The sequence below is a fragment of the Notechis scutatus genome, chromosome 1 (assembly GCF_049901735.1).
Source record: "Notechis scutatus isolate UNSWTSFEM ecotype Mainland chromosome 1, rNotScu1.2, whole genome shotgun sequence".
Taxonomy (NCBI): domain Eukaryota; kingdom Metazoa; phylum Chordata; class Lepidosauria; order Squamata; family Elapidae; genus Notechis; species Notechis scutatus.
In genome coordinates, this window is record NC_142009.1 from 665,023 (window position 1) to 732,575 (window position 67,553).

Consider the following 67,553-nt stretch of genomic DNA (forward strand, 5'->3'; position numbering starts at 1 on the left):
AAGGACCTAATGGTAAAGACTGCAACGACGACACCATTAAAGCCTACAGAACTTTTCCCATTCAATCATCTAGAATGAACTTCTGAAAACATATCAAAACATGTCAAATAGGAATCCTTTATTGAGATGAGACAATTCATGTAAGGGTCTAAGGCAGGGGTGGGCAAACTACGGCCCGCGGGCCACATCCGGCCCGTTGGTCTGTCCAATGCGGCCCGCCCCTGAAAAAAATTGCTGCCATTGGTCTGTCCAATCCGGCCCGCCCCTGAAAAATAATCGCTGGGCGTGGCGTAATTGCCCTGTGCCCCAAAGCTGCAAAACAGTGCGGAGTGATCTAGGGGTAGGAAAGAAAAGAAATTTGCAAAGGCCTCGGCTGGGAGTACGAAATCACCTTCGAGTGCGACCTCTCCGAAGGTGAGTCCCTGCCGATCCCCTTTTTTTTCCGGGGCTTCCAGGCGTAAACTTTGCAAAGGCAAAGCTTGCAGGCTGGAGCGTCTTCCCGCCGAGGAGCGTCTTCCACCCGGCGGGCGGGCGGGCTGCTTGGAGCCACCTAAAGCTAGGCCGCTGCTGGTGGAGCTTTGCCCTGCCTTGGTGCCCCGTTTCCCGGCTCGGCGGTCCTGCTCGGGCAGCACTTTAAAAGCCTGCTCCCAGCACCCGAGCAACTTCCCAACAACTTTCGGCTTCCTTTTAACTTCATGGGCGCTCGCCTGGCCCCGAGCCGCGGCGGAAGGAAGCCCGGCGGGCGGGCGGGCAGGCTGCTTGGAGGAGGCTCCGGGCTTCCCCTCCGCCAGGCGCGGCGCCCGCGAGTTAAAACGAAGCGAAAGTTGCTGGGAAGTGCTCCGTTTTCCAGGGCTTTGCAAAGGCAAAGTTTGCAGGCTGGAGCGTCTTCCCCCCGAGGAGCGGGAAGGGTTCTGCCCGGTGGGCAGGGCGGGCTGCTTAAACTTTGCTCGGGTGGCACTTTAAAAGCCTGCTCCCAGCACCCGAGCAACTTCCCAGCAACTTTCGGCTTCCTTTTAACTCGCGGGCGCTGCGCCTGGCGCAGAGCCGCGCGGCGGAAGGGAAGCCCGGCGGGCGGGCGGGCAGGCTGCTTGGAGGAGGCTCCGGGCTTCCCCTCTGCCAGGCGCGAGCGCACGAGTTAAAACGAAGCCGAAAGTTGCTGGGAAGTTGCTCCATTTTCCAGGGCTTTGCAAAGGCAAAGTTTGCAGGCTGGAGCGTCTTCCGCCGAGGAGCAGGAAGGTTCCGCCCGGCGGGCGGCGGGCTGCTTAAACTTTGCTTGGGCGGCACTTTAAAAGCCTGCTCCCAGCACCCGAGCAACTTCCCAGCAACTTTCGGCTTCCTTTTAACTCGCGGGCGCTCACGCCTGGCCCCGAGCCGCGCAGCAGAGGGAAGCCCGCGGGCGGGCGGGCTGCTTGGAGGAGGCGACCGGCGGTGCTCCGGCAGCAGCAACAGGCAGTTTCGCCCGGGCTCCGCTCAGGTGTCCGGCTGGGGCTGTCAGGCGTTATACCGCTGGCGCAGCTCCGTGCGGCTCCAGTCCCGCGTTGCCTTGGGAAGGAAAAGGCAAAACCAGGAGCCGCTGAGCCTGAGCCTCCGGTGCCGCTGCTCCCGTTGCAAAGCACCGCCGCGGCTCTTCCTTTTTGCCTTTCCCTTCCCGAGGCAACGCGGGACTGGAGCCACGCGGAGCCACGCCGGCGGTAGCAACTCCTGACTCAGGGGGCCTCCCAGGGGAGGGGAAGGAGGAGAAGGGGGGAAGGGGGGCGATTCCCAAAAAATCTTGTGCTGACCCGGCCCGTCTGTCAAATTTTAAAAGTCAATGCGGCCCCCGAGCCAAAAAGTTTGCCCACCCCTGGTCTAAGGTCTAAGGTCTCTCAGGCATGCAGAGATAGATAAGGGAGTTTAAAACCCCTCCCCTTATCTTGATGTGTATTTAGTAAAACAAAGAGCCAACATGTTTATTCCCCCCATCCTCTTTTTCAGAGTTTCCCAGGACACATCTCACTGTGGAATTGTTATGGTCTCTTCATCTCCTGGCTGTCTCTCCCAGAGGTGATAGGTTCTGGCCATCTGGGTTTCATCTCTCCATTGTATCATGTGTAGGTTATACAAATTCGATATAAGATTAAATATATTCAGGTTACATCAAGAAGGATTTCTTTATCAGCCTCCCCCCCCTTTTCTTCTTCCATTGAAGAAATGACAGATACACGGATCTGACAAACCCATTCTTTGGCTCAGTATTTGTAAACAGCAATAGGTCATGCCCAGGATTTCCTAGTCAAACCACAGACAACTACAATGATCTAATACATATCGATTTTACAGAAGACAATGTTGAAAAAGCACTACGCAATCTAAAACCATCTCTATCTATTGGACCGGACAGAATATGTGTTTACTTCTTAAAAAAGCTTCCACTGCCATAGCTGAACCTCTAAGCATAATCTTCGAAAAATCTTTCAGGACCAACTCCTTGCCAAACCTATGGTCTCAAGCCACGGTCATCCCCATCTTCAAAAAGGGAGAGCCCAGCCTATTTGAAAATTACAGACTAATCACTTTATGCTGCATCACCTGTAAAGTCATGGAATCAATTATTAACCAATCCATCAACCTCCACTTAGAAAAAAACAACCTACTCTCTAATAAACAATTTGGTTTCAGGAAAAAACTATCCTATAATCTGCAACTCTTACACTGCAAAAACATATGGACTACACAACTCGATCAGGGCAAAGCAATAGACACAATCTACATAGACTTCTGTAAAGCCTTTGATTCAGTGGTACATGACAAACTACTCCTAAAACTAAAATCTTACGGTATTTCTGGACACCTGTATAAGTGGATAGAAGCATTCCTGTCAAACAGACAACAAATGGTCGTAATTGGGAGCGTCCTATCAAATTCTGTACCTGTCAACAGTGGTGTTCCCCAAGGCAGTGTTCTAGGACCAACTCTCTTCATACTCTACATAAATGACCTCTGTGATCATATCAAGAACAACTGCGGGGGAAGAAGGTGGAGCCTCCTCACTGACGGACTGTAGATCGCGACTCTCTGCAGCTATGGTCCGTGCTCTTTCGTTGGAGAGCCCCGATCATTACGATTAGGGGCTGAAGCTGCCTTGGAGGGGCGGCGGAGTAAGGGGAAGCCGCAAGCCAGGTTGAGTGGAGCCGCATCTCCCCCCCTGGGCTTGGTCTTTTTCCCCCCTAAGACAACTGCAGTGGTGGTTTAAAATGGCCACCCCGAAGAGGAGGACTCAGCTGGATTAAGCTTTGTGCAGGAGGGAAGAAAGAGGTGGATAACATCTGCACCGGGACAATTGGGCAATACAACTAAACAAAAGTACCCGGGATTAAAGGAAGAAGCCGGAACTAAAGATTTAACTAAATTGGACTAAAATATTTTGGCAATAAACAGGCATAAAATAAAGCTGGACTTAAGATTGTCAAAAAAATAATAATAATAAAGTTTACAAATTGGAGACGACTGTGCTGGAATATTGAGTTTTGAAAAACCCTAAATAAAAAAATAGGGGAAAAAGGTGAAGACTTTGTATAATGTAGAGTGCCACCTTTTGACAAAAACTTGAGCTGAAACAAAAGGGAAAGCATCCTGTTTCTGAATGAACTTGTGTGGATATAACATTAAAGAAATATTGAAACAAAGTAAGAATCTTAGAAAGTGAAAGCAGAACCAGAACAAAGGAAGAAGCAAGGAAAGACTGACTGTGGGATTGATTGATGTTTTTGGTATAGACCCTGGGCTGGAACAATTGAGAACTTTAGAAAATTGAAAGAAGAAAGAAGGAAAGTAAAAGTGTTGGGTTTTTTTTTTTGTTTTTTTGTTTTTTTTTGGTGGACTTTAACAATCATAAAATACAAGAGTGTGTAATGATGATATCTCTTCGGGAATTAAAAATGGAACTTAAAAATATGAGATAATTACTACAGGAAAGAGGCGAATCACTTTGCTCTGTGTTAGAAAAAATGGAAATGGCGATTGAAGAACAAGAAGAAAGAGCTTCAGAGGAGGAGGAGTCGACTCAAGGAGAAGACATTTTAAATAGACAATTAACACAAAGAACCCTACAAAGAAGCGGGGAAAGAAGGAAGGTTAAAAAGTTGAGATTTAAGAAGGCAATCAAAAGGGGGAATACCTGTGAAGTCGGGAAAGGCAGAAAGACCCAGCAGAAAAGGGGAAAGGAAGATATTAAGAAAGAGAGGGATATAAACTGGAATGAGAAAAGATATGGGAAAAAGAGGGGGAGGAGAAGCAGTAAGAAACGTGCAGGTGCAGGAAATAAAGAAATATGGAAATAGTAAAACGTTGAAAAGAAATTGGTTTTTCAGAGATAATGGTTGATGAATTAAAAAGGGGATTCTGCAGGGTGACAAGGGGTAATAAGAATATTTCACTGATAACTTTTATTAAAAATTAAGGGGGGAAAATATGCTGCAGAATCCAAATGAAAAGATGTAATGATTATTATTGTAACTTCTTAAAAATAATGGTTTATTGGGAATCAAGATAAGGGAATAAAGGTATATTTTAATCATTAAGGTGTTACACTCAAAGCAGTAAAAGGGGGGAAACCTATACTTGTTTTTTTATTCTTTAGTGTTAAAATTTGTATCAATCTAGAATTTATAAAAATAATGTGTAATGGAAAGGGAACATGACTAAAGAACCAACTACCCTGTTTCTCCAACAATACGGCCTCCCCCAATAGGAAGTCCCAGCATGTTTTATAGGCATGAAATGAAATTAAGCCCCTCCCCCCCAAATTAAGGCCTATATTAAAACATGCAAAATGGGGGAATGGTGGGGGTTTGCCATTAGGAAGTACTTTTGTTGCACACCTGGATATGGTGTTGCCTGCGTTGACCCGATACGAAGTGCCCCACCAACACCGAGGTCAACATCCAAGCCGTCGCCGCCCGCCCACCCAAAGATGCAAGTGGGGGGAATTAAGTCACCCGAAAAGACGGCCTAGCCATTTTTTCAGGGCTCAAAAAAAAATAAGACCCAGCCTTATTATATGAGAAACACGGTAAATTAATAAGTTAATATAGACTATAAAAAGCAAGGAGAGATATTGGTAACCTTTTTTTATTATTATTATTATTAGGCAAACACATATTGTTTATCTTTATTTTTAAAATAAATATTAAAGAATTATATTTGAAATAATTGAAATGAAACAAAGATGTTTCGATTGAGATTAATGAAAGAGACTAGAATTAATGTGTTTATTTCTGTCCTTACTGAAAATTTGGAATGGAAAAGGTAATAATAAAATTAAGTATGCATATATGAATGTATAATTGCTGTCATATTTGTATGTAAAGGTGATGACACGGAAATATGTTGTCCACTAAAAAGAGATTTTTGTTTATAATGTGAAAAACTGAATAAAATTTGTTAAAAAAAAAAAAGAGCAACTGCGTTCTCTTCGCTGATGATGTAAAGCTGTTCAATACCACAGACAATACTGCTACCCTTCAAAAAGACCTCGACTATGTATCAGAATGGTCAAACAAATGGCAACTTCAAATCTCAACAAATAAATGCTCTGTCTTACATATTAGCAAAAAAAACCAGAAAATAAAATACAAACTGAATAGTCAAGATCTTGTTGATGATCCAAACTCTGTCAAGGATCTTGGAATACTCATCTCTAATGACCTAAGTGCTAGAGCCCACTGCAACTACATAGCCAAAAAGGCATTAAGAGTTGTTAACCTAATCCTACGTAGCTTTTTCTCCGATAATATCACACTACTAACTAGAGCATACAAAACATTTGCTAGACCAATACTCGAATACTGCTCATCAGTCTGGAACCCACATTACGTATCTTATATTAACACGGTTGAGAAAGTCCAGAAATATTTCACAAGAAGAGTTCTCCACTCCTCTACTCGTTGTAGAATACCTTATGCCACCAGACTTGACATTTTAGACCTAGAAAAACTAGAACTACGCCCTCTGCGGTCTGATCTAAGTATAGTACACTGCTCAAAAAAATAAAGGGAACACAAAAATAGATCTGAATGAATGAAATATTCTTACTAAATACTTTGTTCATTACATAGTTGAATGCGCTGACAACAAAATCACACAAAAATTATCAATGGAAATCAAATTTAACAACCCATGGAGGTCTGGATTTGGAGTTACACTCAAAATTAAAGTGGAAAAAAACACTACAGGCTGATCCAACTTTGATGTAATGTCCTTAAAACAAGTCAAAATGAGGCTCAGTATTGTGTGTGGACTCTACGTGCCTGAATGACCTCCCTACAATGCCTGGGCATGCTCCTGATGAGGTGGCAGATGGTCTCCTGAGGGATCTCCTCCCACACCTGGACTAAAGCATCCCCCAATTCCTGGACAGGCTGTGGTGCAACGTGGCATTGGTGGATGGAGCGAGACATGATGTCCCAGATGTGCTCAATTGGATTCAGGTCTGGGGAACGGGAGGGCCAGTCCATCGCATCAATGCCTTCGTCTTGCAGGAACTGCTGACACACTCCAGCCACATGAGGTCCAGCATTGTCTTGCATTAGGAGGAACCCAGGGCCAACCACACCAGCATATGGTCTCACAAGGGGTCTGAGGATCTTATCTCGGTACCTAATGGCAGTCAGGCTACCTCTAGCGAGCACATAGAGGGCTGTGTGCCCCCCTAAAGAAATGCCACCCCACACCATTACTGACCCACTGCCAAACCGGAGGATGTTGGAGGATGTTGCAGGTAGCAGAACGTTCTCCACAGTGTCTCCAGACCCTGTCACGTCTGTCACATGTGCTCAGTGTGAACCTGCTTTCATCTGTGAAGAGCACAGGGCGCCAGTGGTGATTTTGCCAATCTTGGTGTTCTCTGGCAAATGCCAAACGTCCTGCACGGTGTTGGGCTGTAAGCACAACCCCCACCTGTGGACGTCGGGCCCTCATACCACCCTCATGGAGTCTGTTTCTGACCGTTTGAGCAGCCACATGCACATTTGTGGCCCACTGAAGGTCATTTTGAAGGGCTCTGGCAGTGCTCCTCCTGTCCCTCCTTGCACAAAGGCAGAGGTAGCAGTCCTGATGCTGGGTTGTTGCCCTCCTACGGCCTCCTCCACATCTTCTGATGTACTGGCCTGTCTCCTGGTAGCGCCTCCATGCTCTGGACACTACACTGACAGACACAGCAAACCTTCTTGCCACAGCTCGCATTGATGTGCCATCCTGGATGAGCTGCACTACCTGAGCCACTTGTGTGGGTTGTAGACTCCGTCTCACGCTACCACTAGAGTGAAAGCACCGCCAGCATTCAAAAGTGACCAAACCATCAGCCAGAAAGCATAGGAACTGAGAAGTGGTCTGTGGTCACCACCTGCAGAACCACTCCTTTATTGGGGATGTCTTGCTAACTGCCTCTGCTTTCCACCTGTTGTTTATTCCATTTGCACAACAGCATGTGAAATTGATTGTCAATCAGTGTTGCTACCTAAGTGGACAGTTTGATTTCACAGAAGTGTGATTGACTTGGAGTTCCATTGTGTTGTTTAAGTGTTCCCTTTCTTTTGAGCAGTGTATATAAAATCATACATTGCAATGTCCTACCTGTCAATGAATACTTCAGCTTCAACCATAACAAGACAAGAGCACACAATAGATACAAACTCAAGGTTAATCACACCAAACTTGATTGCAGGAAATACGACTTCAGCAACAGACTGGTCAATGTCTGGAATACTCTCCCTGACTCTGTGGTTTCTTCCCCAAACCCAAAAAACTTTAACCTTAGACTGTCTACTATGGACCTCACCCCTTTCCTGAGAGGTCTGTAGGGGGCGTGCATAAGCGCACCAACGTGCCTACCGTCCCTGTCCTACTGTTTCTATAATAATTTTTCTTATATGTATCCATGTATTCCTATGTTTTTACTTATACCTATTATCTTGTAAGCAATTGACAAAAATAGATAAAAATAAATAAAATAAAAAGTTTATATTCTTAACCACACAAACAACTGTGGTGAAAGTGATGATAGCCAGATTAGCTTTAGATTGTCGGGGACAGAAACATTCAGAATCAATGAACTGTCTCTGTTATTCAGTTTAAATGCGTCTCCAGGAAACTCCTGGGTTTAATATTCAGGTATCTGGGAATCCTGGCACACTCGCAAGATTTGTTTCTCTCGCCCTGCACATCTGAACCAGACTGTGTTGTTTCTCTGTGTCATAGAATATATGTGGCTATATGCATAACATTGTATTTATTTATTCATTTTGTCATGTCCGTGCAGTGTGTATTGGAGGACCCTTTGAAAGCTGCATGCAACAAAATTTCATTTTAAGGTCAGTTGTCTGTTCAAAGTGAGCATAAAGTGATTGTTCTGAGTTCCTTCTGCATCCTTTGGGGAGGGGTCCCGGGGGCAGCAAGGCCAACCGACACGGTCCTTGCCGGCATTCTTGGCTGTCTTAGCAGGGCGCCTCTTGTCTCTGCCGGCGGTGGCACCAGGCAGACACCCCCCCGCAGCCCCTCTTCCAAACCCTCCAGGGCCTTTCCTGGCCTCTCTCTCTTACCCCGGAGTGGCTGCTCTTTTTCAGGCTCTCTACTCCCTCGCCTGGCTGAATGGCAACCCCTGGTTCTGTCGGAGGAGATTCATGGACTGGAACAGGGCTTACTAACAAGGCCGGCGGATGAGAGCTGAACTGAGGACGGAAACCAGAAGGCGCCTGGGCCTGGCTCTGTGTTACGCCCTGCAGCTGTGTTGAGCTCCGAGTCTGTCCACTGAAAATGAAACTGCTTCTCTCGCCTGCTGAACTGAAGGGAAACTGAGCTCCCGAGTTGCTCTTCCGCTCTGAACCTGTAACGGGTCTGCTCCTCTTGGAGTTTGCTCCACGTTGGAGAAATCTGGAACTGGTATTGTAAAATTTACTTGATGTGTTTATAAAGACGTTAAATGAAGCCTCAGCCATCTGTGTTCCCTTTTCGGGCGCTGAATTTACACTGCAAAACTCTGGACAGATTCAGCCCTTCCCTTGTCCCAGGTAACTTCTTTCTCCCACGGTCTCTTGCTCAGGGGAGCACAGGGAGCCCTTGACTTACAACAGTTCATTTAGTGACTGTTCAAAGTCACAACGCATTGAAAAAAGTGGCTTGTGACCCTTTTTCAGACTTACGACCGTTACAGCTCCCTCACGGTCACGTGATCCAAGTTTGGACCCTTGGCAACTTTTATGACGGTCGCAGCCTCCCTGGGTGTCACGGGGTCATCTGAGGCGACCTTCTGACAAGCAGAGTCCACGGGGAAGGCAGCCGTGTTGTTAACTACACAGCTGCAGGGATTCGCTTAAAACTGTGGCAGGAAAGGTCGTAAAATGGGACCAAACTCACTTTACAAATTTCTCACTTAACAACATACATTTTGGGCTCCCTTGTGGCCATACGTGGAGGGCTGCCTGTATCACCGTCATTACAAACAGCTGGACCTGCCACCCTCGGTGTCCTTGGGGAGTTCTGGTCGCTCTGGGGATAGAGCTCCGACTGGGACGGTATCAGGCCTCCTGCCTTGAGCAGTGGGCTGGACTAGATGACCCCTAAGGCCCCCTCCAGCACGAGGTTGTTCTGTGGCTCTAAGAGCCTCATGCCCATTAGGCAGGCAGGGACAGTCCCAAGGCCTCGGGTTTTAGGGCCTGCCGCTCGCACCCTGCCTGGTCCCACCTGCCGCCTTCTCTCCCCCGCGGGGCCTTGGTGGGGGGAGCAGGGCCGAGAGCAGGTGGGCAGCTCAGGGAAACAGGCCGGCTGACTCGGCCACCCAAATCCAGCCTGCAGGATCCAAGCCAGGAACTCGACCAGAGCAGCCGGTCCGTCTAAAGTAGCCCAAAGTCTCTTCCCAGAGCAGACAGTCTCCAGACGTAGAAGAGTCGCAGGGAAAGAAGTTCTGGCCCAGAACTCATCCAGGTGCTCCGAACTGAAATTCCCGTCCCTTAAGAGGGATGAACTCCTGCTGCTGCTTGCAAACTGCCTTTAAGACGCACAGCATGTTCTCTGGCGGCCTTCCTCTTCCAGGAGGGTCGTTGTGTGAGACGCCCCCTCTCCCGCTTGGCCACAGCCCCTGAAGTGCTGGGAGGCGGTTATCGAGCCCCCCCGTTCTCACCCACATCCCTCAGCCGCCTTCAACCGCTCTGTTTTCAGGCATTTCTTTTTTTTGAATTGCCGCGCCCCTCAGCCCTTTCCCATGTTTCCTGGGCTGTGACTTGGCTCCGTTCAGCCCAGAAAGGAATTGAAAACCACCTGCCTGCAGGTAGGAGCTCCCCTCACCCTCCCTTTTCAGCAGGAGCACCCAAACTTGGCCATTTTAAGACGTGCGGACTTCAACTCCCAGAATCCCCCAGCCAGCATGTCCCCAAGTCTTTAAAGCGGCCAAGGTCAGGCAGCCTTGCTTCAGGGTTCAAGATGGATTCTGAATCTTTAAAAACTCCCCCCCCCCATACAGGGAAGATTCCCGGGTCTCCTCTGGGCCTGGGTGGGGGTTACCAACTGGCTTCCTCCTGCTGGGGGGCTTTGGGGGCTCGGAGGGAGGCCGAGAGGGGTGCCAGAGGGTGGAATTGCATCCGTCCTGGGATCTGGGACATATTTTGCTGATTTACGGCAGCCTGCCTTCCACACCTGATCAATAGGCTCCGGGCAGCTTTCCATCCTCTGGAACCACAATAAAACATTGAAGGATTAGATTAAACGTATAGCAGCCTCTCCCTCTGCAGAAGGCCAGCCCGAACACAAGGAGGGCCTGGAGGGCAGCTGGCGTGCCAGCCTGGAGCCCAGGAGGGCAGCTGGTGCTCAAAAGCCGTTGGCAAAGGCGGGCGAAGACCTGCTGCTTCTAAGGGTGGTGAGGCGGGCAGAGCTGGCAAGGAGCCAGGTGGGGTCTGGAGAGGCACGGCCTCCGTCTTGCTGGGTATCAGCCGCTGCCTCCCCCCATGCCATCATCTGTAAGTGGGGAAGGGCAACCAGGCGACTCAGCCCTAGCCAGGCCATTCCCCCCGCAACTGACTGGGGAGAGGGCTGAACCTCGGGGCACCCCTAGAAGAGGAAGAGCCACCCTAAAACCTCCCCCCAACCGCTCATTCTTCCAGATAAATATGGTGGTGCTGGCATCAGATGGCGTGGAGGGGTCAAGGGGACAGCAGGGCTGCGGTTGCCCCATCCGAGGAAGATGAAGGGCAGGTGGAATTCCACCCCATAATCCGGTCCATTCACGGATGGCAGAATAACAGGATATCAGAGTTGGAAGGGGCCTCGGAGGTCCTCTAGTCCACTCCCCCCTGCTCAGGCAGGAGACCCCATGCCAATGCAGACAGGGGGCTGTCCAGGCTCTTCTTAAAGACCTCCAGGCATGGAGCCCCCACCACTTCGGTTCCACCGCTTAATTGTCAGGAAACGCCTCCAGGTCGCTTCTCTCCTTGATGAGTTTCCATCCGTTGCAAACCCCCGCCCCCCCTTCTTTGGGGCAGCCCTCAAATATTGGAAGGATTGCTCTCATGCCAGGGCTCAGGAAGTACCCAAAGGCACCAACAGGGGGCTCTAGCCCCCAGCTCCTCTGGACTGGCCCCTCCCCCCCGGCAAGGAGGTCCGGATGAAGGGCTGCTTCCTGCACTGCCCCCCTCATAAGCCTGGGAGGGGAGGGGCCGACGGCAGGCAAAGGAGGGGCTCCCTCCCCTCCGGATGTCCCGGTGCCCTCAAGGGGAAGAAGCCCAGGTTCTGGGATGTTGGGGCTCTGGCGGAGGGGAGCTTGCCTGACCCTGGGGTTCCCAGCCTGGCTCCCCGCCAGCCCCTGCCGGACATCGGACCTCTGTCCTCCGCTGCCGCCGGGAGAGCCCCCGCCCCCTCCAGGGACCCCCTCCCCCAGGAGTTGCCACCAGATACGAACGGGGCCTCGCAGGCAGGGAAAGGGCGTTGAGCGACTTCAGCTCGTATGTCCAGGTCTTCCTGGAATGGCCCACCTTCATTCAGGTGCACCTTGCGTCCCTTCCATTGAACCCACAGCCGCCGCTCCGGGCACGGCTCCTTTTCGGCCCGCGCGCGCTCCCGTTTCGGCTCTCGGCGCCCAAAGGTTAACGCCCCCGTCCTCCCCCTCCCCAGCGAGGCCTCGAAGGCGCCTTTGGTCCCGGCTCTTTGTGCCTTGGGAGGCGGTCGTGCTAGAGGTGTCCAAAAGGGGGCGCTATTGCCATTGGCAAGGCCCCTGGAGGCGGAGGGAGGCTCCTATTTCTCGGCCTTTTTTAGGGGTGGGAGGGGATTCTTCTGTTTTAGACTGTTTGGTTTACCTGCTGCTGGGCCCCCTCCAGAGTCTCCGTTTCTTTCTCCTCTCTTGGAAACATTTATACGGCCCTCCGTGCGCCCCCCATGTAAAGGGGGTCTTTGGGAGCCTCGGGGAAGGCTGGAAAAGGAGAGGCCGGCCAAACCTGGGGGGGCAGAGGGGCTGCCCCAGAAAGGCCTCGGAGGGCAACCCTGGGGGAGGCACCAGGAGCAGCCCCCCAGCTCTCTTCCCAGGGGGGGGGAGGACTCCATGGGAGCCTGGAGGGAGGGGCACTGCCCAGAGCAATGGTCCTCCTCGGAGGAGGAGAGGCCTCTGCCCACAGCTGCACAGGGGGCACAGAAAGTCTTTCTCGGGCTGTTAGGGGAGGGGGGGGGAGGGAATTGGGCTTTCAGGTCCCCCTCAGGTGGAATTTGCTCACTTGCAGACTGCAGAGTCCGGCTCCTGTTGGCTTTTGGCCTTGGAGAACAGCTGGCGATGGGCCCTGAGGCGTCTCATGTCCTGGTTAGTTTCAGATCTAGGGGTCTTTTTCTCCAAAAGGCAACAGGGCTTTCTTGGGTTTTTCATTGAAAACGTTTCGCTTGTCATCCAAGAAGCTTCCTTGAAGTTTTGTTTTAACTTCTTGGGTGAGGAGCAAAATGTCTTCGAAGAGGAACGCTCTCTCTCTCTCTCTCTCTCTCTCTCTCTCTCTCTCTGGCGTTGCCCATCGCTGCTCTCGAGGGAGCGGCTCTTCCTGCCCGGGACAAGCCCGAACATGGCAGACTTTGGCCTCCACGTCTCTCCCAGGTTCCTTCCAAACCTTCCCCCAGGCGCCCTGCTTGCCCTGCCAAATAAGCCTGTCCAGAGGTCGGAAGGGTTTCTCAGGGGGGAGCGTGGGGGGGCCTGCCAGGTGCTCTCAGAGGTCAGCAGGGGTGGGAGTCCAACCTTTTTACTCCCGGTTCTGTGGGCGTGGCTTGGTGGGCGTGGCAGGGGAAGGTTACTGCAAAATCTCCAGTCCGAGGTGGGATTGGCCGGTTCTCCAAAGTACTCAAAATTTCCCACTACCGGTTCTCCAGAACAGGTCAGCACCTGCTGAAGGCCACCTCCCGAGGTCGGCTTCCACAACGCCCAGCCCCCCCCCCCCGCCCCCCGGATGGGGACTAAAGTGTCCGCAGTCCCGCAGTGTCCACAGTGGCCTCCGAGCCCAGGGGCTGCGCCTCCTCCAGGCTGAGAGAGGCAAACCCGCAGGGGGGTTATTGGCATCTCTGCTGCTCTGCCAGGAACCCAAAAGGCGATGCCTCTCCGGCCATTGGCCCGCTTAATCCATTTCAGTGCCAAAAAGATCATAAAATAAATAACTGCCTTTTAATGGAAGATTACACAAGGACAAAGTCATAAAAGGTGCAAGGAAAGCAGAGGAAACGTTTCAGGGGGCCGACCTGCCGCTTGGCGTCTGCTCCAGAGGGGGTCCAGGCAGTCGGGCGCACGAGGCCCCCCCTGCCCCGGCCCTTCGCTTCAGCCAGCGCCCTCAAGGGCGGCCAGGAAGCAGCCGGTTCAGTGGCACAACGGCTTCAGGGCCCCAGGAACTGGGCAAAGAGAGAGACAATGTGTGTGCGTGTGTGCAAAGCAGGGAAACACCCAGATGTCCCCAGGACTTCCAGAGCAAACCTGTGTCAGTAGCACCGATACTGGACAGGCCTGCTGGACCACTTGACAGGTGTGTCTTGCACAGCGTGGTTGACCCCAAAGCGGCTGGCCGCTTGGCCGGTTCACCTGCGCCCCGACCTCAGTCTCTGCCGCTGCTTTCAACCTCTCTTGGCCCACAGGAAACGCCTGGAAGGACCTGCCGGCCGTCTCGTTCCTTCCTCAGTGCCCCCAAGAGGGGGCTCTCTGCCCCTCCGGAAGCGGTTCCTTGGGGGTCAAGAGGCCCCCTGCACTGGGGCAGAAATCCAGCCAGGTTGGCCGAGCAAGGCAGCACCGGCCCCGCCTTGCCCCAGGATGGGGGCCACGCACAGCCCCACCCGGGGAGACCCTGGCCCAGGAGGGCTGCCCCTCCCCCCACCGGCCCTGAGGGCCACAACGCAAAGGCTGCGGGGGGGGGGATGCACTTCCCTCTGGACCCTGCGGTTGTGGGTCAGCCTGTCTGGCTCCAAAGGCGGTGGGGGTCCAGAAGGACTGCCCCCACCTCACAGAAGGCAAGGGAGCCAGGGAGGTAGCGTAGAGTGGGGAGAAGCCCTCTGGGAAAAGGCCGTGTTGCTGCAGCTGGGGGAGGGAGGGGCGGCTGAGCCTGTGCCAGGATGGGACCCCCCACATCCTCCCACAGCCACCTAAGTGAGGACTGCCGCCCCCCAGCTCCTCCTGGCCTATCCTGAGAGCGCCTTGGCTTGTTCTCCAAGGGGGAGGGGGAGCCTGAGCTGCCCCCCAGACCGAAAGGGAGGCACCTGAGCAATGGGAGAGAGCAGGTGAGAAGCCCCCAAGGGGCTATCCGGTTGTGAAGGGGGGCTTGGCCCCCAGTGGCCTCAGGAGGAAACCAGGCTGGAGCTCAATTCCCTGCAGGAAGAGGGACGGACGAGGTGCTGCCATCCGTGCCCCCCGCCCCGACTGGCAGTTGGTCTTCTAGGAGAGGGGTGGTAGCAGAGCCCCCTCCCCCACGAGAATACCGCCCGTGGCTCCTGGCCCTCCCCCAGAGATCCAGAGGGACCTGTTCACTGCAGGGTGGATTTGGGCAACGGATCCTGTGGCCAGTGAGTAAGGAGGCAGCCCTGCCCAAAAATTCCCTGCCAGCCCCCTGGGTTCCATGCAGGCTTGATGCCAGCGCAGGAAGGGGCAGGCTGTCCAAGGCAACCCCCGGCCAAAACGTCTCGCCAGAGCCCCAGCAGCAGTGGTGGGATTCAGCCGGTTTGCACCACTTTGGGAGAACCGGTTGTTAACTTTCTGAGTAGTTTGGTGAACTGGTTGTTGGAAGAAATTGTGAGGGCAGAGAACCGGTTGTCCAGTTATTTGAATCCCACCACTGCCCTGCAGCAAGAGGGTTTGGGGCCCTTCCAGAGCGAGGCGGCCCCCTCCCCCAGCGGGCAGGGCTCCCCTTCCTTACGATGCCTCACAAACTCTGGTCCACCACCACGTTCTTCCCGCAGACCAAATCCGGCTGGCGGATGGCCTCCCACATCACCAGCATCTCGTAGGGCACAAACCGGTGTACCAGGAGCAGCTCCTTGTAGTAGCAGGGGTCAAAGGACTCCAGCTTGGAGGATGGCACCCTCACGCCCACCATCCGGATGCCCATGTGGGAGGCAGGCGCCAGCCCCGCCTTCTCCAGGCACATGCCCAGGTAGACGTCGTCGATGGGGAAGAGCTGGATGCCGAGCGACTGCTGGTAGATGGCGTGGCAGGTGTAGCCGGACATCAGCAGCCCACCTCCCCCGCAGTAGGGCGGGTAGGCGTTGGAGGCGGTGACCTGCTCCGGCACATAGTACTTGCTCCACTTCTCCCGGATGGGGCCCACGTTGGTAATGAGGTGGCCCACGAAAAGGTGCTGGTCCCCCGCGCCGGGCACCCCCAGCAGGTACTGTGCCAGGTTGTCGGTGTTGGCGAAGACGTCGTCGTCCCCGTTGAAGACGAAGCGGACACCCGGGCAGCGGCTCTCCAGCCAGGCGTGGAAGAGCACCTGCTTGAGGGTGAGGTTGAAGAAGCTGTCCACGAAGCGCCACTGCAGGACGTCGCCGTGCTCGGCATGCTCCAGGCGCAGCAGCTGGTTGAGCTTGCGCGCCTCCCGGGCGTTGGCTGCCACGCCAGAGAGGAAGACGCGGCGGATGTGGATGCCAGCAAAGGTGCGCTCCTGGCCCCAGGTCTTGCGGATGATCTCACGGCGCTCGTAGTTGTCTGGGGAGGACTTGACGGCCAGCAGCAGGAAGACCTGGTGGGAGGCCTCGGGGGGGCCACATTTCCCGGGCAGGTCGAGCAGCAGCGGAAAGGCCCTGCAGTGGCGGTAGCGCAGGAAGTCCTTGATGTGGTCGGGCAGCTCAGCAAAGCCGGTGAGGTTGGCCACGGAGGCGTTCGGCCGGCACTCGGGAAGAGGCTCGGGGACTCGGGGGCGGCGGTCGTGGGGGCCCCGGGCTGTCGGCCCCTTCCAGGAGGGGGCTGCGCTTGGGTGACTGGAGGAGGAAGAGCAGGCAGCTGAACCCGACCAGGCTGAGGACGAGGGTCTCCACTTTATGACACCAGCGCCGTGGCATCCTGACCTTGAAAAGAAGCCGGGGAGGAAGGAGAGTGAACCCACCGCCAGGCACCTTGCATCACCCAGCTGCGAGTCGGAGGCTGCGGGACACGGTCGGTCGGAAGAGCAGGAGCATCTGGGGAGTCTCCCAGGAGCGCCTCTCCTTCGCCCAGGGCCTCCCTCGCCCGCCCCCCGTCATTAAGCAAACTCTGTGGTCCTTAAATGAATCCACTCTACCCAGTTTTGGGTTTGTTTGTTTCCCTGCTGGAAACCAGGAGGGAATTGCCAGAAACCAGTTAAGCCCCCCTGACCAGAACGGCAGCCGAGACTACAGGAGGCGCCACACGGCTGTAAATTCTGGTTGCCGAGCCCCAAAATACGATCACATGACTGGGGTGGGAAGGGGGTGCAGCCACTGGAACTCCAGGACAGCCACTAACCGACCAGCCATTAAGCGAGGACTCTTTCAATGAAACAGCACTGAAAAGAGACGGGCCTCTCGCAGCCCCCAGGAATGCCCCCTCCCCCAAAATGAGAGGGTGGAGCTGCAGGAGGGTCTGGACGGGGGGGCAGCTCCTCTGTGAGGAAGGGGGACTCGGGGGGGCATTTTAGCTTAGAGGGGAATTGGGTGGGGGAGGGGCATGGAAGCTCTCCTACTCACCGGTCAGAAATACTGGGGGGGCGCCTGACGGGAGGGGGCACCCCCAGGGGAGAATCCAGAGAGACCCAGAATTCTGGTGGGCGGAAGGGGCCTCGTTCCTCACTAGCAACTGTCCGGCCATCCTGAAGGCTGAATGGTGCGCCAGCGGCCGGGGGCATTTCCTGGCCCTCCCCTGCTTTCCTGCCTCCTTCACCGCCTCCAAGGACAAAAGTCTCCAGCTGCCACTCAGCCCCCCCTTGTAAAAAGCTCCTGAACCAGGCAGAGATCCAAGGGAGGGCAGGGGGTTCAGGAGCCCCACCCAGAAGCTCTCGGACCCTTTGCGGCTGATTCCCAAGGCCCTGGGGGTCTCCGAGGGTCATTGGCCCAGTGCAGTCAGATCCAGGAAGGGGAGGGGGAAACTTGGAAATCCAAAGATCTGCTTCCTGCTGAGAGGTGGGGGGGATACAACCCAAAGCAGCAGCCCCCTGTTTCTGCACAGGTCACCCTGGGATCTGGGTTTGCCCCGAGGACCAGACTTTCTCTCCCTTCAATAAGTTTGCAGCTGCTTCTCCATCCCTACAAAGGTGCAGAAATCCCCCCCCGGGGGAGGATCTGGGACTGCTCCCCCCCCCAAAGGAAGCAACTTCTAAAGCAGGGTGTCCAACTGTGGCGGCAAAGTTACGACTGGCGGACTTCAGCTGGCTGCGTCCACAGGCCTTAAAGTTGCCGGAGTTGGACCAACCCCCCGGCCTCTACAGCACAGAATCCCTTCTTGGAATCAATGGGGGGGCTGAATCTGGGCCCCTTCAGGTGCGAAGGCCGAGGCCCTGGCAGGGCAGCTTCCCATCTGGCCGCGAAACCAACAGAGCAGCCCAGCGGAGGAGCTTGGCCTGGAGCCGTTTCTGGCCCCTGGGGGCTCGGAGTGCGCAACTCACCCAACCTGCCTTGTCCATTAATTTGCCGACCTGCCTTTATTTCCTATAAAGCTATTTGAATACAAAGGCTCAAAACTAAAGCCAGCAGCCACTTCCTATCGGGGGGGGGGGAATTGCCGCCTGCCCTTTGAAAGTCACTTCTGCATCTGAGGAAAGCCGCAGAAGGGGAAGTTGGCGGCAGCAGAGGGAGGGGGGACCGGCACTGGGGGGAGTTCTCCTTGGGCATTTGGCCAGGCTGGCCCTTCCTTTATGCTGGCAGAAGCGGGCAATGCCTCCTGGGCAAGCGCTGATGGCTGCAGGGACCCTCATCCTTGGGGCTGTGGGGAAGGGATGGCGCCTTCCTAAGCCCCCCCTCTGTGAAGGAGAGGAGGGGGCTCTGCCTCGCACAGTGGAGACTCAGAAAGTGATAGTGGGGCAGCCCCCCCCCACTTCACTCTTTTCTCAGCCGAATAACCGTGCAAAGCAGCTGAAACCAGACAGCCAGAGGAAGTGTTGCAAACCTCCCATTTCTCTTTTCTTAGCAAAACAAACTGTCCGGACCCACAACCCACAATTTACGCACAATGACTTTTTCCTCTGAAACAAAATTGTGCCCCCCCCCGCCCCCCCAGCCTTTCCGCTGTTCTACGACCTTGAAGAACCAAAACAAAAGCAACGGGAGCTTTTCCTGATTCCTCGGGGACTTAAAGCAAACTCACTTTTTCCAAGGTTCAAGGGGGGGTGGGGGCGAGGCCAGGCTGAATTCCACCTTTGGTCAGATTATTCTGCGGTGTGGCAGGCAGGCTGCGGCCCGACCCCGACCCCTGCCTGGCCCCAGCGCTGGGAGTGGGAGTGGGGGGCTCCTGCCTGGTAGGCCACCAGTCTTCCTTCCCATCTGGGGGGAGCCGGACCCTCCCGGACACGGCATTTCAAGCCCCACCAAGCAGCACGGCGGGGCCGGAGCTGGAGTTAAAGGGTCGTGGTGGGGGTTTGCAGCCGCCCGATAAAACCCGCCTCCTTAATTACGGGGTGGGCACTTTTTCTGTCCCTACGCAGCCGCTCCCACCTCACAGGGTTGTTGCTGGGCGTGTTTGCCGCCTGGAGTTATTCGGAGAGACAATGGAGCCTGGAGACAAACAGCCAAACAAGCCCTTGGCGCTCGCCAGCCGCCACCTCCGCCTCCCCCCGCAGGACTGAGCGCCTTTGGGGCATCGCGGCCCGCCCCCTCCGCTCCAGCCCGCCAGGGATTCGGAGCTGCGGCCGGGCCGAGGGGCTTCCGCGGCTGCTCCGACCCCGGGACGAGGGTGCCGCGCTCCTCCCGCCCGCCCGCCCCCAGGCTCCGCTCCCCGGCCAGCCCGGCGCAGGGACCCTTCGGAAGGCGCGCGCCTCTTGCGCCCCGCGGCCGGGCGGGGATGATGGGGGCTGGAGTGGCCGCCTTACCGGGAGGCTCCGCTCTCCGCTGCCGGGCGCCGCGCCCGCCGGCTCGCTCCCTCCGGCGCCGCAGCTGCTCTCACCTGGCAAGCGGGGGCGGGGCGGGGCGGGGCTGCGGCGCTCGGAGGCTCCCAGCCCGGATCCCGCCGGCCGGGCGCGGCTGGGGCCCCGCGGGCAGGCAGCCGCCCCTCGCCGCCCCTCCGCGCGGGACCTGCAGCCCGAGGGGCGCCGAAGCCGCCCGCCCGCCCTGCGCTCTGCGGGGCCTCGGGACGGGCGGGGCGGCCTTAGCTCGGAGGGCGCCGGAGGGCTTTGGCTCCGGCAGGACCCTCGGGGGCCCCGGTCGGGGAGCTCAAGTGGCCCCCGCGGGTGGAGAGGTTCTTCCGCCTCCCTCCCGGCCCTGAGTCGGTAACTGCCGCCCGACCAGCCTTTCCTGCCGGGCCGAAGATCCTCTCCTGCTCCCGGGAGGCTTCCTGGCTGTGCCCCCCCGCAACCCAGAGGGGCCTTTAAGGGGGGCAGCCACGGTGCCCAAGCAGGAGCCCCGAAGACCCCACCTGTGGCCTGCCCCCTCCTCCTTCAGTGCAAGCCAGTGGAGAAAGCAGCCTGCCTCCTACTTCTGCTTCCCCCCAGTCCCTCATGCCCTGGGGGCAGCAGCCTGTTGCCCCCCACCGGTGGCCGTTTTGTCACTTCTGTTGTGTCTCTGGGCTGTGGGTTGCTTGAAGGTGGCTAAAGTCACCTGCGTTTTGTGCCAGGAGCTCTGGGGGCGTCAGAGCCAGGAACGGCCAGGTGCCTCCCAAGAACATTCCGGCACCTTCGGGGTCCCCAAAGTATTTGAGGGAAGGAAGCGCCGGTGGAGGGAAGGAGCTGCTGGAACCTCACCTGGCCCAGAAGGCAGCAGGGGTGGACTTGGGGCTATTCGGGGGCTACGCTGCAGGCCCACATTTGGGGAGGGGTGCCCTGTGACCATGAAAAACAAAGTTAGGAACGGCTGCGGGCTTTCCCCCTTGCCCTGGATAAAAGGGTTGCTGGATCAGGTCCCGCAGACTCCTAGTACCCTAGGCTGGAAGGGACCAGGGAGGCTGTCTAGACCAGGGGTCCCCAACCACCGGTCCGCGGACCGGTACCGGTCCGTGGAACAAGTCCTACCGGGCCGCTGGCTTGCTGGGCGCCGCCATCTTGTTTTGATGAAAAAGTGCTTCCGGTGAGCTTTTCCGGGTAGAAAGCTCACCGGAAGCACTTTTTCATCAAAACAAAATGGCGGCGCCCAGCTGATGTCGGTACCGGGCCGCGCCATAAAAAAGGTTGGGGATACCGGGCCGCAGCGTAAAAAAGGTTGGGGATCACTGGTCTAGACCAACCCCTCCCTGCCGGAGGTTCCTCATGACCTCAGCAATGGGTCAGCTAACAGGCTTCCTTGACAGGCAGGCAGGCAGGCAGGCTCCTCCATTGTATGGCTGATCACCCTGAAAGGTTGGGGGGGGGGTCTGGGCCCCCGGGACACTGGCAAAAGCCCCCCTCTGGATTTAGCCTTTGGCCCTTGCTCTGACACCCAAACTCACCTGCGTGGGAATCCTACCTCAACCAGGAAGGGGGCCAGACTGATGCAGCCACTGAAAATCCAGGAAGGGGGAGATTCTGTGAAAGGGGGAGATGCGGGGGGGCAGCAGGCAGGCAAAGATAGAAGAGAAGCTCCAGAGGGAGGGGCTGTCCCTCCTCAGAAAGGAAAAGGAAACTAGAGAACTGCCTGCTTGGCTCCGATAGCAGCCGTGGCTCCCGTTCTGGGCATGACAGTCCAGCCCGAAACTGGAGTGGAAGGAAGTGGGGCCAGGCCCACTTCAATGTGGAAGGACCTGGGGGTAGAAAGTGGGGGTGGGGAGGAGAGGATCAGACTCTGCCAATAGGTGAAAAGGTTCGACCTTTGTCACTCCAAAAGGCAGGGCCAGCACCAGGGGGCCCCCAAGGCACAAGGAATTTACTACATCATAAAGTGCCAGCTGGCAGCCAGGGGAAAGTGACGTGGCCTCCTTCCCCAGAGGTTGGAGGGCCATCCATTAGAGGGGCCCCAAGTGGAGCTTGCACTGAGCATGGGCTACGCTAGATGACCTCTAAGATTCCCTCCAACTCTTACCTTCAGCTTACCTTCAGCAGTTGTGGGGGCTTCGTCATTGGAGGCTTTTAAAGAGATGCTGGACAGCTACTTATCTTCTCCTCAAGCAGGGGGTTGGACTAGATGATCTCCAAGACCCCTTCCAACTCTGTTCTTCTGTTAGAGAACCCAAGGGAAGAAGGAAAGAGCCAGCCTTGCTTTGGGGGCAGGTGGCCTCCCCCGGAGCGCCCGGATTCTTCCCTGATCTGAGCTGAGCTGATCTGGGTGTCGAGTGAGCCTCCCGGATCGGTCCTGGCCTGCTTGTCCCTTTGCCTTTGGGTGTCTGCCTATCTGCTGCTGGCTGGACGCCAAACTTCCGGGAATTGTCCACTGACGCTGGAGTTCCTTGATCAGAAGATAAGCAGCTTCCCAGCTCGAACGGCCAGATCTCAGGTCCCAGGGACCCACCCAAATTGGGCCCTGCCCTGTTCTCCTGGGACCGGGTCCATTCACCTCCATCCGTCTCCTGGCTCCCGCCTCTCTGCCCCCCCGGTATCCTGTCTCTTGCCATGTCCTTTCTGGCTTGGTTGGGGGGCCCCTTGGCCTGTGCAGGAGGGTCTTTTTGGGTGGGCTCATGCAGAACCACAAATCCTTAAGCCCGTTTTGTGGCCCCTTTCCAAGGCTTTGGGGAAGCGAAACTGCCTGGGATTAACAATCCACACCATTGTTTCTGAACCCTTTTGCTGGCTTGTTGCCTTTATTTAGACTTCTTGGGGCCAATTTGTTTGCATTTGCTGTCCTTCTCAGAAAAGCGGCAATTCTCGGAAAGGGCGAACAGTCCAGATTCAAGAGCAGATTAGAAAGACCACGCTCCTTTCCCTGACCCCTGGGTGGGGTGGGGGCTTCAGAAACGGGGCCCTGTGAGAAATGGCTTCCAGAAACGGTTTGTTTTTTGTGGGAGTGGGCCCTGCTTGCTGCGCTGGGCGAAGGAGCAGCCGAGCCTCCTGCCAGAAAGCCTGAAGAGGAGCTGCGGGAGCCAACAGGAGCCAACGGTTTTACTTCTCAAACTCCACGCGGAGGAGCCGGGCGTAGCAAATCCTCTCGATTTGAATGGCTTCCTCCTCCTCTTTTTATCTTCTGCAGGGCACCGAGAGTTGCCTTTGGGGTGGGATGGGGGACAGGCGCATTGAATCAACAAGAGGCCTTCATTCTCCCCTCCTCCTCGAGTCCAGGTCTTCGTGTCCCCAACTGCACCCCAATAAAAAGCTTAGCCAGTGGGGAGTGAGGAGGCTGTGCTTCCTTCTCTTGGGACCCCCCCCCCACCCACCCAGGAGGCCACTTCCAAGCTTCCTGGAAGGGGCGAGGGGGGGGGGGCGGCTTTTCAAGCACAGTAAGAGCTGGAAGGAACCCTGGAGGTCTTCTAGTCCAGCCCCTGTTCGAGCAGGAAACCCTGTAGCATTTCAGACAAATGGCTGTGCAGCCTCAAAAACCTTGGAGCACCCACAATTCCTGGGGAGAAGCCGTTCCGCTGATGGTCCCCACCGTTGGGAAGTCCCTCCTCTGTTTAATCTGGGCAGCTTCTCTCCTCGGTCAGTTTCCATCCGTTGCTTCTTGTCCTGCCCCGAAACGCTTTGGAGAAGAGCTTGAGCCGAGACAGGCCATCGCGTGGCCCCTGCTCCGTTCCTCTAAACCAGACCTGCCCAATTCCTTCTTCGTCCCTCCGGCCCCTAACGGAGCTCTTCCTGGGGCCTCCCCGTCTTTTCTTCCCTGGGTGGCCTGACCAAGGCCTCAGGCAGCGGGACTAACCCTCCCCGGGGCCTCTGCTGGGTGCTGGGCCAGATCTAAGCCCGGTGCCTGCGCGGCGCCTCCACTCAGGGCCAGGGCAGCCTGTGGCGTTTCCCCCGCGGAGCGTCTGCTTTCCACGAAAAAGGACTTCTCCGCGCAGAGAAAGGCCAGACTTTTGAGGAAAGCAATTAAGAAACCAAGAGCCACTCAAGGAAGCTCCGTTACCTGCCCTTTTTGAACTTCCTCCCACTTAGGCTCCATGCCCGCCTGGCACTGCCCTCGCTTGCTCTCTGGGCTCAATCGCTCCCACTCCCGCCTGTCCAGGGACTGGTTGACCAACCTCTTATCTCCACGGGCCTGTTGACTTTAAGGCTTGCCTGTTCACCAGGAAATGCCAAAAGGGCCTGGATGGTTTCTTCAGCCCAAGGGTTGATTTCCTGGTCAAGCCTGGCAGGAGCCGGGTGGCACCGCTGAAGCCGAACTGCCCATTTCGGCCACTTCAATTCTCTTTCACCAAATGACCCTCCAAGTCCGTCCCCTGAAGGCTCCCCTTAAAAACTGCTCTCCCACCCACCCACCCGGCCTTCCTCCCACTAAGCCCACCTTTCCTTCCTTCCACCTTCACCTAAATGACAGGCAGGGCTGCTCCACTTACGACCACAACTGGGAACAGAATCTCCATTGCTAAGGTGGTCATTAAGTGAATTGTGCCTGATTTTATGACCTCCAGTTGTTCCGTGAATCACAGTCGTTAAGCGGATCCCCATGGACTCTGCTTGTTGGAAGAGGGCCGGGGGGTGTGTGTGTCACAAGGGGCGGCCCTGAGAAGCTGCACCTGTCCAAAGGACCTGCCAAGTGGGCTTGGGTCATGTGACTGTTGTATGTTCACCACAAATGCCTGCCAGGGAGGCCCAGCTGCACATGTGAATCACCGCAAAGGATCCGTGTTCCTTAGAAAAACAAGCCTGTTTATTAAAAGACCAGGATTTGCCCTCCTCCCCTTCAGCCGCTTCCCAAGTGGGGCAGGGCCCACTGGCCACGTTTCACAAGACGGACGGACGGAGAGTCGCAGCCAAAGCGGAGGGACGGAGGACAGCTGACCGGTGGCGGCTTCCAGGCTGGGCACATCACCTCCTCCTCTGACCTCCCAGGCCTCCAGCAGGGCTGCCCCCCCCACACCCGCCCCAGCATTTTAAAATCCAGGCGAAAAATAATTTAAAACACACAAATATATTATTTCTGCCTCCCAGAAGCCTCGGAGGGGAGGTTTTCCCAGGGCCACCGACGTTCAGGAGCCGGCTAGGTAAATTCCTGATGGGGAGAAAGAAGAAGAAGGGGGTCACAGTCAAAGCCTCACCCAAGAGGGGGCCCCCCACCCCCCTGGCGAAGGCTGCTGCCCGGCAGGGAGACCTGGCTTGTAGCAGGAAACCCCCACCCCACCCCTGAGAGCACCTGGGGGCTTCCTTGACCGCAAGGAGGAGCCGGCCCTGCCTGGCCAACCAGGCTAAAGCCATCCAGGCCCAGCGGGCCGCCTCCTACTCCCCTGGCTGGGGCCTCCTCAGGCCTGGTGCCCGTTCTGGGCACCCCCTTGGAAAGGGCAGAGGGGCAGGGCCTGGGGGTCCCAGCCCCCGAGAGAGGGCAGAAAGGCCTGGGGGAGGGGGAGAGCAGGCCCTGCGAGGGGCAAACACACAGAGGAGGGAGACCATCAGCTCCGCCCTTTCCAGCTTGTGTTTCATTTCCGTTTCCTTCCTGTCGGGTGACGGACAGGTGTTTCTCTCAAGCCACTTTGAACTCCGTCCCAGGAAGTCCTCGACTTACAACGGCTTAGTGACTCTTCCAAGATACGAGGCCACTGGAAAAAGTGGCTTACAACCGTTTTTCGCACTTACGACCGCTGCAGCCTCCCTGTGGTCACGGGGTCGGAGTTCAGCCGCTCAGCCACTGACTCCTATTTATGACGGTCACAGGGTCACGCGATCCCCTTTTGTGACCTTCTGGCAAGCAGAGGCCGTGGGGGAGGGAGGAGGGTTCACTTAACGACCGTGCTAACTTAACTGCAGGGATTCATTTAGCAACTGTGGCAAGAAAGGTCATAAAACAGGACAAAATTCGCCCAACAACTGCTTCTGGTTGTAAGTCGAGGACTCCCTGCACTAACCATTGACTCCCCCCGGCCAGGTCTCTCTCTCTCTCTCTCTCTCTCAGTGCAGGGATCCCCGCTGCCTGAAAGGGCTTCTGAGCGGCCGGCCCCACTCTCTGGGCAGAGCTGCAGGGGGGCAGGCGAGATGCCCTCAGGAGGCCCTGGGGACTCAGGGTGTGTGTGTGTGAGAGAGAGAGCGAGAGAGCGAGAGGCTGTTGTGGATACCGTAGCCCCCCAGGGGAGCCTGCCTGAGCGCCGGCTTCGGGCTCCAGGCTAGAGACACCCCACGGGGAGGGCACAATGCCAGCCGGGCAGCCTCGGCTTCTCTCGCTCTCCCTGGTGCCGGAGGAGGAGGAGGAGGAGGACTCGGGCATCCTGCCAGGGAGCCCGCAGAGACCTGGGCCGGCCGGCAGTCATGGCAGAGAAACGGCTCAAAAGGAGGACAATGAAGCCAATCAATCCCACCCCCACCCCCTTCTCAGGGGTTTCGCTGCAGCCTGAGAGCCTTGGACCCCCAGCCAGCCAGGCCAGGCGCTCACAACCAGGCTGGCTGGGGGATTCTGGGGGTCCAAGGGTCTCAGGGAGGCCGAGGTTCATTGACGGTTGGCTCCTTCTTCCTGCAGGGAGGAGAAACCCACCCAAGGGGCCTCTTCTCCTCTAGAAGCCCTAATCATCTCAGGGATCAGAATTCCGGCCCCCTCCCCACCCCAAACCCAAGAGGGAACCAGCCCCTGGGGAGGGGGCTGCACCTGGACCGGCAGGGGGCAAAGCCCTGGGAGATGCATGGAGCCTGGGGCCCCCTGGGGGAGGAGCTGCAGGGCCGTGTGCAGAGAGCCCCCTGCGACTGGGGTGCGTGTGTGTGTGTGCGCATGCGCCTGGGGTTACCAGCTGGAGGGAGGGAAAAGGACAGGGACGGGTGGGCACGCCGGAGGGATCCTTGTGGGCGACCCTGGCAGGGGCAGAGAAAAGAGCTGCCCCCCCTAATGGAGCCTGGATCCTGCCCGGGTTATAGGGCCTCCTGCTTGAGCAGGGGGTTGGACTAGATGACCTCTAAGGTCCCTTCCAACTCTGTTATTCTAAATGTCTGCGGAGATTCCCCGTCATCCAGGTCAGGGTTGCCCCAAAGGTGCTTTTTTCCTTTTGAAGACGTTTCGCTTCTCATCCCGGAAGCTTCTTCAGCTCTGACCGGATGGAGGGGAGGGATTTGCACTCCTGGCAGACAACGCGGGTCCTTCGCGTCCCTCCAGGGGGTCCTTCAGGCCACTTGCAGTGGGGGCGGAGCTGCCCAAAGGACCCTGTTGAAGACTGCAGGCGGATGAGGTCGTACCCCCCCCCATTGAGGGGGCTGTTCCATTTGGAGCAGAGGGCCTTGTTGGCCCCCCTCCCTCGAACCTCTCTGGCCAAACGGTCTGTCTTCAAGAGGGGGGCTGAGCCACACCAGCACCTCCCTCTGGGCCAGCAGCCACGCCCAGGAGGCCCACCTGGCAGGAGCCTCACCTGTGGCAAACCTCTTCTTCACCAGCGACATCCGGTAGCCGCTGCCCACCAGCTCCACGTCGGCTCCCGAGACGGTGCTGCCCTCACTGGTGAACTGGGCGGCCACTGGGGAGGGCCTGCTGGGTCCGTCCAAGGGCTCCCAGCTGGCCAGGAGGCGGCCGGACCCTGAGGGGGAGAGACGGGGGAGGAGGTGAAGGGGTGCATGCGGCCCCCTCCCGCCCTGCCCACGGCTGAGGAAGGACAGCCTGCCCCCTCCCCGCCCGCCCCGCTCACCTCCCTGGCCCTGGGTGCTGGGCACGTCCAGGAGCCGCCAGAGCAGGCGCTTCTCCTCCAGGTTCCTGCAGGGGGCGACACAGGGGCGCTCTGGATGCAGCTGCTGGGGCGTGACCCCCCCCCCCCAATTCTGCAATCCTGGTCCTCTGGCCAGAGCCCCTCTGCCCCCAGGCCTCAGGGGCCCAGGCCTCCGTTTTGGAGACTCGTCCCCCCACCCCACCCCCAGTCCCCGTTTTGTTCCTGTTGGGGGCGGCTGGACACGAAGGGCCCCAAAGAGCCGCAGGGGCTCCGGGCACAGCCGGAAAACGAAAGGAGGAAGCAGAATCGGGGTTTTCCTGCCGCGGAGAGGGAGCCGGGCAAGGCCTCCTCCTCCTCCTCCTCCTGGGTTGCCAGGGGCAACGGCTCTCTGGCAGGGGGCCTGGGCATTAGCCCGGTTGGTCACGAAGCCCTTCCTGCGCCAGCTGCCGAGTCTCGCCCAGGTGCCGCCTGCCCCCCCCCACTCACCAGCAGGCCTTGGGCTGGGGCTGGACGTTGGCCACGGGCTCCTCGATGGGCAGCAGCACCTGCACGTTGGTGAGGGCCACAGGCGAGGCCAGGGCGGAGGCGTTGTAGCGGTAGTCCACGCTCACCCGGGTGGCCTCCGGGCCGCACTCCCAGCTGACCGACAGCTGTAGGGGGGCCCACTGTGGCCCCTGCCGGGAGTACTGCGGGCGGCAAGGGGGGCCCAGGAAAGACGGGTGTGTGCGCGTGTTTGTGCATCACACCCCTGCCCCCTCCCACCCGGGGCTGCTGCCCCCCCCCCCAAGCCAACTCCAGGAGGGCATGGACTACAACCCCCCAAAGTGCCCAGGAAGCAGGGAACTGCTGGAACTGTGGTCCAAAAGGAGAGGAGGCCCCTGTGGGGGCCCCAGGTCTCCCGGGGGGGAGGGTGCCCGCGGGCCACAGGGGACCCCCGGCCTTAATGCAGCAGCTAGAAACCCCCCAGAATCCCCTCCCCATCATCTTAACCAGGGAAGGTTACTAAGAACACACCACCCACAATCACACACACACACACACACACACTACGCTTCATGAAAAACCAAGGTGAATTCTCTTTCGAAGGTGGACTCTGATGCCAAGCAAGGTTGGGCGTGGCTAGCCCTTGGATGGGAGACCACCAGGAGATGTTGGAAGACTGGGAAGTTGAGAAACACCCCAGATGGCAAAGCCCCCACAAGGCCTCCCCCTTTGCCCCCACCACATGGAGTTGTTTGGGGAGGGGTCCCCCACGCCCCTCAACTGGGGTCCAAGCGTCTTGCTCTGGCCTCCCTCCTCAGTGGGCAGGGAGCCCCACCCGCGAAGCCTCACCTGGTATCTGAGTAGCGTCACGTTGTAATACGGGGCGGCCCCCGACTGCTCGGCCTGCTTCTGGAGGTGCCCGGTCAGGGCGGCCATGTTGAGCCAGAAGTCCCTCCGGCTGGGGTCGCTCTGAGAGGAGTCACTGGGGGGGGGACAGGAGACGGGGGGTCAGTCTGACCAGCCAGCCCCCAGTTACAGACCCCCACCTACCAGGGGCTTCCGAGCCCTGCCCCCCTGTGGCTGCCAGCCCCTCCCCCCCGCGGGCACCTGAAGAGCAGGCTGGCGTTGGGCAGGAACTGCTCGATGGGCGCTGTGTGCAGCAGGCGGAAGCTGAGGACCTGGCGGGGACGGGGCGCTGCTGAAGACCCGGACGATGCCCGCCGGGAAGGACATGGTCAGCTCCCCGGTCACTTTGACGAGGCAGCTGCTGCGGAGAGAGGGAGGGAGGGAGGGGCCCGTGGGGAGCTGCGCCCTCTTGGCCCCCAGCCCTGGGGAGGCGGCCCGGGGGCCCCCAGCAAAGGGCTCAGCCCAGGAAGCCCTTGGGCGCGGGGGCGGGGGAGCTGGGCAAGGCCAGGGAGGGGCGCCCGCGGCCCTCCGCCCACCCAGCCTGCCTGGAGAGCCCCACGGACCCCCCACCCTCCGCCCCCCAGTACCTGTCCGCCTTCTGGCCCTTGAAGTAAGCGTGGATGTACTCCGTGAAGGCCGTGGCCACGGGAAGGGCGCCCTGGGAGCCCAGCACCACGGGGGAGGGTCCACGGGAGACGCCTGGCACGCAAGGAAGGAGGGCGGGGTTCCTCAGTGGCTTCGGGCAGCCGCCCAGGCCCCCAACCCAGCAGGAAAGGTCCCACAGCCACGCTCCCCCGGCCGGGGAGGACCTACCCAGGGCTGGCGGCTGGTGCGGCTGCTCGCTGGGCGTGAAGAGGCCGCGCTCCGTCAGGGCCGAGGTGCTTTGGGAGGAGGTCAGAGCAGACAGGGGGGCTGGGCTGAAGGAGCGGGGCTGGGGGGAGAGAGAGAGGTCAGCCCCCTGCCCCCCCCCTCTGCACCAGGGCTTAGCGGGGGTGGGGGGTGTTCCCAGCCCCATAACGCTTCTTAGCAACAGAGCCCGGCAGCCAAGACGCTACCCGCTGGCTCCAGGGGGCACCCAGAGGGAGCCCAGAGGGTCTGCAGGGCTGGGCAGGGGGGCTCAGCGGGCTCCGGGGGGGGGGGCTGCCCCTTCTGGCACTCACCGTCTCGGCCCCGAGGCTGCTGGCCGACATGGCCGAGGGCCTCTTGGAGAGGGTTCGCCGGACAGGAGCCGCCATGGGGGGCCAGGCGTGGGGGGCCGAAGGGGGAAAGGCAGCTGCGGGTCAAGAGAAGAGGGTGACGGGAGGGGCACAAAGGGCGGGCCGCCCCCTCCCCACGCAAAGTGGAAGCAGCTCCTCCCAGCCTGGGAACGCCTCCCACAAGCAGCGCTGCCAACACCCCCCAGCTGCCCCAGTGGAAGGCAGTTCCGCTGGCCAATCCTGTCCATGAAAGCTGTTCCTCTTTCCCAAATGTCGGGATTTGCACCCAGAGCACGGAGGGCCCGAGAGGGGGCAGAAGGGGGCCAGGCAGTGCAGGGGCGGAGGGGCCCTGGGGGGGCAAATGTAACTCCCCCTTCGGTCCCCCTCTTCCAGCCCCCGGGAGCCCCTTGGCCCCTACTCACCATGCTCAGAGGAGGCATCGGAGGCAGAGGGGCCCCTGCTGTCCAGGTCGCGGCCCCGGGGGGCCCAGGGAGAGGGGCTGGTGGAGTCCCCGCTGCTGAGGGGGGCCGGAGAGGAGGAGGAAGAGGAGGCCGAGTTGGAAGAGAGGCAGCTGTCGCGCTCCCCAGTACGAGGGGCCCCATCCAAGGCTGCCGGGCTCCGAGGTCGGGAGGCCCAGAGCCGCCGGCCCCCCAGCCCGGCCTCCGAGGAGAAGAGGTCAGGGGAGCAGGTGGAGAAGGCCCGGGCCCCTGCAGGGGGCCAGGAGGCCCCGGACATGGCATAGTCTGGCTCTGCCCCCAAGCGGGCGTCCTGGGGGGCGGAGGGCTGGGGCAGCCAGGGGTTGGGCCTCTCCTCGGGCAGGAGGGCCCCACGGCCGCCCCGGAACACCAGGGGCCCCTTGGGGGTCCTCTGGCCCGGGGGCTCAGGGCGTGGCCGGCCGGGAGCTCCACAGGCGGGGGTCCGGGGAGGGCCCCGTGGCCAGGTGCGGGGGAGTCCAGGCCAGAGTCTTCCACGTTCTCGGGGGAGGAGGAGGAGAAGGGGAGGGGCTGGAGGCCAGCAGGTACGCTCGGGGGCTGCGGGCAGAGAGAGAGAGAGAGAGAGAGAGAGAGAGAGAGAGAGAGAGCAGAGGGTTAACACGGAGTTGGGGGCTGCAGGGCCCCCAGCAGCTGAAAGAGCAGCGATGTTGGGGCTGATGGGGCCACTGTGCCCACCGGAGGCCCCAAGAACAAGGGGGCTGAAGTGGAGCAGCCACCCCAGGTCCCGAGGCCCCACCCTGAAGGGGGTGGCCCTAGGTTAGCCCTCCCCGTCCAACCCACTGACCGGCCTCCCTGGCGCCCCTGCAGTGGGCAGCCTGCAGTGAGGACCAGCGGGGAGAAAGCGCCCCTCAACAACTTAGCCCCCTCCTGCCTCCCCAGGGCGGTTCCCGTGCCCAGTGCCAGGGCAGACCTGCCCCCCATGGCAGTCTGGGCACCAGGGTGCCCCGGTCTCTGCAGTGCCCGTGCCCGGATCCAGGAGGGGCTGCCGCTTGGCTGGCTCTCTCTGGCCCCGCGGCTGCTGTGAAAAGGGGTGGGGGGCAGTGAGGTCCGTGGGGCAGGAAGCGGAGACTGCGCCAGGGAGGAACCGCTGGCAGAAGAAACGCCAGGCCCGGCCGACCCCTTTCCCCAAAGAGCCTCCCATTCTCCAGCCTCGGGAGCGGGACTCGCTCCCAGGGCCCCCCGGCAGCCTCAGCCTTTCCCAGGCCGCAGCGGAGTTGGTGCCTCGTCCCGCCCACCTGGCCTCCCCCGAAAGGAAGGGGGCAGCCGTCCCAGGTAAGCAGGGGACTCCGGGTCAGCGGCCTTGACCAGCCGCTCTGGCCGTGGGGCAGGTTCCTCCCGCAGTTCAAGGGCAGAGATGGCAGCTGGCACCACACCCTGCCAGTGCCTAATGCCAGGGAGGGCCAGTGGGGAAGGCGGGGGCCAGGAGACCGTTCCCAGCCAGTGCCTAATGCCAGGGAGGGGCAGTGGGAGGGGGCAGGAGACCATTCCCTGGGCGAAGGCCTGGACACCCCTGACTTCTGGCCCGGGTCACCTCGCTGCTTTCCTGAGCCCAGGGGCCCCTGGCTGGGGAAGGGCCGTGCTACCATAAGGCACTGCCTGCCGCTGGCTCCCAGGCTGCAGTGGGCCCCCTGGAAGACAGGCGGGCACAGCTCCCCTCGGCTGGCAGAGCCCCCGCCTGCTTTCATGGCCATCAGCCAGTGACGGAGAACCTCCATGGACCACAGCAGTTTCCTCCTCCTGGCGAGAAGCAGGCGGGTGGGTGGGGGAGGCCGCTCCCTCTGGGTCCCTCCCTGCCCCTCCCTGCTGCCGCAGCCGGGTCTCCCCCCGACAGAAGAGACACGCAAGGCACACCTGGGGAACAACCCCACCTGCCTAAAGGAACGTTTCCTGCTGTCGCAAAGGACCTTCCCAAAATGCGTCACCACAGCCCAAAACGGGTTGGTCCTGTTATGTCCCCCCTCTGCCCCCCCGCCAAACCCTGCTAGAAGGAAGCGGCTGCCCTGCCTCCCAGGACAGGAACAGGCCTCGGCCGCACCCAGCAGCGGAGGGAGGAGCTGCCCTGTCCTGGGAAGACCCCCAGGCCGGCCAGGGGCCGGGATGGGGGGGCTGCGTCCCTCCCCTTCTTGGTCCAAAGGGACCTGGGCAGACTTGAGCCAGGGGGCCGTCCAGCCAGGGGAAGCTGAAGGTGGAGGAGAGGCAGGTTTCGCACCTGGGCAGGAGAAGCCGAAGGGAGGAGAAGCACAGCCGCCGAGAGGGGAGCCCGGGGGTCCAGCCGCAAAGGCTCTGTGGGGGGGACACACAGCCTGTGCTGCCGCCTAAACAGAGGCCTCGAATCGAAGCCCCCTCCCCCGAGTCCGGCCTCCAGTTCGGCTCACCCCTTCCAGACCCAGCGCTGAGACGAGAGCAGGGGAAGAAATGGCGGGGAGAGGAGGAGGAGGAGGAGGAGGAGGAGGGACAGGCTGGCCGTGAACCAACGTCTCTGGGGCTGCCCCAAAGAAGGGGGCTCCTCCCCTCTTCTCCAAAGCCCCAAAAGGCCGAACCCCGCAGGGAGACCCATCAAGGAGAAGCAACCTGGAATCAAGGAGAAACCCCGGACAATGAAGGCCCTGAACCAGTGGGACTGCCTGCCACTAGGCGTTGTGGGCGCCCCAACCCTGGAGGTCTTGACGAAGGGACTGGACAGCCCCCTGTCGGGAAGGGCATGGGGTCTGCTCTTTGAGCAGGAGGCTGGACTAGAAGACCTCCGAGGTCCCTTCCGGCTCTGTTCTGATTGTGATTCAGCCCCGGGACGGAAGAGACGGCAAGGAAGCCGGGCTGGGGGAAGACAAGCAGGGCGGGGCAACCGGAGGAAGGAGCCCCTGCAACCTGCCCGGGGCTCTCGGGGCTCCCGTAGCTGGAAAGGCCCCGGGTCTGCCAGAAGGGAGGCCCCCGAGCGGAGAGCGGAACAGGCAGCCCCGGGGGGGGGGATTCGGAGGGAAGCGACCCAAAGGGAGCAGAGTTCCTGCCTCTTGGGGGTCACCCGGATGGACGAACGGAAGCGGAGGAACCGGAGGACGAAACAGCCGCGGAGGCCTTGGAGACGCCTCCCGCCCTGCAAAGACCGGAACTGGGGAGCCGTGGGGTCCCCCCGCCCTCCGTGCAGGTGAAGGCGGGACTTGAAGGGGAGGGAGGGGGCCTCTGGACACGGGGGGCTGGGCAACGAGGCCCCCAGAATCCCAGGGACGGCCAAGGAGACCAAAGGATCCTTGGAGAAGAACCAACCCGGGCTCCCCTGGAGGCACCCAGGACCCTCCCTCCTCCTCCTCCTCCTCCTCCTCCTCCTCCTCCTGCGGATGCTTCTCTGGCCTCTGCCAGGTCACTCAGAGGGGCCACCCCCCACCCCCAATTTCTCTTCCCTCTCCTATTTTTGGCCTCTTTGCACCCAAAGTGCTGAAGGCGGGACCTGAGCACAGCAGCCCCACCTGGGTTCGGGGTTGACTTCAGCCCCTGCTGGGCTGGGATGCCCTCCCCCGGGCTTTGGGGAAGCTGCAGCTGCTTGGCCCGCCCCCCCCCCTCCCAGGGGCTGCTCACCTGGGCAGCCTTCGTTCTCAAAGGCCGACTCCAGCGGGGCCCAAACAAGGCGCTGGCCGGAAGGGCCTCTGGCTTCCCTTGGTTCTCACCGCTGGGGAGAGAGAAGGCGGGGATGGGGGGGCAGAGGGAAGACCCCCCAGCCCCCAGGGGTTTCAGGCATTTCCTCCCCAGCCCCCTGGGAAAGGGGCAGGAGGAAAGCCCACCTCAAGGCCCGAGTGGAGACCCCTGCCCCGTTTGGTTTCTTTAGCACTGAACCCCCAAGACCCCCCCCCGAACCCTCTAATCCAAAGGTCGACTCCAAAGGTTCCTTCCTGCTTGGGTAAGATCTCTCCAGCGCCCCCAAACCCTCTAATCCCCAGAGCAAACAAGGAAGCTGGCACAGAGCCAGCCCACCTGCAGCCTCCCTCCTGTGTGCCAGCACAGCGGCGGCTACCTGAGACCCGGGCCTACCTGCTCATCCGGGGCACCAGGGGTTGGGGGTCCCAGCGCTTCCTGGTTTACCACCTGCGAGGGAGGGGCAGAAGCACAAAGTTCAGAGGGGCCCCACCCCGCAGGTTCCCCCCCGCTCTTGAGGCCTCACCTCTCTCCCCTGCGCCCAGGGCCGGCCCGGGACCGGTGGGCACCGCAGCAGCCGAAGGGAGGGCTCTCAGGTGCCCTGCAAGGAGAGAGGGGCAACTGGAGGCGCACCCCGAGTCTGGGCTGCAGGTCCAGAGAGGGGTCAGCCCCTCCCAGGCCACAGAAGCAGCCCCCGGGGAGGCAGGAGCCTGGCCCAGAGCGGGAGGGCATCGTCCAGCACTAGCACCAGCCCCCCAAAGTCCCAAGGCTTGCAGCTGCTCACTTGGGAGCCCCCAAGAACCCCTTCGCACCCACATTGGGCTCACACTGCCCGGCCGTGGGGTTCGCTGTGCGGTTGGGGCAGCCTGGCTCAGGCCTCCATCTGTCCTGCCAGGCTGGCCGACCCCCCCCCCACTGCAGGGGCCCAGGGGGAGGGGCACTCACGGGAGGAGTGTCTCTTCATGGTGCCCTGCAGGAGAGAAGGGGAGGGGTCAGGGGCACAGGGGGCACGGCGGGGGGTCCTCCCCAGATAGCAGCCCTGCTCCCCCCGTATCCCTGGCTGACCCCCCACCCCGCTCACCCCCACGCCGGGCGGCAGGATGAGGCTGCCCACGGAGGCCTTCAGCTGCTCCGTGGCAGCCGAGGTGGCAGCGCTGCCCACCCGCTCGGGGGCTGGACAGGCTTGATCCGGATGTAGAACTTGGGGGCTCCTCATCGTCGTAGTCTGAGTCACTGGACGAGCAGAAGCGGCCACTGTGTTCGCGTGGAGCCAAGTCAAGGAAAGGTCCGGGGGAGAGGCTGGGGCCAGGGGGTCTTTGGGAAAATGCCCCCGAGAGAGGGAGGAAATGGGGGCCCTCTGCACTTTCTCCCCTCCCAATCAGCCGAGCCCCACACTCGGACCCCCAGCCCCCGTTCCCAGATCTACTCCTGCCCCCAACACCCCCAAGGATATCATTCTGGTTTGTTTCCGGCCGGAGCGTGAAGCCTTCCTCGTCCACCTCGGGGGCTGCGGAGAGACAACGTGGCTGGGGGGAGCAACACAGGCCACCCCCAAATGCCACGGAGGGGCGGCCCGAGACAAGCCCCTGCAAAGGGGGTCTGGGCAGTTCTAGGGCCCCCACCCAAGCAAAGCCCACCACTCAGCTGCACCGCCTTGGAGGGCGCCTCCTTACCCCCGAATCCGCCTCCGGAGACTCCTGGAGAGAGAGGGGAGGAGAAGGGGTCAGTGGGGCGGGGAGGGCTGGACAGCCAGGACCGATGGCCGGAGGGGGCAGCCATACTCACGTCGAGTCCCGCCCACGCTCCTTGCGCCCGAGTCCGGGAATGCGGAAGGCTTTGCTGCGGCTGCGCTTGGGCCCTGGGGGGAGGCAAGGGGGCTTTTCAGGGGCAAGAGCACAAGGGGAGGCCCTTGGCTGGGCAGGGGGCTGTCGGGGGGGCTGCTTGGTTGGGGGCATCTGCTTAGTGAGGTGGAGGGAGGGGCCCCAGGCAGCCCAAGGATCCGGGGCTGAGATTCAGTGGGAGGGGGCAGAAGGGAAGGGGGAGATGCCTGCCAGGCCCTCCCCCAAGAGAAAGGGGGCAGGAGGGCACAAAAGGGTGCTGCAGGGTGGCATGTGGGCCACGGGGCTCCCCTCCAGTCCAGACCCCTCTGCCCCAGAGCAGACTGACACGCTCACCGCCCGACGCATGGAGGAAGCGCATGGGGCATTGCTGAGGGGCCCAACTCACGACACCTCCCTGAGCCCCTTGGGCGGCCTGGCAGGGAGCAAACCCTCTGTGGGCGGGGGCCGGGGCCCATCCAGAGACCGCCCCCGCAGCCCCCAGGCCAGCCTGCTCGCTCTGCCAAAGGCCCCCAAAGCCCAGCCAGACGTACTTGCCTTCCTGCGTGGAGGACGCCATGCTCAGCTCCTCCAGGTCCAGGGGCCCTGCGGGGGGGGGGGGGCAGAGAAAAGCCTGAGGTGAGGTAGGGGCCGAGAACCCCCAAGTCCCCCACCCCACCCCAAGGATGGGCCCACCAGCCCCTCCCTTCCACCTGCACCGCTCCGAGCTAAGAGGCGGGAGTCGGGCGCCCTGGGGCCCTGAGCCTCCTGGATGGGGTCCTTCATGGAAATGCCTGCCGGTCCATCCGGCGTCCGGCCTCTCGAGGCTGCCCGGGGGTGTCCCTCACCTGGCGGGGTGCAGCCGGTGCCCTTCCCCTCCGCAAAGTTGCGCAGCAGCGTCTCCACCCGATGTTCTCCATGTTCTGCTTGAATTCCTCCTGCACCTGAGCAGGGAGCGAGGGACCCTCCTGAGGCCCCCAAAGGGATCCCAGGTGCCCCTGAGGGCGGGAGAGCACCTGTCCGCCCTTTCCCCCCCCGAGACCCCATGGGGGAAGGCAGCCACGCCCCCCAGCCAGCACCCTTGAGGTGGGGTCCCTCTGCCTGCCTCCTGCCACCCCTTGGAGGGCGAGAGAGAAAGGAGAGGGGCCCCGGCGGGGGGGGGCAGGGCTGCAATTCCATAAGCCCCTCCCGATGGGGGCCTGCAGAGCATCGGCAGGCAGGGGGCCGCCTGGCAGGTCTGCCCAGAAGCCCCCTCCCCTCGGGACCGGCCACGCCCTCCTCACCTGTCCGATCTGGACGTGGGTGTCCTCCACCGAGTGGATGTAGGAGCCCACCAGGGCCTTCAGGTGCTGCAGGTGCGACTCCTCCACCTCCTGGAACCGCTGGGCGGGGCAGGCAGGAGAGGGGCTGTGGGTCTGGCGGGGGCAGACCTCGCGCCAAGAGGAGGTGGCAGCCAGGTCTGCGTCACTGGGGGAGGGGGCAGGCCGAGTCTACGCTGAGGCCCCGCTCCCCAAAACCCCCATCTCCCCGTGACCCACAGGGGGGGGGGGCAGAGCAACCAGGAACCCCCCAGGGCCTTTCCTGACCAACGTAAATGGAAGAGACTTGGGGAGGCCCAACAAAGTGCCAGCTCAGCCAACAGCCCCCCAAAGGAGAGGCACCGGTCAGCCCCCGCGCCCTGCCCCCCTTACCACGGCCGAGTCCAGCATCTTCTGCTCAAAGTCGGCACGGGCCGCGTTGTACTTCTCCACGGTGCGCCGCAGAGCCTCCACGGCCTTTCGGGACTTCAGTTCCGCCTTGGTGGGGGGACACATGGAGGGGGCAAAGTCAGGGCAAGGCCCCTCCCCCGAGCGGCCCCCTTTCCCTCCCTCCAGCCGGGCAGCCAGAGACCCAAAGCAAGACTGCCCACCTTGTCCACCTCCTTCTGGCTGGCCCCCTCCCTGCGGAGCCTCTCCAGCTCCTGGCAGCGGCTGTGGAAGGCCTCCTTGGCTTTGGGCAGGTGCTGGGCAGCCCCCTGGAGCTGCTGGACGGCCTCCAGTGTCCCGGCCACTTCGTCCTTCGACTGACCGGGAGGAAGAGGAGCAGGAGAAGAACTCGTGGCCCTTCTTCTTCTGGCGTGGGGGGGCCCCCACCCACTGGGGCCCCAGAGGGCGTTTGGCAGCGTTGGGGGGTGTCAAAGGGATATCCCCCTCAGGATCCCTGGGGAATACTGGGCCGGGGAGGGTCACCTTTCTGTGGGCTCGCAGCTGCTCCTCCCCATAGCGGCCGATCTCCTTGAGGAGATCCTGCAGCTTCTTCACCAGCTCAGCGTGGCACAGCGCCAGCTTGTCCGAGGAGATGCGGAAGACCTCCCAGAGGGGGGCAAAGGTCCTGGGGGGGCACACGGGCAGCGCCTGAGCCTCCAGGCCCCCTCCCACTCCTCCACAGGAGCTCAAAGGCCAGGACCCTCGTCCTGCAGGCACGGAACGGGCAGCCCCTCCCCACACGGCGTGGCAGAGGAGGACGGTGCAGGCCCCCTCCCCCAGAATGCCCCCAGGTCCCCTCCTCACCCCAGCTGGGTGCTGTTGCCGGCCATCTTGGACATCTTGACCATGGACTTGGCGTAGGCCTCCTCCACAGCCGCCCTGGCCGGGTGGGGGGAAAGAGAGAGACCCCCGTCACCCCAAGCAGGCTTCAGGGAGGGACAGGCCCACGCTCCCGCACACTCTCTGGCAGATGGGGGAGGGCCTTCCTTGGACCAGCCTCTCGGGGAATCCCTGCCAAGCACCCCCCCCCCTTAGCACAGAGAGGGCAGGCGGCCAGAGTCTATGGTCGTAGGACTCGAAACCGCCTCTGTCTATTCTGCCTGCCCAGCCCCATGGGCTCCGTTACCCCTGCAGGTTTCTACTCGAGCAATGCCCAAGCTCGGCCTTTGGGGCTGGGCCCCCTTTGGCTTAGCCGGGCCAAGCCTGCCGCTTCCGTCACAGGGCCTAAAACACGGGTATTATTTGGGGAGGCCTGAACTCAGGCACTGAGGAAGGAAAGGCGCATTAAAATAAAAGGCGCATTTGTATCCCTCCGCTTTCGAAGGAAAACCACTGGCTGGGGAACTGTGGGAGTTGAGGTCCACAAGCCTTAAAGTTGCCACGGAGACTCCTGCTGTTTTGAAGCAGCGTACAAGCAGATTTGCACTCTGCACATGCTCTGGCCAGCTTCCACATCCCAAGGGAAAGTTACTCCATTCTGATTTCAGCAGAGAAACCTCCAGGACAGCCTTCCTCCAGTTGTGACCCCCCCCCACGGGGCAGGAATTCCCAGGAGGGAGGGGGCTTCAACCCACATCCGGCCCTTCCCAGTTGCCACCTTCTGCATGGTCTGATGGGGTCAGCAAAGAGCCACAGCTCCCTCTGGTGGGCAGGAGGAGGAAGTTGGCACCCAGTAAGGGTCTGGCTCTGGGGGGGACAACTGGGTGGAGTTAAGGGGAGGGGTCTTCTCAGCCAGGCCCCTTCAAGGCCCTCAACCCCATGGGCCACCAGACCCACCAATCGCTGGGGGGGGGGCTGCTAGGGGGCACATCCTGGGGGCGCTGCCTTGGGCACAGGTCCCGCTCCAGAGGGGCCCTGGGCAAGGTAACTTGGGCTGCCCCAGAGCCCACCCTGCCTAGCAGGGTCCTCCAGGGCCCGGACGTGAATTCTGCCCTCTCCTTGGGCTGCTGCCAGCTGGGCCGGGGTCTGTTTTTCCTTCCCCAGCCGCCCCCAGAGCCTCTGGCAAAGGGGGCAGAAGCACGTGAGTGGGGCTGCCTAGGACCCCCGGGCTCTGGGTTCGGCTGCTCATTTTTTACTTCCAGAAATAAGCCCCAAAGGTGTCCAGCTAATTCTTGGCTTAAAGCCGTTTGTTTAACTGTCGCCTGAAGACACAAAAGCATGGAAGGGTGACTTCCAGCTGGTCCTCGCACTTACAACCGTCGCTGCCCCCGAGGGCCACGTGGTCAAATGTGGGCGCTAGGCATCCAGCGTGCCTTCACAACGCTTGCAGCTCCAGCCAAGTCAGTGGGGGCAACTGGACTCACTTAATGACCATGTGACTCCCTTAACAACTGCGGTCTCTCAACAACCAAAGTTGTGAAACCAGGCAATATAACGGCTGCCTCATTTAACAGCAGATAATCTGGTTCCCAGCTGTGCCAGCAAGTGGAGTCATCAGCCCCACCAGGTTAGGAAAAACCCAACTTCCCTTTAAGCAAATGACCCTCCCCCCCAAGAGGGAAGGCCCTGTCGGAAGGCTCCCCCCAGCAACGGCACTTGCCGCCCCCTGCAGCCCCTGCGGTTCTCCACCCAGCCCAGCCCGGCTTCCCGTTTTGGGAAACAAAGGAAGTCCAGCTGCCTTTTGAAAAAGCCCCTTTGGGATCTCCAAAGCTTTAGAATAGAGTAGAGCTGGAAGGGACCCTGGAGGTCTTCTAGTCCAGCCCCCTGTTCAAGCAGGAGACCCTCGACCATTTCAGACAAGCGGCTGTCCAGGCTCTTCTTAAAAGCCTCCGGGGATGGAGCAGCCACAATTTCTGGTAAGTGGCAAGGAGTCCCCCTGGTTGACCGTTCTCACTGGCAGGAAATTTCTCCTTAATACCAGATGGCTTCTCTCCTTGGTCACTTTCCATCCGTTGTCCTGCCTTCTGGAGCTTTGAAGAATGATTTGACCCCCATTCTTTTATTTTGGCAGCCCCTCAAATACTGGAAGGCTGCTATCGTGTCACCCCTAATTCTTCTTTTTTTTAGACTAGCCAGACCCCAAACCTTCTTCGTACGGTTTAGTCTCCAGGCCTTTGATCATCTTAGTTGCTCTTCTCTGAACTTTCTCCAAAGCCTCAACGTCTTTTTTGTAATGAGGCGACCAAAATCGGTTGCAGGATTCCAGGTCTGGCCTCCCTTGAGCCTCGGTGGCCCAGTGGTTGGTGTAGTGCTACAGGCTCCTTCTGCTGCCTGCAATTTGGCAGTTCAAATCCCACCAGGCTCAAGGTGGACTCAGCCTTACCGTCCTTCCGAGGTGGGTCAAAGGAGGAGGAGCCCAGAGTGTTGGGGGCAAACAGGCTGACTCTGTAAAGAGGGGGCTGGACTCCCGCTCAGAGAGGGCTGGAAAGCCCTGGGAAGCAGCATCTAAGGGCTATCTATCACTGCTACTACGAGGGGTCTGTAAAGCATTATAAAGCTTGAAAACTCCATGGGGCCACTTGGGGGCAGCAGAGAGCAGAGCCCAGCCTTTCTGGAGGGGCTCTTAAAAACAAACTGTACAGAAATTGCCCCCCCCGGTGGGTTTTCTATGGTCTGGGAAGGGGGTGGAAACCAGGCAAGGGGTAGTTTTCTGGGGACTATCCCCCACCCCCCCCCGGGTCCCTTGTGGCAGTCAGCCCCCACCCCAGCAGCCATGTTTTCCCAGGGCAAAGCAATAAGCCCTCTCCAGGTCTGCCGAGTATGCAGCCAGCATTCTGGGGGATGTAGTCCATAATGGGGAGGGCGGTGGGAGGGGCACAGCCCTCCCCGGGTGGGAAAGGGGCGGGGCAAAGGGGCGTACCTCTCCCGCACGAAGTCCGCCAGCTCCTTGGCCGAGATTTGCCCATGTTTCATGTTGTGATACAGGACATCGAAGCCCTGGTTCTTCTCTCCCTGGGTTGGGGGGCAACGGAGACAGGAAAGTCAGGGGCCACACTGGGATCGGGGGAGGGGTCTTCCCAGCCTGTCCTGGTGCCCCCAGGCCTCCCCAGGCTGAGCTCTCCCCAACTTGCAGAGGAGCAAGAGGGCAGCTGCCCAGGGGATGCGGGGGAGCGCAAAGGAAACCCCCTGCCCACTGAGGGGAGCATGGCTGGCTGGGGAATTCTGGGAGTTGAAGTCTCTTCGAGCTGCCAAGGCAAAGCAGGCTGTGTTGGACTACCAATCCCAGCTTCCCCAGCTGTTAGCCAAGATGGGAGTAGGTCAGAGGTGGGCTGCCAAACTGGGGGAGGGGGGCTCTCCCTCTCCAGAGACTTCCAGAGGGAGCCGGGGGGTTTCTGCTGGGAATTTGGGGGATGGATGGATGCCCCCCAAGGCTGCCACAATTGCAACTCCACTGCTCACAGCCACTTCCCAGGACGCCCCGACCGGAGGAGCTTGGGCTGGGGGGAGGGGGGTCTTTCTGCCCCAGAGAGCTGCTGGCACAGGGCAGCGTCCGCCAAGCACCCAGGGAGGCCTGCCCCACAGCCCTGCCCCCCCCAGCCCCAGAGCCAAGGGCCCCTCCCAGCAGCCGGACTGGGGCTTCCCATGCCAGCCAGTGCCAGCCACTCAGCTAACAAGCGCCATCACAGTCACTGCCTGCAGGAGACAAGGGCAGGGAGGGGGCGGCTGGGCTGGGCACAGGAGGTGGGCACAGCAAACCCCAAGGAAGTTTCAGGGCCGACAAATGAACCTGAGCTGTTTGGGGCCATTAAAGAGGGAATCCAGCCCCCGCCCCCAGCCTCCACAGCTGCAGAAGCCTGGGGGGAGAGCGAGGAAGCCCCCTGCCTTCTCTGCCTGCTGCCCTGCAGCTGAGGGTGGCCAAAGGCAATGCCCCCCCCCGCTTACCTGCCCCCCCTCCCTCCCGCTTCCTTTTCAGCCACTTTTGGTGGCAGGGGCTCCAGGGACGAGCCTCCGGGTGCAAATCAGCCCACGTGGAGTCAATTCCGCCCCTCCCCAGTCAGCATCCCATTGGGATTCCTGGGACACTGTCCAGTTGACCAGCGTCCTTCCTCAACTGGGGCATCCGGCCAGCGCAGAGAAGGAGGGGGAGCCCCTCCCCTGCATTGGCTGCTGACCATCCAGCTTCCCATCCCCCGCCTGCCTTTGCTCCTCCCTGCCCCCAAAGGGAGAATGGGAAGACCCCCCTGCTCCTGCTCTGCCCCCGTTCTCCGGGCCCCCTTGCCATTTCCTCTCTGGCCAGACGGTGGTTCTTCCCATCGGTGAGGACTAGAAACCTGCTGGGGGCCCTGTGCAAGGCTCAGCGGGACACAGGATGTGGGGGAGTTTCAGAGCCTCGGGCACCACTTTCGCTTTGAAGAGGGTAGCGTGGCATCCCACGTGGCAGTGGGGGGCACCTCCCTCGCTGGGGATGGGGGCTGCCCACGGCTGCCTTCCTGGGCCTGCAGGCGGCCCCGACCAGCTTGGACTGCAGCTGCCCCGGGGCAAGTGGCACCAAGGGACCCCCACGTGGGCTCCCCTTTCCCCTCCGGGGGGCTTTCTGGGCAGCCATGAGCAGATCCCGAGAGAACCCCAGCCCTGCCAAAGGCCCCGGAGGGACGGGGGCAGCTGCTGCTCAGTCCCTCCTGGCAGCCGTCGGGCTCCCTGCCAGCCCCCACTCGTCAAGCCCCACTTGCTGAAACGCAGCAGGGGGCCTTTGGGGTCTGCCGGGGGGCAGCTTAGTCCCAGCGGCCTCCTCAGCCCCTCTTGCCACCCCCCTTCCCTGGAGGGGCCTCTAAGGCCTTGGCCCCACAGGAGACGAGCGGCTCTCCTTACCCAGAAGTGCTCCGCAAAGACAGACATGGCGGTCGGGGGCTGGGCGGTCGGGCCTCTTTCAGCTCCTGGAAACCTGGGGAGGAAGACTGGGGTGAGGCGGGGGAGTCTGCAAGGAGAGCCCAGGAGTGCTCCAGGCCCCTCCTGGGCCCCCAGCAAAAGCGGCCAGGCCAGGGGTTCACCCCGAGAGCTGTTGCCCCCCTTGCCCAGAGAGCGAGCCCCTCCTGCAGGAGAGCTCCAGGGGGCCCCTCCGCATCAAGGGGCTGCCTCCTTCCAGCCCCATAGCTCTGCCCCTCCCCCTCCTCCTGCACCCCTCCTCGCTCTTCTTCTCCCAGGGCAGCCCGGGGCCTCCAAGGAGCCCTGCTGTCTGCAATTGGGGGCCAGGGTGAAGCAGCGAGAGGGGCCGGGGGGATCCTTGGCTTAAAGACAGGGGCTCCAGTGCCCACTTCCTGCCACAGGAAAGGTGGCAGAGGCCGGGCATTGGAGCCTGATCCTTCCCCCCCGCTCCCACTCTACATCCAAGCAGGCTGCTACCCGCGGCTGGGGGGACCATTACTGGGGTTGCACCTCCACCCAGCAATGCAGGCGGGAGCAAAAACAGGAAGTCGCCTCAGAGGACGCCATTTTGTTCTTTCCAGTTCACATGGGGGGGCATCTTTGTGCCCCCCTCCTGCCCCTCCCTCATCCCATGTCTTCCAAGAATGCCTGGCAGTGGCATCCTGGCTCAGCCCCCTCTGCCGCCCCCCCCCAGCCTCGAGGGAGGGGGCTTTGGCTACTCACCTGTGTCTGGGTCATGCTCTCACTGGCAGCTAGCAGGAACTGACCGGATCGTCTCCCTGCGTGTGTGGGGGGAGGAAAGGTTTGAGAGGGAGGGCAGCCAGGCAGGGACTGAAAAGCCACTTCCTGAGAGCGGTGTTTCCTCCTTTGGCTTGGCAGCTGCCTCAATGGGCTCCCATCCTACAGTAAAGCCCCCCATCTGCACCTGAGCCCCTGGATGGGGAAACTGCAATTAGCGCAAAGTGGCCCGATCCGCTTGGGCCCCTGGCCGACCGAGCCCGAGGGCCTCCACCAAGAGGCGGTTTACGTCTCCGTTTGGGTGCTCGGTGGTTCTCGGTCCTCGCCACCTGGGAGGGGGATGGGCAGCCACACCAATGCTCCAATCCATCCATCCGTCAGACCGGATGCTGGGCAGGAAGCCGTGCCTGCACTTCCCTCGGGCTGCATTCGCACAACCGCCGGGCCCGAGTGGCCCCAGCTGCGTTCAGGTCACAGGCAGCACCCGGTGGCCAGAGACTGAGCAGCTCTTAGGCCTCTCTGGGGGACAGGGGGGGAGAAGCCTGACCGTTGGGTCGGGGTCCCCAGGAAGGCCGCGAAGGGCAGCCGAGCAATTTTTTCATCTTCCCTGGTGTTTAAACCTCCCTCCCTCCCTCCCTCCCCTGAGCTACCAACCTGCACCCAGGTGGTGGCCCCTGCCCCCTCCCCCAGGAAAGCAGGTGGATCCGTCCCTTTCCCAAGGGAGAAGCAAACGCTCCCACTGGCTGTGTGGGGCAGAGGGGGGGATATCCCAGCCTCCACAGCCCCCACCCTGGCAAAGCGATGCCCGTGGGAAGGCCCACGTAGACCTCGGAGTTGTGCCCGGAAGCCCCCTGGGGGAAAGCAGGACCCGCCCCTTCAGGCAGGCAGGCAGGCAGGCAGGCAGGCAGGCGGTGGCCTTCAGCCCCACATAAGTGCCCTGCGGGGAGGACGGAGGCCAACCTGAGGGCGCCCAACTGCTGGCCACACAGCACCCCACGGCCCAACACTGGAGCATGAAAACAGAACAACAGAGTGGGAAGGGGCCCTGGAGGTCTTCTAGTCCAACCCCCTGCTCAAGCCCCCCTATGCCATTCCGGACAAACGGCAGCCTCTTCTTTAAAGCCTCCAGGGAGAGAGCAGCCACAACCTCTGGGGGAAGCCATTCCACCGGTTGATGGAATCAGAAAACTCCTCCTTAATTTTAGGCTGCTTCTCTCCCAGGTGAGTTTCCATCCGTTGCTTCTTGTCCTGCCTTCGGAGTTAGGGTTAGGACAACGGGGCGGGGGAGGGGCAGAAAGGGCACCAGGTGGGTTCTGCCAAGCCACAAGGCCCCTGTTTACATTCTGGGACCTCCAAGGAGGAATTCAATGAGACGGGCACTGGGTGGGGGTGGGCGAAATGATCTCCAGGGCACCCTCCAGGTCTTCATCCCAGCAGCTCAGAGGCCGGGACAGGCAGAGGGTGTCCGAAGGGAGGCTCTGGGTACAGCTGGGCCTCCCCTTACCCCTGCTTGCCCCAGATGGGCAGCCCTGCCCAAAGGCTCCCTAAGCAGCGGCTTCTTCCAGGGAGGCATCAGACTCGCTACTGGGAGGGCAAAGGGCAGAGGGCAAAAGCCAGGCCCAGCACAACACAGCCCCCCCCACCCCTCCCAGACTGGACAGTGGGGAAGGGCACAGAAGAGTAAAGCAATGACCCAAAGCAGAAGCTCCCCCCTCCCCCCCCAGCTCTGAGGCAGGATCAAGAGACAGTTTGGGGGCTGCACTGCTCCTCGAGTTTCCGATGGGGGGGGGAGCCTTTCCCCACCTGTCTAATCCGAAGCTGGGGGGGGCTCCAGGAGGAGAAAGCAGGGCCCAGAGGGGCTTTTGGCAGGGCAGCTGCTCAGAACAGACTGCTCCTGCACAGAGAGGCTCTGCTATCAGCCCGAAGTGTCCTTGAGGGTCCGAAGGGCGCTGGCTGGCAGGGCCGGGGCCGCCCCGCCGGCACAGGCCTCCCTCCCGCCCGCCTGTTTCCAACATGTGGCCCGTTCCGCACCCACAACACACAACTCGGTTTGCAGCACAAAAGGCCTCCGCTTCCCCCGATTAAACAGCTCCAAGGCGGCAGCGGCAGCGGGACAAGGCTTCCCACCGGCCTTTTCCAGGCAGCCCCCTCGGTCCGATCCGCCGGCCGGAAGCCCTGGGACCCTCAGCAGGGCCCGACCCCCAGGCCGGGAGCGGGGGGCCTGGGCGGGCTGGGCGGGAAGCCAGAAGGCCCGAAGCTGAGGCTGCCCATTGCCGTCCCAGCCTCTCCGAGGGAGCCGGGGAGACCCGGTACCCCCTCCCCTCCCGGCTCCCAGGCGCCTCCGCAGGACGACCCGGCGTCTAAAGTCCCCTCTTATCTCTCTGGCCGGACCTTGGGCTGGACACGCGGCAGACCCCCCGTCCTTCCGCACAGAGGCCGCCGGGGCTTCTCCCCCGGAGGCCGGAAGGGCCACGCTCTGCGCGGGACCCCGCCCCGATTCCTGCCGAGGCACCTGCAGCGGAAGGCCTCCCGGGACGGCGGAACAGACCCCGCAGCGCCCCCGCTCGGGCCCACCGCGCCCTCCTCCCACCCCCAGCCCAGTCAGAGAATGGGGCCGCGATGCCGGCCCCCCCGCAGGGCGAGGCGGGCTGGCGGCAGTTCCGCCCGGGGGTCTGCAGCGCCCCCAGCAGAAAAGCGCGCCAGAACCAGCCCCCCCAGCGCAGGCGGGGAAGCCTCTGCAGGGGATCCAAGAGCCGAGCCCCCGCCCGCCCCCGCTGGGACCAGCGGCCCCTCCCGCCTCTCCCCGCATTGGCGCCGCAATAAACAAGGCGGCCCGCAGCAGCCGCGCGGGGATCCCCCTCCTCCCCTTTGGGGCCGCAGGATCCCCTCCCCCTGTCCGGCCGCGGGGGCCCGAGGGGCCGCACTGACCTTCCGCGCTCCTTCGCATCGCGCACCTGCCTCGCCCGCCTCCGCCGCCCAAGGACCCCCGCGGAGGAGGGGCGGGCGCGGGGCGGGGCTTGCGCGGGCCTGGGCGGGGGCAGGACGGAAGGGAGCCTCGGCCCGGATTGGCTGCCGCGTGCGCCGCCGAGCTTCGGCTCCTCTCCCCCCGCGGGGCTCATTTGCATGTTTAAAGTGGCCGCGGCCGCGTTTCCCCGGACAGCCGCGGCGCAGCGCGATCCTAGCGGGCGCGGAGCCGACACGGACAAGGCGCCCCTCGTTCGGGTCCTCCCAAAGGACGGAAGGGGCGCAGCCCCAGAGAGCCCGCCTGGCCCGGCCCTTTCCCTGAAGACGCGGCTCCGGAAAGCCCCGCGGTTGGCCGGGCGTAGCGGCTCTCCGGCGGGTCTGTCCGGAGCGGCCCGCGCGCCTCCTCGGGAGCATCGCCCCCGCTGTCCCGAGACGGGGCTCCCCTCGGCGGGGTCGGGCAACACTGGCCGGACGCCGTGCCTGGCCCCTGCCCGGGAGGCTCCTCCGCGGGGCCCCGCAGCCAAAGGGCTGCCTGCCCCCAGCCCTGGTCCCGGCTGGCCCCACCCGCGGGATGCCGGGGTCTCTCCGCCCGCCCCACCCGGCATCGGTTTGCCTGGAGAAAAGCAGGCCGGGGGCCATGGCGGGAGGGTAGCTCCATCCACAGGGCCCCCTCAGCCCCCCACTCACCGGGGCCCCGGTCCCCTTGCTGCCTCCTCTTAGGGGACATCCGAGTCATGCCCAAACCGCCGCTGCGATGCAGCCCCCTGGGGGTCCCATAGGTGCTGGTTTAGTGCACCAGATGCTTCCCAAACAGTATCTTTTTCCAGGCAGTTGCCATGACAACAGGTCTACTCCATCCTCCCTGTCGTGCAACCAATGGCAACGGAGCCAGCTGATTTGGGGAGGGAGCTGCAGACGGGACCAAGGCAGCGTCTCTAGCAGGGATCTGCCCTCCAGTCAGGATCCCGGGGAAGGCGGCGACCTCCAGCGCTGGGCAAAGGATGCCAGCCTCCGGTCCCCCTCCCTGGCCGCCTCCCTCCATCTCTGGGTGCTCTGCAGGGTCCCCCTCCCCGCGGTGGCCTGTGACCCTGGTGTGGGTGTGGGTGAGACCGTCCCCACCTGGTGGGGCAGGACCCCAAGTGCCCGCAGTGTCACCTGGCCAGCCAGCCCTGCCTCCTTCGGCGAGGGGCCCGCACTCAAAGCCATTGATTTGAGACAGGCTGCCCAGCCCAAAGCGGGGCCTCCCTTCCCTTCCCCGCAGAGAAGCCGGGGGCCTGGCAGCGCCTGAAGGGCCACAGAGATGCACCAGACACGGGTTGAGCTACGTCCTTCTTTTAATGGTTTAATAAAGTTCCACACAGGTGTGCATTTGTGTGTGTGCGCACACGTAACATTTGTGTATCACGGGGTTAACTGTGTAATGGCTACAACATCCTCCCCCCCCCCCACGGCTGGCTGGGAGAGGGGGGGAGGTCGGCTGAGGCCGGGGAGAGGGGGACCCCCAGGTGGCCAGCCAGCCAGCCCCCTCCCTCGCCCTCACCTGCCAGGCTTCCATACAAAAGTGGGGAAAACCTCCCCCCTCCCCCCAATACTTCTAGACACACATCATGCGGATACAAGAGCCAGGAGGAAATATGGGGAGGGGGGTCGGACAAGGAAAGGGGCGGCAGGCCCACCCCACCTCCCGCTCAGGAGGGGGACCTATAAATTATAAACCTTCCATATGGTTACAGTTTGGGTGTGGGAGGGGGGGGGGTTTACAAAAAATATATAAAACACATTAAAAAAAACCGCATTTCCTTCCTTAGAAAACGAAAGATTTAGTGTCACGTTGCAAGGGGCTCCCCCCCCCCAACTTTCCTTCACATGTTAAGAGGAGGAGGAGGGGTCTTCCCGGAGGAGGCCTTTGTGGCTGAAGCCTCCAGAAAACTGCCCCACCCTCCAGGGTCCTGGACATAAAGAGGTAGAACACACCTGGAGTGGGAGTGGGAGGCTGGAGGGGGTGGGGGCCGCCTCCCCAGGAAAGAGCCAGACCCAAAGCTGCTCCGCTTCAGGAAGGCCGGAGCCCCCAAAATCACACTCACTTCTCCCCTGGGAGGCCCAAAGGATGTCCCCCCCACAGCTCTCTGCCATCCCTGGGGGAGGGGGAGCTTGGGGGGACAAGAGGGGCCAGTACAAGGTGGCCTGGCTGCAGCCTCTGCCTTCCCAGAGACAGGGAGACACCTAGCCCCACATCAAGGGGGGGAGGGGAGAAGCACCCGCCCAAACGTGCCATGTGGGGGGAGCCACGGCTGGGCCCCTCCTGGACCCCCCTCCCTCCCTCCCTCCCTCCCTGGGTGGGCTGGGGTGAAGCTGTGTGGTGAACATGCAAAGAAACCAGACAAATTGGGAGGGGGGGGGGTGCGATTCCCCCAGGACAGGCAAAGTGCTGCTGGTGCCCCCCTCCGCCCCCAAACCCCGGGGGCTCTTTTGGCACGAAGCACCGCTTTGGAAGGAGGCACCCGCCGGCCCTTGGGGGGGGGGAGCAGGCCCCCGGCTCCTTCCGGGCTCCTGCTCAGAACTCCACTTTGCAGGCCGGGAAGGTCTCGTCCTGCATGGCGACGGTGCTGTTGCTGCCCAGGACGGTCACGCCCAGCTCCTGCTGCCGCTCCAGCGTCTCCGTGTACCACTCGTGCATGACCAGCGAGTCGAAGGTGGGGATGAGCGTGACCTGAGCAGGGCGGAGACGGAAGAGGCCTCACTCTCCCTCCCTCCCCTTCCCCCTTTGGGGCGCTCCGACAGGAAAGGGGGCCCCACCCTGGAGACACCCCTCTCCCCGCATGGGCCCCCTTGAAGAACGGGCAGCTTGGGCAGAAACGGAGGAAGGCAGCTCAGCGGTCAGCAGCCCCTTCATTGACCCCACGTGCCTCCCCCTCCCCTCCCCTCCCCTCTGTCACCAGAGCCCTCCCCTCTGGCCGCCTGGGGGTTCCCACTGGGGAGGGGGATGTTACTCTGTTCTGTGAGGTCAGAGTCTTCTAAATCCCATTTATCGAACATTGGAGTGTCCCCCCATCCCCCCAGGCAGGAGTTCAACAGGGGGAAACATGCAGCTCTGACTTTGGGTAGGAAAACGGAAAGGAGTGGCTGTGGCACATGGGTCTCTCGGGTGGCCGCCAGCTGCAGCCCAAAGGTCCCCTGAGAAGGGGACCCAGTCCGGGCATTGGGCTGCCTCCTTCCCTTCCGAGAGGGGAGAAAGACTTGGGGACACTCGGCCGGCAGAAGAGGGAAAGGGCTGCCCCACAGGGGAGGGCGAGGGCAGCGGGCTTCTCCCTCTTGCCCAGAGGCAGGACCAGGGCAAGGGGCTACGAGGAGGAGGAGGAGGAGGAGGAAGGGGCTCAGGCCTGGCCCCAGACCCCTGTGACTGGGCAGCCGCCCCCGGCCTGCGCCCCTCACGGTCCCCTGGCAGCCGGAGGGCCAGCCGAGGCCCCGCCCCGCCCCGCCCGAGGGGCCTACCTGGGTGTCGTGGGCCCAGTGCTGCTTGCCCGAGAGCAGGGCATCCAGGATGCCCCGTAGGACACTCTCCTTCAGGTGGTCCTCCCCGCTGATGACGTAGCACTGGGAGCGGACGCAGCGGAAGAAGTCCTCGTCCACCTTCTGGGCGCTGGCTGAGCCGGGCAGGTAGGCCAGCTCCAGGTACACTGGGCCTCGCGGCAGGCCGGGCCGGGCCCCTGCGGAGGAAGCAGAGCAGAGGTGGGCAGGGAGCACAGGCCCAAGCGCCGGGGAAGCCCCCAGCTGACCCTCAGGACAGAGTCCCCTCCCCCGACCTTGGGCCACTGACTTCCTTAGCCCACCCTCCCCTCTGAGCAGCCGTAGCGATGCCCGCCCCCAGCTGACCGGCCGTGAAGACCAACAGAAAAGCCGATGTCTAGCGAAACGGTCCCGGCTGAGGATGCTGACCGGGTCCAAAGGGAGGGGAGGGGAGCCCAAGGCCAAGGCCTGCTCAGGCACCTCCTCCTTCGTGGAGGGCAGGGCGCCCGGCTCTCAGTGGAAAAGCAGCCCGAGCTGCCCAGAGCGCCGGGCACCTGCTCCGAGTTGGGAAGGGCAACGCTGCTCCCTTACCTGCCGAGGCGGCTCTTCCTCCCCCGGGAGAGGCCGGGCGCTGGCGTTCCGTTGGGCGAAGGCCAGCGGTTGTCCCGCTGGCACGGGAGGCCGGGGGTCGCTTCTGCCGGGGACCGGCGGCCGGGCTCTTTCCCCCACGCCGGCCGAGGACGGCTTCGCCCGGGCATTGGGAGCGGCGGCCTTGAGGGCGTCTGCTTTGGGAGGGGCCGAAGACCCCGCAACGAGGCCCGCTTGGCTTTGGCGGCCCCATCTCTCTCAGGGTCCACCATGCAGATGCCCGGCTGGGCAGGGAGGGGGCAGGGGTCTTTCAGGAGGGCCGGGAGTGGGTCGCGGGCCTGGGCGAGGCTCTCCGGGTCCTCGTCGTCCGAGTCCAGGGCTCCATCGGCCGTGAGAGAAGGACACTCTTCCATGGCAGGCGGGCGTCCGAGTCGGAGAGGGTGGGGAGCGATTCGCTGAATGACGTGGGTGGGGTCTCGCCCAGCAGAGGGTGGGACCGGCGGGCTCGGGGCCCTTCCTGTGCGACAGGGGCTTGGCCATTTCCTGGGAGAAGTCACTGCTGTTGGACATGTCCCGGGGGCTGAGGTTGGCCGAGGGGGACCTGTCTGACTTGGGGTGCTCAAACTCACAAGGGGACACCAGGCAAAGGTCCACGTCATGAGGGGAATCCGACCGCTGGCCGGACCTGGGCAGGACACGGCCATCCAGGCGCTGGGGGTGGCAGGAGAGGATGGGCAGGGACATCCCGCTCTTCCCTAATGCGGGCTCGGGGTCCGGGGTGAGCCCCCCGGCCTGCAAGCCCTCTCCCTCCTCCTGGGGGAACTCGCTGACGGGCGGCAGGAGCAGCTCGAAGGAGATCGAGAGCGACTCGTCCACCTCGGTGGAGTGGGGGAGCCCACTTCGGCCGGCAGCGAGGGGTGGTGAGCGTGGGGAGACGTCATGGAGGTCATCCCTCAAGAGGCTGGGGAGAGGCAACCGGAGGGCTTCTCCTGGGAAGAGCTGGAGTTGTCGTGGGAGGCTCGGGGGCCGGCGCCATCGGGCCTCCAGGGATGCGGGAAGGCCACGGGCTCCTCCTCCATGGCCACGTCCTCCATGGGGGAGGGGTGGGAGGGCGTGCGCCCCGCACTGGCCGGGGACATCATCTCCAGGGTCTTCTCTTCGGAACTGCCCCCGGGCTCCTCCACGTCCGGGCAGTGGTTGAGCCGGGCCTGAAGGTCAGTTGGGGACAGTTCCAGGTCAAGGCTCTGGTCGCTCTTGGGAGTCTTGGCCAGCGGGGAGGGGGGCCCAATCCCCTTCAAAGGCGAGCCGGCTTCCAGGTGCCGGAAAGGCTGAGGGCTCTCTGGGCCCCGCCCTGGGCCCAAGCCGTTCTGGGCGGCCTCCGGGCCCTTCCCTTGGCACTCCACGCTGCCCAGGGGGGACGGCCCCCGCTGCCTCTCGGCCAGGACGTCGGGCTCCCCGGGCACCTGCCCTGCCTTCCCCAGCTGGCGGAGCCCCCCGCGCAGCTTCTCCTGCGCGTCCTTCTCCGAGGATGAGGAGGGGAGGCCGCCTCTGGTGCCGCTGGGGGCTTCCGGGGCCTCCTTCAGCCCCTTGCTCTTGGGCCTCTCCGGCTCCTTCTTCGGAGCAGGGAGCGTCTTCTTGAAGGTGCCCGTCCTGGTGGGAGGCCTTTTCACCTCGGCGCTGGGCATCCTCCGCAACTCTCTTGGGGCGGCTTGGCTGCCTTCTCTGGCTTCCCCTCCTTCTTGGCCGGCTCCCTCCTGGTCAGCCTCCCCTCTTTCCTGGCCGCCTCCTTCTCCTGAGGAGCCTCTTCCTTCGGCAGCGGCTTCTTCCCCTCTTTCTTGGCCACCGAAGGCTTCTCCTTCAGCTGCTTGGGCCTCGCGTCCTGCCTGCTCTTCTCCGCCGGGGCTCCGTCTTCAGCTGGGGCCCCCTGGCCCTCTCCTCCTCCTCTACGCTGCCCTTGGAGGCCTCGCTGGGCGCCCTGGGCCGGTCCCTGGCACCGGCCGGCTTCAGCTCCTTCCTCTCCTTGGACTCCGTCAGGCTGAGCCAAGAGCCGGACTTGAGGCTCTCCTGGCTCTCGGCCCTCTTGTGCTTGGCCGGGGGCCCAGAGGAGCAAGCGTCCAGGTCCTTCTGAGTGACCACGGGGTGCCTGAGGAACTCCAAGTGCTGGACCTTCTCCAGCCCTTCCAAGATCCTGGCCTGGGGAGTGCAGCCTGGGAACAGGACCCGGACGATTTTGTCGCTGGGGCTCACCGGGTGCCAGACGAGGAGGGCGCAGACGGAGGTGACGCACTGCAGGGGCAGCTCCAGCCCTTTGGGGTGGCCGTTCCCGCACCACTGCTGCATGAGGAACTCCAGCTCCCGGCTGCCCCTCACCGGGTGCAGCACGTACATCTCCAGGCGCCCCACGCCCATCTTCTGGAAGAGGATGGTGGGCTCCGTCCTGGGAGCGGCGCCCGCCCGGGAAAGCGGCTGGGGCCGAATGCCCAGCCGGTGCAGGTACCGCAGGGTCAGGTGGGCCTCGTCGCAGCTCTTCAGGACGCCAGAATCCCCCTCGATGTCCCTCAGCTTCTCGGAGGCGTTGAGGAAGACCACGCCCAGCTCTGGCGAGATGAGGTTCTTGCCCCAGTCGTCCCCTGGGGGCCCTGGGAGGAGGAAGGGTCCTCCTCCATTTCAGCCAGCTTCCGCTGCAGCAGGCTGTTCACTCCGGGCAGGCTGTCCGTGCCCACGTGGGTCACCAAGATGGAGTCGATGCGGTCCAGGTGGCGCACCAGTTTCCAGAAGGAGGACCGGGGGTTGGAGCCCCCGTTCACCAGGAGGTTGAAGCCGTTGACTGCGAAGAAGGCCGAGTCGCCTCGCCCGCCGGGGAAGATATAGCAGCAGGGCTTGGAGAGCTTCAGGAAGCCGACGGTGCTGGGGGGCTCCAGGAGGTCGAAGGGGGACGGGGGCTCCAGGGACTCCGCGAGGTACTCCATGAACTCCTGCAGGCCCTCCATCGGGGGCAGCACGCAGCCGGGGTTGAAGCGCAGGTCGATGAAGTCCAGGAGGTTGTGCTGGCTGAGAAGACGGGGGTCCTTCCATTCCCCAAAGTCTGGGCTGACCACGGTCAAGCTGGCCTTGGCAGAGGGGTCTGCCGAGCTGAGCAGCTCCCCAACCTGGAAGAGGAAGAGGAGGGATTGGAAGACCCCTCCCCAAAGGGGCCCCTCTCTCTGAGCAGCGCCTGGTCCCTGGGGTGCCTCTTCCTCACACGAGGCCTGGAGGGAGGGAAGCCAAAGGGAGCCCAGCTCTCCCCCCCCCTTGCCCCACTTCGGCCCTACATTCACTCTGGGGTGCTCTGCTCTGCTTTGGGGGACCCCGGGGCGGGGGTCCAGGGGAGGCACTTGGGACCCTCCTGGCACCAGGCCGCCTGGGGAGAGAAGAGGGCGGAGGCCACACACACACACACACACACACACACACACACCATTTCCTCCCCATCGGTCTTCAGGGGGCTTCACCTCAATGTCCCCCATCCTCCTCCTTTCTAACGGCTTCCCGCTTGGGCGCAACTTCCTGAGAATGTGGGGCCGAGCGACACTTCAAGGCCGCCAGCCGGGAGCCTCCCTCCCCGTTGTTCTTGGGAAGCTGCAGTTGGCTGCTGGGGTGGAAGGGGGCCGTGGAAGCTGCGAGGGAGCCTGCAGGCGGCAGAGGGCGTGTGTCCCCCCCGGCCTTTCCACAGCCGGTCCTGTGCCCCCGCACTTGCCAAGGGCCGTGCCTGCTTTCTTTCCTTTGGTGGGTGCTTGTTCTTCCAGCCCCGGCCCATTCGCCCTGCTCCCCCCGCTGCCCTCTGCGGGTTCGGTCCGCTTTGCTTTGGCCTTTTCACCCGGGAGACAAGGCCTTGGGGTGCTGGGCGGCAGAGAGCCCGCCTCCCGCTGCCTTCCCCACCAGCCCCACCTTCTCCCCCCGCTGGGGAGCCAGCCCCCCCCTCCCTGCCCTCCCCCCGTCCAGCGCCCAGGGAGGCGGGAGTCGCACCTCTTTGTCCGCAAAGACCTGGATGAAGTCTCGCCAGGAGAAGGAGCCCAACTGCAGCACCAGCTCCCCCGTCTCCTCGATGCAGGGCCCGGCCAAGATCAGCAGCTTGTGGCGCGAAGGGTCCGTGATCAGGTTCCGGAGCTGCCCAGGGAGAGAAAGGAAGGAAGGGGAAATGGGGCAAGCGGAGGAGCCCCCTCCCTCCGCAGCCCCAGGACTCTGCCTGGCAGCCGCTCCCCAAAAAGAGGCCCCAGGGAGACCTTGGCAGGATTTGGCTTTTGCCAACTTACGGGCCCAAATTGCGGCCCCGGCTGAATCGGGGTGTGTGTGTGTGTCCCCTCCCAGCAAGCGCTCCCTCCAGAGTGGTGGGGGACGCCAACCTTGCCAGGAGGGGGGTGGCGGCTTCTCCTCAGGCCTAGAGGGGCCAGGCTGTGGGTCCCAGCCCCCTTGTGCCCCCTCTGCCTGGGCAGGGAAAGGGAGAGCGGCTTCCGTCCCAAGGGAGGCCAGGTGGGGGGTCCCTGCCCAAAGCCCCTCCTGGGGAGCTTCTCTGCTTCCCTCCCGAGTCGCTCAGAGCTCCTTTCGCGCCCCACGGACTCTGCTGAGACGGCAGCTCTGGGCCCGGGGCCCTCCGGCCTGAGCTCTGCCCCAGGGAGGCTTTGGCCTGCTGCTGCCGCTGCCGCCGCCACTCACCTCGTCACAGATGGACTTGTCTGAAGGGTTCAGCAACACCAAGGTTTCCAGCACATCGCCACGATGGTGGAGGGCACGCTGGCCTGCGGAGGAGGGCAGAAGGTGGGCACTGGGAAGGCGGGCAAGATGCGAGGGAGGACCCCCGGCCTTCCCTGGCCCAGCAGAGCCGCCCCCCCCCCAGCATCCGAAAGCAAGCAGGTCGGCAGCCACCTGAGGGGGAGACCGACTCTGGGGCCCTGACCCCAAAGGAGACCCACACTTTGCCACCTGGAGCCTGGAAGGAACCTGGGAGGCCTCGGAGAGCAAAGCGCCGTCCAGACCAAGTGCCGAGAGCCTCTCTTCCCAGGCATGGGTGTGTGTGTGTGTGCATGTGTGTGTGTGTGTGTGTGTGTGTGTGTGAGGCTGTCTCTACCAGGCAGGCCGGCCCGCCCTGCAGAAGGGGAGCCCCAGGACTGGCCAGGGCTTCCGAGGCTGCCAGAGACAAATGGTCCCGAGGGCAGCCTGGGGTCCTGCCCCACCTGGGCACTTCCGCCCAGGCGTCTGCTTCTGCCCCCTCCCCAGATCAAGCTCCAAGGGGAAGGGAGGGCAAAACGCTCCACATTGATGCGGCCCTTGAAAGTTGGGGGGCCTCCGTTTCAGTCCCCCTGCGAGTCGGTCGAGCTCAAAAGAGCCATTCCAGGATTGAGTTCACCATCCTTCTGAACGGCCAAGCTGGCCTGTTTCAAACCCAGATGGGAAGTTTAATTTCGGCCGCTTGGCTCATCACACAACATTTGGTCTCTTGCTGGCATTCAGAGCCTGTTACTAGGACAGAAAGTCAGAAAAAAATGGACCAGCTAACTAGAAGAACGTGCTAAACGTTTCTAAAAGAGAGACACGCCTTATTCCATTACTTCAATTCCAGCTCATCCAGGGAATTGATCAGCGGGAGACCCAGAGTATGGGGGGGGGGAGGGAGGGAGGGAGGGAGGGAGGGAGGGAGGGAGGGAGGGCTGAAAGAAAAGCTGGCCAGGGAGGGGCCGAAAGCTCCCAACAGAGCAGTTTTGTTTCTCCCTCAAAGTTTGCTTTCTGGGGCAAGACCCAGCCATGCCCGGGGCGCCAAGGGAGCTGTCCTTCAGTTGCTCTTGTGGGCATGTGGCCACTGCCAGGCCAAAGCCAGACAACGGCACCATTTCAAGACCGTGAAGGGCACGGCAGCCACCCAGCCAACTCGGCCTGCACCAGAGCCGCGCGTCCTGCTGGCGAAAGGCGGCCTGAGGTCTGCCCAGGCTAGTCTGGCCCACAGAGAAGGGCTGCTGGCACCGGAGGGGGAAACTGGTCGGAGCCCCGGGCGCTATTCAGAGGCAGCTGAGGCCACCAGCCCCCAGCCAAGGAAAGGAGCCACCCCACCCGCCACTCGCAGGGAGGCTGTGTGGGCCCTCCTGCTGTTGCCCAGGCTTCCTCCCTTCCAGGCAGGAGAGGGGGCGTCTCCAGGAAGGCCGACCCTTCGGAGGGAGGGAGGGAGGGCCAAGCCATGGGACTGACCCACGGGCCAATGGCAGGGACACAAAGCCAGGGAGACAGCCCACGACCCCCCCACGGTGCCCCCACCCCAGTCGGCCCTGGTCCACAGAACAAATGTTCCCTTCCTGCTGATCAGGGACCCCCCAGGAAGGAGCTCCTGATGGGGAGACAAGGGGGCCCATCGCAGACAGCCAGGGCCCTCCCCAGGTAAAGGGTGGGGGGAGCTCTCCTGAAAGCCCCCCCCCCGCACCCGGAGATCAGGGAAGAGAGGGGCACCCGAGGCAGAATATGAACTGGGGGGTGGGGGGGAGGTACAGAGCAACGATGCAAAAGGCTAACTTGATGAACAAGAACCAAAGCAGCCCAAACCCATAAAAAGCATCAGCGTGGAAGGTGTGCAGGCAACACCATTCAAGTCACAGCTGCACAGCAGGCACACCACACTCCCAATGCTCTTCTTCCTTTGGCCCCAGGGACTCCCACCAGGCACCCCACCCCCTCCGGGCCAGTTGTCCGGAGGAGGATGGGGGGGGGGAAGGGAGCCCTTCCTTTGCCACTTCCCTCTCTCCCTCCTTCCTCTCCGCAGCCCCCTTAAGAGGCAGGCTGGGCCAAGACAGAACCGGACCTTTCACTGGGAGGGAGGGAGGGAAGAGGCAGCCCGAGAGAGAGAGACAGGCAAAGGGAACCCGTCCTGGGGCCTTTCGGAGAGATTTCACAGGCACAAACAGACACCCTGATGTGTTCCTGCCACAGTGATACGAAAACACCAGCTGCTTCCAGGTGCAGATCGCCCTCCATCCAGAGCCTCCCTCCCTCCCTCCCTCCCTCCCTCCCGCAGGACCCTCTGGGTGAAGAGAGGGCAGGAGAGGCGCCACTTGCCTGCCCAAAGGCAGCTCCTCCTAAGGAGGCCGCAGGACGGTGGCTCCCCACGGATCTGAACACAGAGCAACAAAGGGAATCGTCATGGTCTCTGACCACGTCTTCTTATCCCTTCTGCAATTCCCCCCTTTGACTAGGTGAAGGATCCTGAGTTCTTCAAAGGGGGAAGTTTGGAAAGCCCCCCGGTGAGTTTTCCTCTGGTCTCGAACAAAAGTCAAATTAACTATTAAGTTTAAGAAACAGAAACAAAGAGAGAGAGAAAACTAAGGAAGTATTTAAGACAGAAAGAAAAAAATGGACTCAGGGGTCAGAAAAATTTGGAACCTTAAAGGCTTCTGCTAAAAGCTTTGGGGAGAAATTAAATTAACCAACGGTACCTCTGTGCAAATACCACCGTTTAGTTTAAGAACCGATATTCAAACCTTCTGAACAAAGCTGCTCAGAGTCACCTGGTGGGGGAGGTGACGGCATAAAAACGTAATTAACAGATAATACACTTCAGAAATTAGACACCACTCTGGGCAAGAAAACAAAAGTCTGCTTCTCATTTTTCAACTGTAGAGGAAGGATTCTTCATATTGGACAAAATGATGGGTAACGGTGTGAAATTCATTCAGGGCACTTTTGAAAAGTGGGAACAGAAAAGTGTAGCTACAAGAGCAAAAATAACATTTCCATATACGAATATGCCTTATTTACAAAAGAAGCAAGGACAGTTGTCATAGAAAATGTTTGAAAGACCTTCAACGAAGAGGCAAAACAAGCTTATACAGGCTTACAAAAACCCATTTCCAATTTCTGGATTACAGAATAAAGTGGAAGTACGAAAGGCAAGTCAAGATTTACGAAAGAGGGTTGGCAAAAGCCTCGAAACAAGCTCAGAGATGGATGGATGGATGGATGGAAGGAAGGAAGGAAGGATCAAAACAGCCTCTGAATGGATCCAAGGCTCAGACTGACAGACGGAAAAGCAAGGAATTTAAAGCTGATGGCTTAGCCAGGGTTAAGGCGAAACTCCAGGGGGGTTCTGGCCTTTATGGGTGTTTTGCTGGCAACCGGGTATTATTGATGTGTGGCTTTGCAAATGGTTTGGGGGGTGGGGGGGCTACAAGACAAAGAAGTAGGTGAGGCAACCTTATAAGGGGGGGAGGAGAAATATTACGTTTGCCTCGGATAAATAGTTGTGATGAAATCAGGAAGTCACCTCCTTAACTATTGTTCATTTCTTTAATCTTTTTTCTTTCTTTCTTTCTTTCCTTGCCCTTTCTATCCTTTTTTCATTTGTTTTCTCTGAATTTTCTTCTGAATTTCAAGCTTAGAATCTTTGATTATTTTTAAATTTTTCAGTATTTCTTTTTTAAAAAGAGAATTGAAAACATAGGCAAAGACACTCTAGAGCAGGGGTGTCAAACTCAAGGCCCATAGAGTGGATGTGGCCTGCAGGGGCTTCACTCTGGCCTGTGGGGCCGGCCTGGAAATAGCCAAGGACCGGCCCACGGTGCCTCTGCCGGCCAAAATGGGGGTGGGGGAGCTGGCAGGGGGCTGCGGGAGGCTATCCAGGCCGAAAATGGGGCATGGGGAGGGGGCTCACGTGGTACCCCACACCATTTCCAGCCTGGGCAGCCTCCTGCAGCCCCCTGCCAGCCAAATGGGGCACGGGGGCTCCCCTCTCTCTCTGCTCGCCCCAGATGGACACACCTGAACTCCAAGGGACCCCTACACTTCCAGAGCAGCCGACTGAGGGGGCCGTGGGGGGGGGGGGAATGCCAGGGTGGAAAGGACAAGGCCCCAGACGTAGTCCAGACGGAGGTTTCCAAGCCTGGCCCCATAACCGGCTTGCCCCAGTGCCAGCCTCAAGGCAGAAGCGGGCTGGGCAAGAGACCAAGGATATGGGAATTGGTCAAGAAGCCCCCTGGGACTAAGGAGGAATGAAAGGGCAGGGAGGGCACGGAGCGGGTGGAAGGGCTGCCCTCCAGAGGGTGTGGATGCTCCACCACGGGAGGCTTTCAAGAAGAGGCTGGACAGCCATTGGTCTGAAACGGTTGAGCAGGGGGCTGGACTAGAAGACCTCCAAGGCCCCTTCCAACTCTACTGTGCTGAATTCCCTGGCCAGGGCGACCCCTGGGGGCTGCTTGGCAGGAAGCCCCGAGGAGCAGCAGCTGCTCAGCCCTTTCCTTACCTTTCACGATGTCCGAAAAAGTCGCAGAGTGGCGGGAGACGAAGAGCTTGAGCTGCTGATCCAGGTTGCAGGCGGTCAGGTCGATATCCCAAGAACGGATCCCTGCCAGGGAGAGGTGCGTGAGAATCCCTCTGTGGCACACAAAGCCTCCCCCGCCGGAAGCACCAACCTGGGGGCCAAGGGGCCCCTGGGGAGGGGGCTGCACTCTCTTTCCCCACAAGCTCCCCCCGAAATGATGGAGGAGGCAGCAGAGGCCAATGGGGCCTTGGTGGGTCGGGTGTTTCAAAACCCTGTTGGGCAGGTGGCTTTGTGTCCCCCCTCCCCCAAACTGAAGGGGTCCAAGGAGGCCCAAAGGCCGGCAGGCAAGCAGGCTGGCCGGGGAGCTTCTACAGCCCAGCCCCAAGAGCAAGGCTTGTGTCTCTGGCTGTTCCTGGGCCACGACAACCTCCAGCCCTCCCCCCTTTCCCCTCCCAAGCTTTCCTGCTGGGCTCCCTCGTGGCCTGGAAAGACCAAGGACCGGCTGGGTCCTGCCCCCCAAGAAGTCCAGACCACTCAGAGGCCTTCGCTCTGCCCCCGCAGGAGCCCAGCTGCTTTCCCCCAGGCCCAGCCTTCCACCCCTGCCCCGCCTGGGTGTGACTCGGGCCCATAGACCACGTGGCAAACTCTCCAACTGAAGGCCAGGATGGCAGCTCTTGGCTGCAGCCGGGCTTGACCGCTCAAGGCTCCCGAGCTTCAGAGGCCGGAGGCAGCCAGCCCTCCCGGCCCCACCAGAGGAGCCACCTATCCAGGCAGACACACACACACACACACACGGCATCTCCCTCCCCACCCCAGCTGACGAGCTCCACCTCCAACCCCCTGGCGGAGTGAGCCACGCAGAGCTGGGAAGTGAGACCTGGCATCCACAGCACGTTTGAGCTCTCAGGAAGAACCACGCGGGAAAGGGATCCCTATCCAGAATCTGAGTTTGGCAAGAAGGGAGAAAAGAGCCAAGGCCAGGACAACTCCCCTGCACCGGCCGAGGCACCAGGGCGGCTCTAAGGGTGTTGAGACGAAGCTCCGGCCACATTGACGGGCGGCTCCCACTTGGCAGCCTCTATGGCCAGGGCCTGCCCTGGAGCAGGGCCCAAGGATTCCCTTCTCTATGGAAGTGGGAAGGGGGCACAGGCAGCCCCCGACTTTCGACCCCGGGACGCCACCTCCGTCATAAGTACGTGCCGGCTGCCAAGCGCCCAAATTTGGACCACACAGCCGGGGGAGAGGACTGCAACGGGTGGCTGTGTGAAAAGCAGCCGCAAGTCCTTTTCTTCTGGGCCGATGTAACTTAGAAGAGTCACTGGGCGAATGGCTGTAAGTCAAGGACTTTTCCCCATGTGTTGGAATCCCAGGGAATCTGGTGGTTCTCCTCTCCTCTGATTGGTCCACAGCCCAGCCTGCCCCCCCCCTTTCCACCCGAGCACCATGTTAACACAGAGAAAGGGCGGAGAGGTTGAAGAGTCCGAAGAGAACCTGGAAGGCGATGCAGGGCTTCGGCTCTGATCAAGATCTTGACAGGTGGGAGGATTTTACACAAGAGGATTCTTCTGGAATGAAGGAAAGGAGATCAGGGGGGCTGGTGATTGTTAGGGATAACATGGTTACCTAACTTAGTTTGGGTAAAATAATATATATAGACTATGATTGTGTGTGTCACTTTAAATGCAGACCATGTATTTTGGGTGCAGTTGTAGAATCACCATAAGAGGGAGCAAGAGAGCTCACTGTTTGCTGGCTTATTGGATTGATGATTGATGGTTTGCTAACTGCCTGTTTTCCTTGCTACTGAGTTTGAACTGCGAAGGAAGAAAAAGAGAAAGGAGGTTTGACTTCTTATCTCATACTGCGAAGAGATAAAATACTGGACTGATATTGTAAGTTTAATGAACTCTTTTTCAACACTGGACTTTGCTAATGGATAAACCCCGGATGGACTGAACTAAGTGTATGATGTATGGACTGTTTGACTATGCTATAACAATCTTATTGGAATAAAAACTATTTAACTGGCACAGTGTATCTGATTTACTGATTGTAAGCTACAACGTTTATCTCACATATCTGCCTGGCTGACTGACTACCGTTGCACGTTCTGCTAGGGTGTATATCCCTAACAGTGATCAACTCTGCTTTACGCCCTAGAATTGGTACAGCAACAGGATCGATTGAGGCCAGATGTAATGGTTAGTTTCAGGACTGGCATCTCACGAGGACGCTACTCTTTATTCTGTATTCTTTGTTCTATTCAACAACCGCAACTTAGGCACGTTTTTTGCTGCATCGTCACCCGTGTATCTTTTTGCTGTTTCATTAAAAAAACCCTGAAAAATAGGGGATCTGCAATTCTTTTAAACAGGCGTAAAAGCTCGGGGGCACGCTGCCTGTGGCCGTTATCGCTGAGACGGCCGCTTGGATCGGGCTTTGGCTGGAGCTTTTGAGGTTCCTTTGGCCTCTTTCGAAGGGAGGAAGCGCAGAGGCAAAGAAACTCCAGGCCGGTGGGGTGTGTGTGTGTGTGTGTGTCCAACCTCTGTTCCCAGACCAGCACGAACCGCCCCGGGGAGGACAGGAAAGGCTCTGGGAAGAGAAGGAACTTGTGCCTGAGCGTGGCTTCCTGTTGGGAGTCCGGACGGAGGGAGAAAGCCGGCTTCTTCGTCTTCTCCGCCTTTGGTCCCTTTGCTGCCTCCGTGGGGAGTGGCAGAGAGGCCAGAAAGGGAGGCTGCAGCCCAACGGAGGAAGAATCACCTCTCGTGAGTAGTTGAAAAGGACAGCGAGGAAAAAGAAAACCCAGATGTTTTTTCCTTTCAATTCTACATCTCTCGAAAGCTTTTTCAATTTTCACATTCAACCCTGTGTCAGGGAGTTTTGAGGAAGGCCAGCCCCCTCCAAAACCCACGTGGTGTGATAAAGTTACACAGAACAACGGTGGCTGGTCTGCCCACAGGGAGCCAAGCTGCCCGGCATCCAGAAGGCAAAGCCCTGCATACGGAGAGCAGGCGGGGGGGGGGGGCACGTGGCCTGGTCTGGGGGGGGGGGGAGGAACCAACATTAGTGCTGCAGAAGCCAGGACCCAATTCTGCGCCGCAGTCCTGTGGGTGGAAACCCTGACGGGGCTGCCCAGAGGGTCCATCAGAGCAGGAGCCCCCAACTTCAGCCACGTCATTCCAGCCGAATAGGACAGAGGTGTGAATCCCACCTCGGAGGCAAGCCAAGCCTTGATACTGGAGGTTGCCGGGATGGTTGCCCTCTTCCCTGCATCTTTAGCCCTGCTTCGGGGACAGAATAAAACGATGGGTGTAGATCTAATTAGATAAAAAATAAAAAAGGGGCTCCAGGTATGCCTGACCTTGCTTGACCAGCCCAAGCCTTGGGGTTGAGGAGGAGTGGATCCCTCTCCCAGCATGGGCCTATGAATCAGCTCCTCCGGCCTCCTCAACCCCAAGACTTGGGGTGGTCAAGCAAGGTCAGGCACAGCTGGAGCCACTTTTTATTTTTTTATCTAATTAATTCACACCCCATTGTTTTATTCAGGCAAGTCCCTGGGGCAGCCAGCCTTTAAATGTGTTAGCCATGTCAAGGCCACTTCTGGACAGGACTGTCCCCCAAGCACCACCTTCTGGACACGAGGTGGGACGAAACCCCTGCAAGTGGCACCGCCAGGGCCAAGCTGGACAAAGGAAGAGCCCCCTTGATATGCATGGCCACCAGGACCAGAGCCCGGCCGGAAGCCCAAACAAATGGAGCCCAGGAAAACACTGTGGTCACTCAAGCTCAGTCTGGAGGTGCAAGGTGGCACTTTCGGGGTCCCCCAAGTGGGACGTTTGAGAAGGGCCTGTAATTCTGCCAATCTCCACTGAGCAGCAGCCTGCCCAGAAAGCAGGGCCTGCCAAGGATCCGGGACCTGCCTACGGAGCAAAGAAAAAAAAGAGAACAAAAAGGATCCAGGGGAGATTTGGCTTCAGGTCAGTTTACTGCGTTATTAGAAACTGGACCTAGGAGAGGCTAGGAGAGAGAGGTGTCTGTTTCAGTGCTAACATAACCATCTGTAAACCCAGCCAGGCTCCTAACCCACGAAGCAAACGACGTTTGCATGTAGGTCATAGAGTAGTTTAAAAGCTGCAGGTTGACAACACGACAGGAAGACGTTGCTGCAACACCCCACGGCCTCTGGCCTCTCAACGAGGCTGTCTGAGGACATTGTACAAAAGAAGCCCATTTACCGCTTAGCTTCTCCTCCTGTACTCTGCACTTAACCCAAAGTAAATGCCACCTGGAACCATGGTAGCGTATATAAAGCAGCTCTGTTGTTAGAGAGCTACAGCCTCTCGAGCAGGTATGACAGCCAGGCGTTTTGAAAACTTGTTTACCAATCTGAGGTGAAGGGAAGTTTCTGTTTTTGCACCTCTAAGAACCTGGCTCGTTGTGAACCGCAGCTTCTTGATTACGTTCTTTTCTGCTTGCTTGCTTGCTTGCCTGGTGGAAACCCCTGCTCCTCTGGGTGTGGGAAAGGACAAGTTCTGGCCTTTTTGCTTCCTTCGTAGCTTTTTCAGTGTCTCTTGTCAAAGGGCTGTAAACATGATTTATCTCTATGTGTTTGTCAATAGCTAATCTGTCTGAATGCCAAGCTTCCAGGAATTCCCTGGCGTCTTTCGATTTAGCTCCTCTAGGATGCTCAGTCTGTCCACGTGTTGTGAGGTTAAGCAACTGGTGCCAGTGGGTGCATCCTCTCTAGCCTTCCGTTTGGCCCACATAGTGACTGTTACAGTCCTGACACTGTGTGTGACTCCTGGTTTTTCTTCTGGGTTTTTCTGCTGGATCTTTGGATTAACTTAAGATGGTTTTGGAGGGTTTTAGTTGCTTTGTGTGTTGCAGTGGTGCCATGTCGTCGTAACCGTCTGCTGGCTGTTTCTGACACAGGGCTGGGTTATCCTTCTCATAACTGTTGGTGCTGTGGTGGGTTGAGTGGCCAGGCGCTTTTTGATAAAGTTGCGTAGGTATATCCATTGTGTCGAAAGACAGGCAGAGTCTGTTTCCCTTTTCTGGGGTTCTGGGTTGCTGTGGTGCATTTGTCCTCTGGGAAGCTTGGCTGGCAATGGAGCACTGGTGGGGGGGCTATTTTTCCAATAAACTTGGGCTCTGCGTTGCCCTGTTCCCTCTCCTGGTGGGGATATCCAGGAAGGCAGCGTCTCGCTTTCTTCTTCCCCTGTGAATGTTATTCAAGATGTTGCCGACTGTCTCCTGGGCCTTCCCTAGCGGTCGCTGTTGCTGTTATGACAAAGGTGTGCTCTACACACCGGACCCATGCTTTTAGTTGTGTGCCAGGGAGGGCTGTAGTTTCCAGAAGGCGCATGGCAGATGCTGCGGAGAGTCCCGAGGGTGGTGACCCCAGGGGCGTCGCTCCGATTTGTGGGCGCCTTTGTCCAGGAAATGTAAAGGGGGCCAGGAGGCTGACGGGGGCCCTGATTTTGGCCTTAACGCCCTACTCACCTCGGGGGTGTCGTGTGGATGGTGCGGCTGCGGAGTCCTTCGCTACTTCTGGATCTAGGGAAATAAAGAGTGCTGCGGCATCGAATGAAGGCACCATTTCGTCTTCCGGAGGGAAGGCAGCGGGGAGTTGAGAGAACATTTGCGTGTCTCCCCCCTCCGTGAGATGTCCAAGCTTTTTTGCAACTTCCTTCTCCATGTTGTATGTTGGGAGTCCCTGCTAACCTTTCCGCTGGAGGAGGAGGCATGCTGGGCTTGTGCATTTGGGGGCGCCCATAGGAGCTGGCGAGGAGGGGCCCCCCTGCTTTTCGCCCGCCACTGTTCTTCGGGTGTCATCTCACCTTTCCTGGCTGGGGTGCCAAGGCTTCATCGGATTATACATTCATGTGTAGGAAACAGGCAGAACGAAGGCTTGAAAATAGGATACAATGAAGAGACGGGTGCCGGGGACAGAGTGGGCTTCTCTCTTCCTTTAAGGAAACGGTGAGAGCCCCCCAAAAGGGAGCCTGGAGTAAAATGGCTAAAAGTAGCTTGAGAAGAAGGACCAGAGCAGCTTAGCTCTGTACCTCCCAATGACGTCCTGCCCACTCAAGGGGGTCTGCCGGGTTAGGAGAGCTGGGCCACCCACGACCACTGGGGCTTGCAAAGGCTCCTTCCTCCAGCCGAAAACACCTCCAGAAAGGGGGAGAGGGAAGCATTTGAGGACCGGAAGGAGGCCTCCCTGCAGCCCTGGGGGACACTGACCGTCCCCTGCTCAGGCCCTGGATCCTTCCCTTCCCTGGGACTCTTTGTCTGCTTGTGCATTTTGCCCTTTCCGCTCCGTCTGGTCTCCTGGCAACTGCCTGGATTGGCCCCTGCAGGGCTCTGCCATCGCTTCCTTCCTGGGGCCGAGAGAGATTTGTGCCTCAGGTGGGGCTAGAACTCTCTCTCTCCCGGTTTCTAGCCTGAGTTTCAAGGCGGCCCCATCTTCCTCTTTTCCTCTGGCAAGAGCTGGCTATAATCCACGCCTCCCCTGGCTGAGCTCCTGGCAGCCTGCGGGGGAATCCCACGGCTAGCACCCGGGGACAAGTGCCTGCAAACCACAGTGGCCTTTCCGGAGGGCATCCCTTCCCTTCTGCTTGGGGCCCAGTGGCAGCCATCCTCGTGGGCTTCTTTAGGAGTGACCAGAACCGTCCGGAAAGCAATGGACCTTTGGGATCAGGAGCAGAGCGAGAGGCCCAGCCAAGGCAGCCTGAGCAGGTGGCCCTGCAGCAGCCGCCCAGGAGGGAGATCAAAAAGCAGCTGTTGCCTTGAAGATCAGAACCCAAAGGCGGCTCCAGAGGCCTTTCAAGGGAGGAGAGGAACGCCGGCCTCCTCAGTCAGATTCTTCCCTTTCGCAGGCGGCTTCCACTGGCCCACCCCCCACCTTCACCCCCATGGCCTGCTCGCCCGCGGGAGCCCTACTCTACGGAGGAGGCCCCAGGAATTGGTGGTTCTAACCATGCTGTAGGGACTTGCCCAAAGCCCACCCTGTGTAAAGCAAGCAGGCCACACCTCTTCCCCCTTCCTTCCATTAGTTTTCCATCGCTGTGAGAAATCTTCCCGCTTCTTCAGCCAATGGGAAGCCACGAGGCCCTTCCAAATCCAAAGGAGAATC

General features: G+C 60.6%; 3 protein-coding genes across 3 annotated transcripts in view; all 3 read right to left on the minus strand.

Annotated features, from left to right (window-relative positions):
* Positions 1 to 13,639: 13,639 nt before the first annotated feature.
* B3GNT3 (UDP-GlcNAc:betaGal beta-1,3-N-acetylglucosaminyltransferase 3) lies at positions 13,640 to 21,869 on the minus strand. The gene is given in 3 exon segments (XM_087955209.1): positions 13,640 to 16,395; positions 16,397 to 16,527; positions 21,624 to 21,869. Coding segments are annotated over 3 exon segments (1,167 nt in total). The 5' UTR covers positions 21,651 to 21,869; the 3' UTR covers positions 13,640 to 15,386.
* Positions 21,870 to 24,304: 2,435 nt separating this feature from the next.
* FCHO1 (FCH and mu domain containing endocytic adaptor 1) lies at positions 24,305 to 47,112 on the minus strand. Its single transcript, XM_087952819.1, is given in 38 exon segments — positions 24,305 to 24,666; positions 26,993 to 27,157; positions 27,266 to 27,330; positions 27,770 to 27,969; positions 28,616 to 28,748; positions 28,874 to 28,944; positions 28,946 to 29,030; positions 29,260 to 29,371; positions 29,486 to 29,603; positions 29,833 to 29,945; positions 30,291 to 30,742; positions 30,744 to 30,812; positions 30,814 to 30,868; positions 30,871 to 31,114; positions 31,946 to 32,099; positions 33,824 to 33,971; positions 33,974 to 34,023; positions 34,388 to 34,436; positions 34,513 to 34,587; positions 34,932 to 34,956; positions 35,068 to 35,156; positions 35,159 to 35,191; positions 35,194 to 35,250; positions 35,440 to 35,512; positions 35,660 to 35,680; positions 35,768 to 35,844; positions 36,362 to 36,409; positions 36,652 to 36,708; positions 36,711 to 36,747; positions 37,087 to 37,185; positions 37,495 to 37,599; positions 37,713 to 37,865; positions 38,032 to 38,173; positions 38,353 to 38,427; positions 41,348 to 41,439; positions 43,297 to 43,369; positions 44,074 to 44,129; positions 47,017 to 47,112. Coding segments are annotated over 36 exon segments (3,591 nt in total). The 5' UTR covers positions 43,324 to 43,369; positions 44,074 to 44,129; positions 47,017 to 47,112; the 3' UTR covers positions 24,305 to 24,643.
* Positions 47,113 to 48,370: 1,258 nt separating this feature from the next.
* The window catches only part of MAP1S (microtubule associated protein 1S), a 23,218-nt gene continuing 4,035 nt past the window's right edge, over positions 48,371 to 67,553 (minus strand). Inside the window, 13 exon segments of the mRNA XM_087952830.1 lie at positions 48,371 to 49,762; positions 50,545 to 50,777; positions 51,168 to 51,374; positions 51,377 to 51,571; positions 51,574 to 51,663; positions 51,666 to 52,115; positions 52,118 to 52,849; positions 52,852 to 53,046; positions 53,049 to 53,777; positions 53,780 to 54,296; positions 55,153 to 55,293; positions 55,840 to 55,922; positions 60,401 to 60,502. Coding sequence (XP_087808956.1) covers positions 49,607 to 49,762; positions 50,545 to 50,777; positions 51,168 to 51,374; positions 51,377 to 51,571; positions 51,574 to 51,663; positions 51,666 to 52,115; positions 52,118 to 52,849; positions 52,852 to 53,046; positions 53,049 to 53,777; positions 53,780 to 54,296; positions 55,153 to 55,293; positions 55,840 to 55,922; positions 60,401 to 60,502 — 3,830 coding nt within the window. The 3' untranslated portion in view covers positions 48,371 to 49,606.